At 42.1% G+C, this 60,948-nt stretch overlaps 3 protein-coding genes across 4 annotated transcripts in view; 1 reads left to right on the forward strand and 2 right to left on the reverse strand.

Moving 5' to 3' along the window:
• ddx18 (DEAD (Asp-Glu-Ala-Asp) box polypeptide 18) overlaps positions 1-12,973 on the reverse strand; it is a 13,615-nt gene extending 642 nt beyond the window's left edge. Inside the window, exons 1-15 of the mRNA XM_079518525.1 lie at positions 12,861-12,973; positions 12,419-12,642; positions 10,748-10,903; positions 9,174-9,326; positions 7,520-7,655; positions 6,974-7,074; positions 5,739-5,938; positions 5,056-5,170; positions 3,841-3,980; positions 3,437-3,598; positions 2,534-2,686; positions 2,161-2,274; positions 1,555-1,611; positions 1,283-1,460; positions 1-792 (exon numbers count right to left, since the gene is read on the reverse strand). The exon at positions 1-792 is cut by the window's left edge and continues 642 nt beyond it. Coding sequence (XP_079374651.1) covers positions 644-792; positions 1,283-1,460; positions 1,555-1,611; positions 2,161-2,274; positions 2,534-2,686; positions 3,437-3,598; positions 3,841-3,980; positions 5,056-5,170; positions 5,739-5,938; positions 6,974-7,074; positions 7,520-7,655; positions 9,174-9,326; positions 10,748-10,903; positions 12,419-12,539 — 1,935 coding nt within the window. The 5' untranslated portion in view covers positions 12,540-12,642; positions 12,861-12,973 and the 3' untranslated portion in view covers positions 1-643. The remainder of the gene's footprint in view (positions 793-1,282; positions 1,461-1,554; positions 1,612-2,160; positions 2,275-2,533; positions 2,687-3,436; positions 3,599-3,840; positions 3,981-5,055; positions 5,171-5,738; positions 5,939-6,973; positions 7,075-7,519; positions 7,656-9,173; positions 9,327-10,747; positions 10,904-12,418; positions 12,643-12,860) is intronic.
• Positions 12,974-14,806: 1,833 nt separating this feature from the next.
• On the forward strand, positions 14,807-20,204 carry LOC306935169 (uncharacterized protein). The gene is made up of 5 exons (XM_079518082.1): positions 14,807-15,106; positions 16,429-16,580; positions 17,597-17,788; positions 18,557-18,943; positions 19,854-20,204. The coding sequence occupies exons 1-5, from the start codon at positions 14,920-14,922 to the stop codon at positions 20,142-20,144; spliced, it is 1,209 nt and encodes a 402-aa protein (XP_079374208.1). The 5' UTR covers positions 14,807-14,919; the 3' UTR covers positions 20,145-20,204.
• A 3,624-nt stretch (positions 20,205-23,828) lies between these two features.
• LOC306935209 (glycerol kinase-like) lies at positions 23,829-51,456 on the reverse strand. 2 transcript variants are annotated; one of them, XM_079518163.1, is made up of 21 exons: positions 51,292-51,456; positions 44,486-44,559; positions 43,902-44,008; positions 43,424-43,501; positions 42,632-42,711; positions 42,297-42,434; positions 41,574-41,683; positions 39,912-39,978; positions 38,642-38,677; positions 37,997-38,064; positions 37,374-37,416; positions 36,750-36,830; positions 36,437-36,515; positions 35,830-35,926; positions 35,093-35,177; positions 34,420-34,470; positions 33,759-33,828; positions 33,324-33,467; positions 29,638-29,730; positions 28,291-28,365; positions 23,830-24,786 (listed from the first exon to the last, which is right to left on the reverse strand). In XM_079518163.1, exons 1-20 carry the CDS (start codon positions 51,346-51,348, stop codon positions 28,292-28,294), a joined length of 1,632 nt encoding a protein of 543 aa, XP_079374289.1. In that variant the 5' UTR covers positions 51,349-51,456; the 3' UTR covers positions 23,830-24,786; position 28,291. The 2 variants fall into 2 exon arrangements, with proteins under 2 accessions (XP_079374290.1, XP_079374289.1); XM_079518164.1 differs by lacking the exon at positions 28,291-28,365 and having other exon boundaries at positions 23,829-24,786.
• Positions 51,457-60,948: the final 9,492 nt, after the last annotated feature.

Genomic DNA, 60,948 nt, shown 5'->3' on the forward strand with positions numbered 1-60,948 from the left:
AACCAAGCTAAGCTCACACGTTCGTTCCATGATCCATAATGATGGATTGGCTAGGCGCATGGGGCTGCTGCAGGCAGATCTGTCGTAGATCTGTCGTTTTATAGAACGTTCGTTGCATGAAGGGCAGCAGATATGCGGGAGCACAGCACATCGTGTCACAAACTCATTACTCACTCATTGTAGTAGCCTAGTAGGCTGTGGGATAGATTTCACTTGCTTGGTTTTGTGTAATTTGCCTGCCTCCTCCGCAGTTAAGACTGCTGCTCTCATTACCGGTAGATTTATTGTCCATAGCCATGAACAGTGCTTATTGGCGTTCTCTCCCGAGGTTAACTTTGTTGTTGTGTACAAGCCGAGCAGCACGACCACAAGCATCTGGACACTGACTTGACAGGCACAGCCAGCCAGAGCAGCGAAGGTAACATATACGGCAAATGAAAAAAAAACCCGGCTAATAAAAGGAGACCGGAATTTATATACTTAATCCAGCGCCATTCCCGGTGATTAATAGGGGCACAGTAATTTATAGAAAGGATGACTTTATTGGGAGGATTTACGGTAAAGCTAAACCGGCTGGTTTAGAAGTAGACATTTACACATAGATTGCAGTTGAAGAAATTACATGAGTTCATTCTAGCAGCTTTTAGCGGGAGAACTGCCTGCCGTCTCGCTTGCCCTTGTTGACGTGCTTGAAGATCCTGGACTTGTGGACGTTCTTGTTGTTCTTCTGGTAGCCAAAGCCCCCTCCCCCTCCTCTCTTCTGCACCTTCACTCCTTTGCTGCTCATAACATCTGGGAGGAAGGCTGGTTGAGGAAAACACCACCATTGAAAGCATTTGTTTTGCAGGAAAAAACTCCTTGGTCGACTGCTTCTCAGCGGCAGGTATCGGTATCGCCATGGAACCAAATGGACCTGTAAGACAGGTCCATTCATTTATTTGTACCATCTGATCTAAACTTGTACAATCTGATTTAAAACACAAATACACAGACTACTACTGCTGCAACAATCGAACATTTTCTTAGCATTTATTTTATCGCCAGCAAAAAGAGACAAAAAGCAGAACAATTTAGTTTGAAATATTTTTTCAACGTTTTGCCTATAATGACATTGACATTGGATGGGATGGATTATTAATCAATTCAAAAAATTATAGAAGTAATTTTTATAATTGTTTAAATTGAAATAGTTTGTTTAACTGTTGCAGCCTAATTTCAAACAAACATTGGGAGTGGACCATGCTGTCACAAAACATGTGCCCCCAGACCGGGGAAAGGATACTGAGGTCGACGTAAGGGGGGACCTTGAAGCCGAAGGACAGCGCCACCATGGGGAGGTTGAGGGTATTGACGCTGTAGATCTGCTTGAGCGAGTGCGAGTCATAGGCCCTGACGTACGCCTTGTAGGCCTCCTGGGCCGACTTGTGGAGGAAATAGTTCTTCTCTATCAACTTCTCCATCTGAGAAACACAAAACAGTTCCGCACGTCAAACAACTAAAATATATAACCATAGAAATGAAACCGTTGAGATTCAACCTGAAAGGATTTTTTACCTGGGGCTGGATGTCGGATATTTTAGCCCAGGAAAATTCAAACTCACTCAGGGGAACCTAAAAAAAAAGACACCTTTAAGATAACAAGATCATATATACAACAACATACTATGATCAATATTAGCAGCAAGGAGTTTAAATCCTATGTTGTTGCTGCCCTACATTCCAGCAGACAAAGGAGAGTAAGTAAGTATTATATTATTTCCATTTTTTTTACGGGTGTAATACGGTGTAATACGGTTTCGTCGGACAAATCCTGTCATGTGACATGTGCATTGGGTGCCTGTGATTAATGTTTACGGAAGCAGCAGAGAGAATGGCAGCGTCAAATAACAGCTCAAGGAGACTGGTCTCAAACTAAGTTATGCGACACCCCGACTAAGACTTTGGATTTCTACTAAGGTTGGATGATGTGCCAAAGTATTCCTATCAGCCACTGTCAGACGCACGCTCGGTGATCGTGCTGAAATAATGTGATGTGAGAACAGATCAAAATATATTTTTAACAGATTTTCAATGTTTTCTCCTTTTGAAATATTTTCTTTCCCATAAGGACATTGTAATGATCAGCTCAAAAACTCACCCATGTGTGTGTGTGTGTGTTACCTTGGCCTGTTTGAGGAAGCGCAGGAAGCCCAGCTCCTCAGGTCGGAGGATGAGGAGGGCGTGTCCTCTTCCGTTAATACCCCTGGCCGTCCTGCCCACCCTGTGGATGTACTCCTACAAACGAAACACAGCACAATGCCGTCAACACACACTGTGGAGGTGAAGAGTTGTTCCGATATCAGTATCGGAGAAGCTGCCGATACTGGCCAAGATGCTGGTATCGGTTTAGAGTATGGCAGTCAATGCCATTCATATACCACATGATATTTCATTTATTTTTAATATTTTGGTTGATGTTGCATGACTGTTTTATACACACACACACACACTGGATGTACTCCAGAGTCCTACCAACACAGAGCACAACACCCACCTTGGGGTCATCAGGGGGGTCATACTGGACTATCCAGTCCACCTCAGGGATGTCCAGCCCTCTGGCTGCTACGTCCGTACACAGCAGGATGCCAGAGTCAGCGTTGCAGAACTGGAAGAATGTTGTGGTTCGCTTTGTCTGCTTCTGCTTCCCCTGAGATGGACACACAAACACGGAAAGATCATCTCAATGGTTCCCAACCTTTTGAAGACTCCCACACCCCTTCTTACATCTGACAGAAGCTGAGACGTGTGTACTATGCACACACATTATATGAATAGCAAAAACTACAATTACAATTTTTTTAAAAAGCCCAAACGTTTGATGCTAGGTTGAAAGTGGATGAAAGGAAGTCATGATTTACAGAGGCCCCCTAGAGCGTCGCAGTCCCGCCCCCTAACATGGACCAGGAAATGAATCCCAATGCATCTTTCCCATAGACATTTCTTAAAGTATTTATTTAAAGACGGTTACGCCGCGGACAAAGCCAACTCGAGTCGTGACAACTCATGACAACACAAACAATATTTTGGACCAAACAAATAATTACAAAGAAGAAAAACAACAAAAAAAGTGTTGTAACCTGCCGTTTTTTTCTTCTTTCTAATTATTTGTTTATTATTTGTTTGTCGTCATGATTTGTCACGACTCGAGTTGGCTTTGTCCGCGGCGTAAGCGTTTTTAAATAAATACTTTCTGAAATGTCTATGAGGAAAATGAACGGAGAATCATTTCCTGGTCCAGGGTAGGGGGCGGGACTGCGACGCTCTACTCCACCAGGGTTGAACCGGTTCCGTTCCTTTTCCCCCCGCTTAACTTTGAACCAAATTAATTGGTTTAGATACCTAAATGTTGGTTCAGAACTGGAACCACAGACAGGACAAGGACGAACCACAGTCTTACATGAATGGCCAAGACGGGAAGGTCGATGTAGTTGAGGAGCTCGTAGTGATATTTCACCGACATGCACGTGGAGAAGAACACCATCATCTTCTTCTTACGGTTCTTCTTCAGGAAGGTGAAGAGGAGGAGGAACCGCTTCTCCGACGGACAAACCACGTAGCCCTGAACAACACCGGCACAAACGCAACAAAACCACAAACCATGAGGTCAAACTCACCGACACCACCTAAAAAAATCCTCCTATCCACTACCAAACCTTGCTAGGAGAGATGCTTAAAGCTACAATTCTGAATACATTTTCACAAATTTTGTGTGACACTGCTGTATGAGGAAGTGGACTAGTGGAGCATAAATTAATTCACAAAAACAAAACCCCCTAAATCTACTAGTGACTGGTCCAGTACCTGCTCCAGTCCGTCGACTGTGGCCTGCTCCTTGTTGTCGTCCACTCCCACGTACAGTGGCTCCTTCTTCAGGGAAATACGAGCCAAATCCTCCACTTTGCGCGTCTGCGTGGCCGAGAACAGCATGGTCTGTCTCCTCTCTGTCATTAAAAACACAAGTTCAGAACAGCATCTCCTCTCTGACGCAAACAGTCATTTAAAAACACCAGTTCAGGAGAAGGAAGCTCATGTCGCCACCCAGCCCACGCCAAACACAGACTCTCAGAATTAGAGGTGCTCCGATCAGGCTTTTTGGGCCCGATCCCGATTGTTTTTCTTAAGATCAGCCGATAACGTTCTGTGTGTAAGGGGTAAATTCGAATATTTCTAAATTATATGTCAAAACACACGACAAAAAAACTGTTCCTGTGTGTGGGGAGGAAGGGGAGAATGTTTAAGCCTGTCACAAAGATGCAAAAACGATACTATACTATACATCTGATTGACTTTATACTGGTACAAAAGATCGGTTTCTCCAGATAGGGTAAATTGCCGATCACTGAACTATCGGAGCACCTCTACTCAGAATCAAATCTACAATGTGATGATGTGTTCTTCCAATTCGTCTCGAGAGGAATCACCAATAGACTCCTTTCACTGAAGACTGGAAGAGTCACTGTATGCCTTAGTTGACACCCCGTCCGTTACAACAAAACGAACAGGCAACACTAAAGGCATTTACTAGTGCAGCTACACAGTTAATTTATCCTTAGACACACTGGGATGTTTGGGTCCGATACTCTGCACCAGCCTGAATCACTAAAGTATAATAAAAAGTACAGAATCAAAATGTTATAAGTTATTAAAGGAGAACTAAAGGAGAACCCATTTCTTTATGTAATTCTTCTTCACTAATTATAAGATGGCACAATGTATGTCTACTCTCTGTGTCTCGACAGTCTCGACAGGATTCCTAGCTAACAGAAACTACACATTTCTCTTACTGAACGTTGATGGCATGCTGAAAAAAATCTAATTTTGTTTGAAACGACCAAATATGCGAAGAATGTCAATCACTGGTATACAGGCAGGTATCTGAACTGTCCCCTGCACTCATCTGAGACACAGTAGACAAAAATGGTGCCATCTTATCTTATGACAATTAGTGAGTAGGTTGAAAATAGCTGAAATGCCAGTAATGGTGTGTGTCGCCGTGGTGCAGTCAGATATACGCACTGGGCAGAAGTTTGATGATCTGTTTGAGTTCCTCTTCGAAGCCGACCTCCAGAATACGATCGGCCTCGTCTATGATCAGACACTGCAGGTTCTTGTACATGAAGTTTGGAGTGTTCTGCACACGGGAGGACAGTTACAAGCCATTTAGTTTAGAATCTAAAAGCATCAAATCGACATTTTCCTGACATGAGGCTCACCAAAACACACAAAAAAGTATAATAACTTAATTTGTATAGCACCTTTCATAACATGAAATGCAGCTCAAAGTGCGTTACAGAGCAATGACAAAAGAAAAGCAAGGCCCTAAAAACATTAGTAGTGAATAAGGCAATACAGTGAGGACATGAATAACAAGGATTTTAAAAGCTCGACTAAAAGGCAAAGCAAAAGTGAAGAAGCAGGTCTTGAGCTGTGCTTTAAAAATGAGGCCTACATTTAGAGGTTAGGGCTATTCCTTATTTATAGGTAGTTGCAAGCCGGTGTCGGGCAACAAAAATAAGCCCACAACAACTTTTCAGGGATAGAAAATAAACACACAAAAATGGACCCTTAAGGGGTCCATTTTTGAACCGCGTCTGAAAAAGAAGCGGTTCCGGGTCCCAACCCTACTCACAAGTGTAGTAATACAATCACAGCATGTGTGAGTGCGTGCGTGCGTGGCGTGCTTGCGTGTCCCAGCTCACCTGCAGGTGGTCCAGCAGCCTCCCCGGCGTGGCCACTATGATGTTGACCCCGTTGGCCAGCCTCGTGGCCTCTGCCGAACGGTTGCTGCCCCCCATGAGGAGGCCGTAGGTGTGCACGTGATGCGTCATCAGCTCCTTCATCACGCCGTACGTCTGCATGGCCAGCTCACGGGTCGGGGACAGGATCACCACCCCAGTACCTGATTGGAAGCGGCAGACCGGTGTTGATATTGAGAGCAACTTTTGATTTAGTTTTAGTCATGTTTCCATGGATTAAAGCAAAAATAAAATCTCATGGCTGAAAATGCTTCTATGACCAAGTCCATAATGTACGATTTGTGAAACATTATGAGCCCCCAACACACTAGCGCTGATTCTTAAACAATTAACACAATATGTAAAATGATGATTTTCTAGTAACATTGTTCCTGCTGTTCTTTATACTACCAAGCAGGTTAAGAAATCACAGATTGACGCTTAAACCTTGGATTTTATGGATGATGCTTCTGAAAATTGCCTATCTACAAGCTCATTGAGAGCTTGTAGATAAGCTATTTTTGCTGCACAACATGATTTAATTCATAGAAGACACGGCTACTATATGTAATCCAAAATGACTGACCGTGGTGACTGAGAACTTCCAGCCATGCGTTTGTCATCTGAAATGTTTTAGTTTTAGTTGACTAAATATATTTCAGTCGACTAAATGTAGTTGATTTTGTCGACAAATGTTATTTTGGCAGGCCTTGATAGCGTTGTAATGCCTGATTTTACACTTGGTTCAATGCTTAAAATAGCAGATCTACAAGCTTACGACACGTCGTGCCCAGCTCCATGCCAAAGCTTTTTCCTGCAGGAAACACTGCAAACATAAAATGTCTTTTAGTTCTACTGGATCTCTTCTCCACTGATCGCTCCCTAACATTTTAGTCTAGTTTTTATTTGTTGAATAAAGTTCTATAAATGTAGCCATCATAGCTTAGATTTTATTTCGTTTTTGTCAATAGTTTTAGTCGACGAGATCAACACTGTGGCAAACTCAGCTCATATCAGGTGACTTTTCAGTCAGTGGCTCTTAAAACGTTCTTATGAGCACTCCGACTTCTTACATGTGACAAAAGCTGAGACGGCATGCATGTCCATGCAGCCATGCACGCACACACCTGCAAACTCACAAGATCTGCTATAGGGTTCTTCGATAATAAATCATAATGCTAATAAAGTGAAATACGTACCATTCCTGGGCATGAACTTGAGTTTATAGATGAGTTCTATAGAGGGGATCAGGAAGGCCAATGTTTTACCACTACCCGTCTTTGCAGCTGCCAAGACGTCCCTGCAGACAGGCAGTCAGACAGACAAGACAAGACAAGACAAGACAAGACAATCAATACACAATATAGTTGTGGTTGAAGTGACAACAGGAACAGTCAGTGTCATTTATGAACTTTTCAAGCCTGTAAATATAGTTTAAAGTGGTCTTTAATAATCTATATGGGTATGTTAAGTTTGTGATGGCCACCCACAAGGAGAAATTATTAGAGGAGAGTGTTTCAGTCCAGCAACATGACCTAGTTAGTTTTTCTAACTAGGCACCTTCATACATAGTTCATACCCCACATTCACATCAACCCACAACCCAACTCACAACCCCACGTTCACATAATAACCCAAAACCGTTTGTGTGCGCATGCATGCACGCACGCACGCACATCTACCCACAACCCAACTCATACTCTACACTCACAACCCAACAGGGAGAGAATGTGCTGTCGACGTACCTTCCCTCCAGCAGAGGGCGTATGGTTTTGAGCTGGATTGGAGTCATGTGTTCAAAGCCCATGTCCTTCACTCCCTTCAGTGTGCTCTCACTCACCAGGCTCTCCAGGGACGCAAACGACGTGTCCTCAAACGCCCCTGAAATGAATGAACAAAAAATATATATATTATTATTTATTTATTTACTTTCTGGGGCTCTATGATTAAACGGCACATTATTGGTCAACCGTGCTCTAATTACACATTCCACAGACCAGAAGACGGAGCGTTCCGGCCACGTTCAGGTGTTTAGACATATCTTGTGTGTTTATAGACTTTTTCATCTCCTCTCAAACGATCACCAAAACAATACATCATGATCACCACTTAAGCCCCATTTTAAATGTTGTCTTACTGGTGATAAATAAAAGCTGTTGTCCTTGCAATAATTCCTGACAGGAATCACTGATAAGACTCCTTTCATTGAATACCACAAGAGTCTCTGTCTGCCTCAGTTGACACCCCGTTCATTACCACAAAACGAACAGGCAACACTTGAAGGCATTTCATACAATTTACAATTACAATGTAGGCATTTAGCAGATGCTCTTAATCCAAAGTGATTTACAGTAAGCAAGAACACCACATGGTAATACCATCAAATACATGATCATGAATCATAAATAAGCCAAGAACCTAACATCTGTCTAACAGTAGAATATCTGTAGATTAAATAGTAGATTTACAAGCTCGCAGCCAGTCACAAGTTTGAATTTTCTATCCTTTTAAAAAACCTATCAAATCTAAGTTTCTCAAATTGATTTAGCATAATTTTGACAAAACATGTGTAATCAGCAGTCCTCCAGCAGGCTCTCCTAAATCGAAACCCAAGACATGTGTCATCGGTGAGTCTCTAAAAATAAGCTTTGCATTATTTGTTTGATCAAAACACAGGTCAGATATTAACTGGTTCAGACCGTACGACGTGTGGGCACGTCATAAGCAATCCAACCGACGGGTTGCTAGGACGTATCGTCCTAGTGCATTTTCAATGATATCAAACAAGAGAAGAATATTCTGACTTTTTTCCTTCTTTTTTTTGAGTTGGCCTCCAAGGCCACCATACTCTTCGCTCATCTGCGCCTGCGGTCCCAGTCACTTCCTAGTTTACCGCTGCATAAAGAATGCCTCGTATCTCTTAATCTAGGGCTAGCGCTCTCCGTGGTTTTGATCAGATGGATATACTAAGCTCTTCATTTCCGACTTCTCACCTGCCTCTCGCTCAAAAATATGAATGCGGGGGGATCATCAGCGATTATTATCGGAATCTCAGCGAGGTAAGCAAGCAAAAATGTGTCTGTTTTTTCCGGGGGGGGGGGGGTGCAGAGTACAGAGTGCAGAGTAAGGTGGCCATATCTTCCTGGCACCCCAAGCTTCTATTTTGAAGGAATCCCGGCGCTGATTGGGTTATTGGTGTGTTAAACATGGAACAAACCATATATGTTTAGTTGGTCCGGAGTCCCCTAGGGCTCTATACTAGGGGCCCCTCGACATAAATAAATAATAAATAAAGTTCACAACGTAAGGCGCTGTGAGCTTGTAGATCTGCAATGTTTTTGCCGAAACACAGGTAAGCCACTTATTGTAATGATTCATTGATTAGCAACAGTTTGTTACCCATCAAACCACTTGGTAGTTCAGGTCCATCTGCATCTTCATCATCAGCCTTTTCCTCATCGTCACCTTCCTCCACCTCTTTATCGCTGTCACCATCATCATCCTCAGCTGTGATGTCTTCCTCTGTCGAGTCTGTTTTTAGCTTTTTTACTCCTAGACAAAATTAAAAGACCCACAAGATTTGTACAAGAGTGTATTTATTTTGTGTTGGTTCAACGTTGTCATTGATATATACATTTAAGTAAGGAGAGCTAAATAGAAAACAAACAAAAGAATCACACTCATCACTGCTTAAAGCCAACATTAACACTTTAATTGCCCGGGGTTATTTAATCCATTACATTATAGCGCCCAGTCGATTTATAAACACGGACCCCTTTTCTGGACGGACCGGCGGAAGTTGTTGATGTGTGTGTAGCAGCTAACAATAGCCACACCACTCTAGAGTCGATCGACAACAACGGGAGACAAGAATAAATCTATCGAGACCGCGGAGCGCCGTCTAACACAGGATCTTTTTTCATAATTAGACGGGATGATTTAGATCGCGAGTTATGAACGTTTTAAGATTTTCAGCTAAACGGGGGAGGGAGTTTTTCGATGACGTCTCACTCTTGCGCGTCACCGAGGATCGCCCAACAGGCGCTCCTGGGCTATAGAGCCATGCGATCCATTCTCATATCAATAAACTTCGTCTTTTGGCTTGGCTGCCACATGACGTCACGTCATGCGCTGTTCTTGATGGGCACTAGCCCCTCCTATACCCAGCCTTTCGGGCTTGTGATTGGCTGATCACCCCACAGCAATGATTTGATTGGCTGAACCAAGTATATATTGAAGATAAAAGTGATGGCGGAAAAGTGAAGATGCCAAAAGTGATTGGCAGAGAAAAGATCAAGTCAATCTCACTGGAGCTCCAAAGCCGGTGTGTCCTTGTAATAATTCTCGACAGGAATCACTGATAGAGTCCTTTCATCGAATACCACAAGAGTCTCTGTCTGCCTTAGTTGACACCCTGTTCATTACCACAAAACGAACAGGCAACACTAAAGGCATTTATGCATAATCATTTGTACAATTACTATTTCTGTCTAGAGATGTCCCGATACGATTTTTCCCGTCACCCGATCCGTGTATCAAAAACTTGCGACTCGGCAGACAATGTACCGATCCGAAAATCAATGTGTATCAAAAACATCTGGGAATAGTATATAACATCTTGGTTAGTAAAACAATATAAACTAAAGACTAAAAATCTACCTTTTTAATAATGCACTTTTACCTAGTTTTAACTTAGTTTAGCCTAGCTAGGTCCCATGACATTGTTGCCTGCTATGCTGATTTATAAGCTTTATAAATAAAAAGCATTGATGATTATTATTATTAGTAGTAAATTATGAGTGCAAGTTCAACTGAATTGATTTACTATAAATGATATGTCATCATCCGATACATTAAGTTGTATCGATCCGGATTGGCATAGACTGGCCGATAACATTTGGGCAGTATGAGCAGTCAATATCGATACTGGTATGGGGAGTCGGGGACAGCTCCATTTCTGTCACCATGTGTACCTGCTGCTTCAGCAACGTCCCCGAGCTTCCGCTTCTTCTTTTTCTTCTTCACGGCATCTTCCTCTGCCACAGAATCTTCTTCTGCAACGTCATTAATCTTCTCTGCTTCCTGCACGGTCTCCTCACAGCACTCCTCCGACGGTACACTGGATTCTTCTGGAACACAAACATTACAAATATGAAATTGATAATCAATTTTAATGAAAGTTTGAGTGATAGTTGCAAAATATGATTCATGGTTTGTTTACAGGCCAGAGAAAAGCTCCAAAGCCGGTGTGTTCTTGTAATAATTCTAGACAGGAATCACTGATAAGAATCCTTTCATCGAATACCACAAGAGTCACTGTCTGCCCTAGTTGACACCCTGTTCATTACCACAAAACGAACAGGCAACACTAAAGGCATTGTACAATTACTATTTCTGTTATAAATGAGGCCCTCTGGAAAAACTCAACCGTGTTCATGGCCCACCCATTTGACCACTTAACACGGTAGCCAGGTGGCTGCCACGTTACTGGTCAGATGAGTGGACTGTGGTGTGCGTTTTCACAGTTTGTTTATTATTAATCAGTTGATTTATGTTCCTCCTTGGCAGTATACTGTGTTTCTGTATTACAATGACAATTTGTTTTACAAATCATTTGGCGGCCCTAGCCCAAGATTTAGACTCTCGTAGTTTTTTTCGATTGTGACGAATCTTTCTAAAAAAAAACTCTACGAGAGTCTAAATCTTGGGCTATGTCGGCCCAGCCAAACCAGTTGCAATATCCTCACTACAGCCCATCGCTGATCTGATCAGAATCATTTTCAGGACCACTTCACCACTTTTCAACATTTCATATAATTGGTCCTCACTAATGTTCATGATAAAACACCACCATTTTTTCCTACTCAGTCTGTGTCTCATAGGAGGGCTTTGGGCAGTCCACCAGTGACATCATCATTAGGCAGATTTTTTTTTTTTTTGATTTTTTTAAAAATATATTTAGATTTTTACAGACCGAGTAGGAAAAAATGGTGGTATTTTATCATGAACATTAGTTAGGACCAATTATAGGAAGAGAAGTTGAAAAGTGGTGAAGTGGTCCTTTAAGCATTTCAAATTGGACGTACGTACTAGAGAAGAAAATTAATAATGTTTGGCTAAAAGTGCAAAACAGTTAATTAACGGTAGAAAAATAGAAAAATAATGCCGGTAATTCAGTTTGTACCAGGCCAAACTAAGTGCTTCACAAAACAAACAAAAAAATGATAATAGCCAGTGTGTGAAGACCTTGACAATTAAAGTAAATTACGTTTTCAGAAGAATCCCTGTCAGCAACTAGCCCAAGATTTAGAGTTTTTTCGATTCTGACGATCACTCCACGAGTCTCTAAATCTTGGGCTAGTCAGCAACGATGTGTACTTTGTAATGTACATATATTGTGCAAGTAATTAACTTGTCATTACGTGTTTTTTCCCCACACATTACAGGACATACCTATTATCTTGATTCATATGACATAATTGACAATTATAAAATATATATGGTGGTACTGACTGACTAGTACGGCCGTGGCGTGCACATTTAGAGCATGCATGCTAGCTAAGGGCTTAGCACTTAGCATAGACAGCTAGCCTAGCATTTATACTGGTGTTTAGTCTTTAAATAAAAACACAGATAAAACGCACCGTGTTCTCCGTCATCCTGGTCCTGCTGCTCCTGTTTCAGCTTCTTGTTGAGTTTTCGTTCTTTGTTCTTTTCGTTTCTTTTTGTGATTTTCTTCTTGAGGAGTTTCATGGGAAGGTCCATGATTATTACTGCTGGAGGCTCGAGCGTAGCTACGCGCAGACACGTGTGTCGACGTGAGACTGAAGGACCCCACCAGCTGGAAGAGGTCGGCGCTGTCGTTCGCCTGAAAGGAAAAGAAAGGACATGGATTGGAATATATTTTAACTCTGTGGTTTGTAGTACTTATTTTTGCGTGCATTGATTTAGCATATTTAGTTTTCTTCTCTTTTTTTTGCACCATGAGAAAAAAAATGTTACAATCAATCCGATTCAGTAGGTGGCGGTATGAGTCTACTCTACTGTGCAGCAGGGCGGTGTGCCCATAGAGTATAAATTACTCACAAGGATTATAAAATGAAGGATAAGACTGGCTTTCTACGGGCGTTCCGTGGAACTTCCGTCTCTAAAGGGCCTGACGAAATATAACATGACGTTTTGTCTTCTCCTTCATGCATATAATGCTTGAAGAACACCAGGACAGTGTTGCCATGTCTGGTCATTATAAGTGACTTTGGGCTTGTTTGTTTGTTTGATTGATTGATTGATTGATTGATTGATTGATTGATTGATTGATTGATTGATTGATATTTCACAGTATGCAGAATGGGTACTGTTAAATAGGATCGATAAGGACTGTTATTCAAAGGTTAGATTTAGGGATCGCCTCGGTGGTGTCCGATTAGAACTTAAACCGGGATGTTTAACAGGTGTAATTGGAATGGTGGTCTTGGTGAAGCTATTCAAGGTATCGTAAAGCCGGTATCTGGCTTTACGATACCTTGAATAGCTTCACCAAGACCACTGAGTGTAGGAGTCGTATACGGTACGAAGGGGTCTGGGTTGTAGGGCCAGACACCTTGGTTCGTATGTGTTGAGGTGATCTTGAGTCTTCAGTCTTCAGTCCTATGTTCTGTATCTTGTGTCTTGCTTGGGTCCTGTAGACTGGGTATTTGAGATCGTTGGAGATACCGTGGGCGTTGGTTGGAATATGAGGTTTAGGAGCTGGGATCTGCCTTTCATGCTGTGCATAAAGTCTAGTGTCACGATGATGTCACCACTGTGTATATCCATCTTTGGGGTTTCTACATTAATGTGATGTCAGTGCTGGATATCGCCGCTGTCTCCATATATGGGACTATAGGTTATCCCCATATATGGAGCTCTAAGTGAAAGCCTTCGTAACAGGTACATTTCAAACGAAAGTCAATACAAAAGCTGTTACTGTGGACGACACCATGATAAAGCATTACACTTGTTTACAACAGGGCGATTTAGAGACGTACAAATATATATACTTCTATAAAAAAAACAAAAAAAAACAGGAAATCATCATATAAAGGAAGTAGAAAGGCAAAAACATATACAGTAAGGAGAGAAGGGGGGCGGCGGCGGTGGCTCAGGGGTAGAGTGCCTGGATGGTAACCGTAAGGTTGCCAGTTCAAACCCGGGCTCCCCCAGAGTTACTGTCGAAGTGTCCTTGAGCAAGACACTGAACCCCTAATTGCTCCCGATGTGCTAGTTGGTACTTGGTACCTTGCATGGTTTCCGCTGCCATCTGTGTATGAATGTGTGTGTGAATGGGTGAATGTAATGCACAATCTATGTAAAGCGCCTTGGATAAAGGCGCTATATAAATGCACCATTTACCATTTAGAAGGGGGTGGGCGGAACTCAGACCTTATTTCCGGGGGCCATGCAGTTTCGAATTGCAGCCGTCCGTAGGTGCCCTTTGAGCGCAGTTTTGAAGGAGTCAAGGGATTCACATGTCTTAATGGCTGATGGTAGGGCGTTCCAAAATATTGGTGGCATAGCAGTGAAATTAATTTAGTCCCTTTAGGTTTTGGACCCTAAAAATGAAAATGATATGCTTTCAAGAATTCAATTATTGTTAAACACAACAAGAAGTCTACACAATTAGATTAATTGTTATTTTGATCAACGTTTGTCTGTTATCTCTCTGTTATCTCTCTTACTACCAACATCAATACAGCATGGAATTGTGGACAAAATCCTATCCAACAACAACATTTTTGGAGAGGCTAAATGTCATCAAATGGTGGTCCGTGCCGTGGCCCAAATGCCGAATAAATAATGTGACTTGACATCAAAAAGGTTGAAAACCACTGCTTTAAATGTTGCAAGGAGTTGCAACTTCTTACAAGGAGTTGCATGATGGTGACTGCATAGCCTTTAGGCATGTTCTCCCAGACCTGCTTACTTATTTCTCTCGCAATATCTGGCAACGCTTCTCAAGGAAGAGGGACAGGAGGATTATGTTTTAGGTGAAATGGTGTCAAGCTGCGTTACTGTACTGTACGCACGACCATTTTTAAACGTAATTTCAGTGATGATTTAAAACATTCATTTATTACAAAAAAAAACAAAAAAAAACTATGGCATAATGATGATGATGACACATTTCCGAGGACAGATCCGCGGACCTCACTGGGGACCGACCATGGACAATCTGCTCATCGAGTTCTGGCGTCAGCACGACTGTCTGTTTAATTCATCCATAGAGTCCTACTATGACAAGCACCTGAAGACCAAGCTGTGGTCCCAGTTCGCCCAGTCCATTGGCAAGCCTGGTGAGTAGCCTACTGGTTATCAATTATTGTAGGCTACTGTTGTAAGGCAAGTATTATAGCCTGCATGGCTGCTGTTATAACACTTTGTCTAGTTTAATACTTATATGTCAGTGATACTGTTATTAATAATTAGATGAGACAAGTTGAACTGTTTGTTGACACTATATCGTCTTCACTTCTTCACCACCAGACATAGTAATAACAAGGTTTATTATTACCTATGTGACTGTCTCTTGTCGTATAGCCTGATAGATGTATATTTTATGAACGATGACAGTCTTATTGTAAGGATGCACTGATATGGAAATTCGTGGACGATACAGATGTTTAAAAGGGGTGCATACTTAGTTTAGACTATAGTCACATGGTTAGACATGGGTTAAGGTTATAGGTTTAGGTGTGCTGCCCCGTGGGAGGTTGGGTTTAGGGTGAGGGTTTGAGATAGGTTGTAGTTGTAGGACTAATGACTGGTCTAACCACTAGTCTAAACCACAAACTGTCTAAACTAAGTACCGCAAAATGATAATTTAGTCGAAAGCCGATAGTGACACCAATTAATTTATGATTATTTAGTTTTTAGTTGTTTTTATTTCTCCCTTTTCTGCCAGGGACACAAGTAGCCTACATACTGTACATATTCAATACAATACAAGAAAGATAACCAACACACCAACATAGCCAATGCAAAATGTATACTTATGGATACCGATATCGACCGATAACGGCAAATATTGGCCGATACCATTATGTGTCCGATACATCGGTGCATCCATATTCTTATACAAGGCTATAAACAGACAGACAGACAGACAGACAGACAGACAGACAGACAATAAGTTAGATATTCAGGAAGTAGCCTATTTTCCATTACAAATATTATGTACTATAGGCACTGAATTGATTAACCACTTGCACATTATATTTTGTTGCACATGGGTTTATTTATGCAAAAATAGTGAAAATGGCAGATCTACAAGCTTGTAGCTTGCTCAGATTTGGTGTTAAATTCGTTCTCCTGCTATTATGCCACAAAAATGTGGAATATACCAACAGTCATAATAAAGGAGTGTGAACTGTGAATCCCTATACTGTCTCCTTCAAAACCGCTCTCAAAGATCACTTACATGTGAAACTAGCTGATGGGACTTTAACCCTATCATGTATGGGCTGTCAAGGCCAGGCAGAAAGTTGTTTTTGAGGCATTCCCGCATTACCTCCCGGTATGATGATGATGATGTCACGCGCATATATATAAATCAATTAACTTGATTAATGAATTGGTATTAACAGAACACATGGCTTTTGTCTGTGTTCTCATGCAGTGTCTGATGTAGAGAGACGGTCCAGATCCCTGCGGACTCAGTATGGGAGGCTGCTGTGGCGTCCCGACAGGATCAAGACCTTCCAGCAGACCATGCTGAAGGAGAAGCTGGACTTCCTCAAACCGTACATCATCCGCAGGAGAGGAGGCGAGGTGAGACTCCATTTCTGTGTGTGTGTGTGTGTGTGTGTGTGTGTGTGTGTGACTTTCACACTCATGTCACGATCACATTTCATTTGTGAAATGTGACATTCTGCATTCTGCATAATGAGTACTTTCTACTGTAAGTACATTTTGATACCAATACTTTTGTACTTTTACTCAAGTACATTTTAAATTAACAGAGTATTTCTATATTGCAGTATTGATAATGTTAGTAAGAAATGTGAGTACTTTATCCAACACTGTTTCACAGTTCACACACACGATCACATTTCATTGTCACAACACAAATACAGCTGAACGTGAGATTTCATTCTTATTTGTTCAGTCCTCCAGTTTAAGAGTAAAGAATATAAAAAGGGAGAATAAAAGGAGCGTAAAAAAGGTTAGATACTTATACTTAAGGATAGATACTTATCACGATACAGAGGCCACGATACGATATATTATATCGATATACGATACTATGCGTTGATTTAAAATAATGATGTATTTACTACAAGAGCTCTTCTTTATCATTCTGTATCTTTAAATTAAAATAAAAGCCACCTCGTGGCTTTATTGTGCATTGCACCTACACCATGTGTTTATATGTCAAAACTGCATCGCCCTCACAATCGATCTAGCAGCCTCTGTATCGATTCACATATCGTCTGGAGTATATATCGATATGTAGGACACTTATTTACTACCACACTGTGGCACATTAGGGGCAGTATTATGCGTGTCTTAAGTACCAGGTCTTATTACTTAACTTAAGACCTGGAGGCGTGATCAATGCCATTTGGCTATTCTGAGTGGCCAAACAGCATTGGCCACGCCTCCAGGTCTTAAGTTAAGTAATAAGACCTGGTACTTAAGACACGCATAATACTGCCCTCTAGGAGTCCAACTAGTACTAGTGGTTCTAAAATGTTTAATTTGCAAGGACCCCCTTAACCGTCCCCCACCCTCATCAAATCCAACTGTGTATGAATGAACGTGGTCTCTCCGCTGTCCTTCTGCAGGAGGATAATTTCAACGATGACGACGATGAAGGCGAAGAGACGGAGGGAAGCATCGACCAGGAGACCGGCAGCATGTTCGGCAGCCTGCTGGACGCAGACGTCTCGGGACCGGACCCCGTCTACGAGGCCCGCTCGCAGGACTCCACTCCCAGCATCACCCCACAGCTCCTGTGTCCTCCCTCTCAACCCCAGGTCACTACTAGTTGTATTATTATTATTATTGGTACCGTCGATCTTTGTCAGCCATTTCTTTGTCTATTTTTTTCTTTGTTATATACCCAGAGTCATATGATGAGAGAGTTGCGCCATTGAGGGGGCAGAAAACAACGCGGTCACGTTGTGATAAGCTGGAATTTTAAATACATTGTTTTCAATTAGGGTGGTGCAAATATCAGCAATCTGTGCAACATGACAACTGTTTTAAACTGTTGTACAGTGACAACTAAAGTCTCTGTAATGTTTATGTTATACTATTATTACTAAAAAACGATCTAAAATAAAGTGATTTAAGATCATTAAAGCTGGGCTGTTGCCTTTTATTCATTGAAGTAACTGAAAGGCAGTATTCTCGCGGGCAGTATTTTTACGATACTGCCCACTCAGAGCTGCAGCTTTGCAGAAACTTATATTGTGCTCTTTGGAGACGCCAATATAAATATAATTATATTGTTTACAAATCAGAAAACAAGGTATCCGAAAATAACCTGATATGTTTTCTTTCATTTATCTAAATCGACTATTTTTAAAAAGGTCACAGTCATTAAAAAAACTATATTTGTTCATGCCTTTACTGCCTTCTCTACTCGAACTGAACGGAGATGGTCGCAACTCTCTCATCCTACATGACTCTGGTTATACTTAGCCCTGAAAAGTTCAATGCCAAAAAACTATGAAATCATTGACTGCAATAATTCGTATGAACATCAACATTGTTCATGATGGTGACTGACAACCCTCCAGGTGACAGAGGCGGTCATCAATATGGCCTCCTCCGGGAACACCCACCAGAGCGACGACAACATCGCGGTCCATCCATCGCGAGAGGAGAGGACAATGGAGGAGGCGGCGGCGGCACCCAGACAACACCACGACGTGCTCAATCAGTTCTCCGAGGTGATGCTGTCCGACATGCGTCAGATCCGAGACCCCCTGGTGCTCATGCGTCTGCGGCGGGACATCACGGACCTGGTCTTCAAGGCGGCTGAGGAGGACGCACTGCTGAGGCGACGTGGAGGCCGGGCGTCTCTCGTCTCTCACGCCGCCACCGCTGCCTCGGGGGAAAGCGGACATCAGTTCCGCGGCTACGCCAGAGAGCAGGACGCCGCCATCTGTCTGCAGAATTACAAGGTTATAACAGTTTTGGATTTCTCAGTTTTAGTTTGTTTTGAAATTGAATCTATATTTTCTAATTCAGTTCGTTTTAATTCATTAGTTTTTGTAGTTTTTTGAAAATTCTAATTGCGACCATAGGTCGCAGATTACTATGAAAACCATGCCAAAGTGCCAGCCCAGCAGTCTTCCGTCACCCTGGCCCTTTAGGGCCCTTTGGGGCGAGGTCGCTTCTCGCCCTCAGGGTGTCTTACTGGTAGTTTTTTAAGTTTAGTATAGTTAGTACAGTAAGTAAGTAGCCTTGCCGAGCCATGAGGCCCATAGGGCAGGAGCATATCTCTGTTTCTGTAGCATGAGGCAGCTTGATGTACAAGTACACCCCCTGGACATGACGCTAGTATGTCGCAGGGACTTACCCCCGATCCAACCCTTGATGCTGAGTGTCAAGCAGGGAGGCACTGGGTCCCATTTTTAGAGTCTTTGGTATGACCCGGCCGGGGATTGAACCCCGACCTCCCAGTCTCAGGGCAGACACTAACCACAAGGCCAGTTAGTACAGTAGTATAGTATTTATTATTGTTATTTGTCAGATTGTAAACAAGTGATGTCATGCACGGACCGCAAGGTGCTATGGTGGTGCCGAAAGCTGGTGTAAAACTGGTACAGCGGATGATTTATATATATATGTTGTTTGTCCTATAAGTCTATGTAGGCTGGGCAGTGGGCACCTCTGGTGCATGACACATAAATAATCTATCTATCTATCTATTATTATTATTTTATTATATTTTTTAACGAAAATGTGTTTTTTTTCTTTCAATAACATTTTTGGTTATTTGGTTAGTTTTGGTTATTTGGTTAGTTTTGGTTATTTGGTTAGTTTTGGTTATTTGGTTAGTTTTGGTTAACCATGCTAACCTGTCTGCAGATGAACGCGTCCCCCTCGCGCCGTCAGCGGTTCTTGGAGAGGAGGAACCGAGGCATAGGGAGGAGGATCCAGAAGTGGGAGATGATGAGGAGAGTGGCCACGCGTGGTCAGAGGCCACACCCACCACCGGGAGGAGGCGGATTCCAGGGGCAGGGAGACCACCACCACCACCACGAGCAGGAGAGACTGGGCGACGCCAGCTCCCAGCCCGCCAGCCAGGCGCTGGAGACCAAACCGGAGTTTGAGCCTCAGATGATTAAGATAGAGGAAGAGATGCTACCGCTGGTCTGAAATGTTCAAAACCTTGACCGTTGTGTCCCATTTAAAACAAAAACAATTTAAGTTGTTTTCTTTTTTGAGTGGTGCAAATCACTCCAACAACCAGCTTTGTCTGTATGTTTGTGTACCTGTGTACGTGTCCGTGTACCTGTGTACGTGTCCGTGCACAGGTGAGCATGGTTACTATGGTTAGTGTGTGACGTCACTGACATAGCTGATCAGGTTATATAAGACCTTGCACCACTCAGTTCACACAGGTGTGATTTTTTTTTAATGTGTTGCTTTATTTACATGGCATAGGCAAGGCATGTTTATTTCTGTAGCACATTTCCAACAATGAGGCAATTCAAAGTGCTTTAGACACAAATCAATAATCATTAATAGCATTAAAGAAACCACCATGATTTTCATGGTTAACTTACAAAAACACATTAACAACAGTCACAACTCCTGCAACTAGTCGCAACAAAACTGTTTTAACGTCAACCGCACCCACCAATGCATCTCCTTGCAACTGCCATTGGGGATAATGGTTGCAAGTAGTTGCGTGTTGCAAGAAGTTGCATGGCGAATCATTGGTGCGGTTTGGGCTTAAAAGAAACACATTATAAAAGGACAATGAGTTAAATTAAAAGGTTATTAAAGAGTTAAGAATATAAAGAATACGCTGAAATGAAACAGATAAGAGAATAACATTGCAGTGCAGCAGAATAAATGAATCGAAAGCCTTAACAAACAGCAGTGGCAGACAGAAAAGTAATCATCTTTGTTGTACCTGTGAATGAGTTGCAGCAGACCTGCAGTTTTATCAAAAACTGAACACTGCATCTCTCCACATGTATGTTGGCTCTAAATCTAAACCATTCATTCAATGCTTTATAAAACTACTGTAATATTTAGAAATCAATGCTCTGACAGACAGGCGAGCAAGTGTATCATCTAAGAACATTTACTATTAGTGGATAGGATAGTGGATATATTAGAGTGAATTTAGTTGAGTTGTAGCAGGGTCCATGGCATGTACCAATATTGCTTTAGTTGTCCTTTGTTTTTTCTTTTGTCAAAATGCATCCAAAGAATGCATGTGTATATAAGTATGTATGCATGCATACATACACAATACATACATGAAAATATGAGTCAGAAATATGACTATAAACAGAACATATGCTGTACAATGATGTCATTTCAAAATGAGTTGTGTTGTTTAATGTAGCAAATGCCATTCATGTGTAAACAAGCCAATACATACTCTATGTGCGTGCGTGCGTGCGTGCGTGCGTGTGTGTGTGTGTGTGTGTGTGTGTGTGCATGTGTGTGTGTGCGCGCGTGTGTGATTCTGAAGGTATTGACCAATAAAGGTTTCTTTGTTACATCATATCTTTAAACTTTTATTCCTGCTTATGAACTTATAAACAGTCGTATTCGGCACAGAACACAAGGCTCAGGGAGTATGAACTGTTACTGTCACGGTTTAGTTTAGAGAGGACAGTGTTTACTGGTGTTCAGATGCTAGCATCAAGTCATTATAGGGAACCATGTAGGACATGGCAAGTCCCCAATAGCAGATCTACAAACTCACATGTCACCATGTGTTGTGAGCTTGTAGACCTGCTATTTTCACTGCATGTGTAATAGGGTTTAAGTAGTTCATTCATAATGTACGTCGGTATGGAGTCAAAAACACAATATATTTGTCTTTGAAAGTGAAAGTCAAGTATCCAAAAACACAAATACTCAGAAAGCAGATGTGAACTAGAAAAGTGCCCTTCTGGGCACAGGTCTGAGGTATCCTCCTCTCCACCAGGAGGATAGGAGTGTGTGTGATGTTTGGCAAAATGTTTAGGAGTAATATAATATATTTGTTTGTTTTTTGCAACAATTTTCTTAATTTTGTTGAGGAAATGCAGAGCCAGATCACTCATAGCATCTCTGAGGATAGAATTCTGGATGAGCAGGACATGTGCAGCATTTCTGAGAAATCCTCCAACACTCGTCTTGATCACATGACTACAGAGATCATGTGTACCGATTTGGATGAAATCTGTGCTACTAACATAAACAATGTGTTTTGCAGAAATCGGCCTCATGGTGGCGCTATAACCAGCAGATGTGGAGGGATGCAGGGAAAATGTTTTTCCATGGCCTCTAGAGAGTGTGCATACATAAGTTGTATACAGATGATGCAGTTATGGGTAAAAACAGGAATTGCCCTGTTATAGCGCCACCGTGAGGCTGATTTGGGAAAAAAAATAGTGGCATGTTGTCCTCTGCCTAATGGAAATGTGCGTGTATAATTTCACGGAAATTGCACACTGTTTGTGATTTGTAGCATTTTGTTCGAAACGGACCAATCATGTGAGCTTTGGAAGCCAATCAGGATGGAAGGGATGGGAAATGGTGCAGATCCGTGTTGATCACATGACTATGGAGATAGTGTATACCGAATTGTTTGATGTATGGATAAAATGTGTACGAGTAATCTACAGAAATGTGTTTTTGCTAAATCGGCCTCATGGTGGCGCTATAACAGGCCGTTGAGGAATATTTGGGGCAGAGGTTCGTCGTTGGCATCCAGGGAGTGCGTGTGCAAAGTTTGGCATGGATCGGGCCAACGGTGGCGGAGATTAGCTGGTAACGGACGGACTGACACACGCTAAAGTGACACAGGTCAGGTGCGTTCCCGCCCGGTCTTAATGGGTTAAGCACAATACAGGAATAAACCGTCCACTGCTAGTGATCATACTGTACATTATTAAAGGAGACAGACTTTCAAAAAGGTTTATTGTAAATTTGTATTTCATTTGTGTACATTTCACCGATATTGAGGGGACCATTGCAGTACACCTTCAGGATATACAGTAGAAATATTTGATCAAATTACAATACAAACAAAAGGTCAGAAGATTAGCACTAATTTATATTACATAGATAATCTTTCAGTTTGAGAATTAACAATATAATAATTAATCAACCTCACATGTTCCCTTTAGAACATTAGACAACTGGACGTGTTTAAATAAGATACAAAAGTTTTAAGAGTTACAGTTTTGAAGACATGTTCAACATGACTTTTGTACTATTCAGATTTACTTTTGGTTGTCCTTGAAAACAAAAGGTGTTTGACATTGAATCTCTTCGGGCCTCTAATTCAGTAGTTTCCATCCTTTTCTCATGAAGATTGTTTCCCATTCAAAATCCCATAGATATTCTTTTTAAATCAAGTAAAAATATAAGAACTGTGTTCCAAAAATCTGGCGATTCTGTCAAGTAGGTATAGGTATAGGTGGCAAGACAATCTTATCAACCATGCAGTAGGTCGATAAGATCGTCTTGATAAGCAACCTACTGGTGATACTGATATACTGAGAGCCTACTGACTTACGTTGGCCGGTTATAAGACTGATATGAGGTTAGGGAACTTACGTGGCCGGTTAAGAATGATATGAGGTTAGGGGACTTACTGTACGTGGCCCAGAGCCGGATTTACCTTGCTGAGGGCCCCCGGGCTGGAGCAAATTTGAGGGCCCCCCTTGGGGAGTGCGGCAGAGCTGTGCGTCCCGCGATTTGGGCTATTTTGTTTTCATTTTGGGGTACCCAGGCCCCTAAAAAGAGAGGCAGGCAGGCAGAAGCTCTCAATGGTTTAACCATAATACAACTAAATACAATAACAATACACACACAAAAAAAATTGGGGCCCCCCCTAGTCGGGGGCCCCCGGGCTTCAGCCCACCCTAGCCCAACGGTAAGTCCGGCTCTGACGTGGCCGGTTAAACCTGATATGAGGTTAGGGGACAAACGTGGCCAGTTAAAACTGGCCAACGCCACGTCGGATGTCTCCGCGTTTCCTAATCACAGCCAGTAGGCTCCCAGTACACATGCAGTAGGTCGATATGGTAAGGTGATTATCGGTAGATTTTCATTCGAATCCGCTAGTTTGAATGAACCACAGCTCTCTACAGTACGGTAAATTCACAAAACGTCTCTGACTGATGCGATAAACAGCAGCGCGTCATTCATTCACAGTCACGCCCAACATTCAAGCAATGTCGGAGTCGGATCTAATGCAAACTAAAAGAAAATCACAAACTATACAGAAGAGATCAAATTATTTATAACAGGACGGTACATCTTTGAATAATCAGTGCAACTTAACGGCAATCATTAAAATCCTACATTGCTGGCTGGAGTCCCCCAGGGGTCTATACCAGCCTCTCTTTTTTACCCTCATTGAGCTTCAGCCATTCATGCCCTGTTTTAAGCCCAAACTGCACCAAGGATTCACCACGCAACTCCTTGCAACATGCAACTACTATCCCCAATGGCAGTTGCAACAAAACTGTTTTAAGGCAATGCAAACTCCTTGCAACTGCCATTGGGGATGAATGTTGCAAGGAGTTGCATCGTTGTGGACTGGCCTTAAACCTGTGACGCCACGGTGAAAGTGGTTAAACCGAAGATGGCACAAGTTGGGTCATGGCACAGTGTCAATCCTGGCATAATAATAATAATTAATAATACTAATAATGTGTCAAGCTTCTCTTCAACAGAAGCCATTAAGTATCACAGTAGATAATAGAGTGCTGTTCACTTCAAGTAAACATCCCATAATAATCCTCCATGTGTCCATGGCGACGGTGTTATTTCTGGTGATCTGTGGAGAAAGGAGAGAGAAGTTACTTCAAACCTGACGGAACAAACGTAACTTTACTGATGGCTGGGTGATATGAATCAATTAAAGTGGTATTTTTCTTTTAAACACTTCTGGGGATCATTTTAACATATACTCTGGCTTTTGTGTGCAAATCCAGATGGTTTACAAGATGCTTGATTCAATATTTAGATATTATATTCAATGTGTAGACATTTGATGTTCATAGACACGCTCCCTTCCTAATAAGCCAGGGGTCTTCAAAGTTTTTCAGGCCAAGGACCCCTTGGCTGAGAGAGAGATGAAGCAGGGACCCCCTTGGCTGAGAGAGAGACAAAGGAGGGATATAATCGATCTATAAAATTGTGTCGCAGATTGAACTTTTTCATTAGATTTCATAGATAGCTTCATGGACATGTTTGACAGCACTATGCTCAGTGTATGTTGGTTCATGTTGATGTGTATTTTCAGACATGTATGCACTTAAACCGTCAATAAACTAAACAAACATCCCACTGAGCAATAGTCGGGATATAACTGGTCTAAAAGTGAAAGTTTTTTTAGCGGTTCATCTGTTTTTTAAACGTCTATATACATAGCTGTTGAAACTGCGTTGTTTCAACCTCTAATCTAAGCATTCATTTTTAGACAATTTTTAGACCATTTAGACGTATTTTAGACGTCTAATAGCCTGAGAAATGCTCAGTGGGATTGTAATATCATCAAAGTCCCTAGACTTGGCTGGCAAACGATTTACGTCATAAGTGCTCTAAACAAACATTGTATTATATCCTCAAAGTCCCTAGACTATAGGCTGCCATATGATGTGATCTTCCAAAGCAATGCAGGTGGTCCTAAAAACAAATAAGAAAATGAAAGGAAATCCTATCACACAAATATTGGCGGCCCCCCTCTAGTAACATTGACACCGAGGTCCCGGACCCCCTGTTGAAGACCCCTGCTCTAACATCAACATCTGCCCATTCAACATCAAACTCCATTTGAAACATGCGAGGCACATTGAAAACATAGGCCTACGTCCCTGGTTCTGGTGAGTGATATTATCCTTCTAATGCGTGAGGTGACCATTATTAATTCATTTTTAGTTTTAAATGGCATTTAATTTTTTACCTAAAAAATCACACCCATGTGAAGTGAGGGGCACTCTTATATTTGTCTTTACACAAACACTCAAAACTGGCCATTCATTATCAATGGCATTTAATATTTGTGTTCTCTTAAAGCTGGACATAGGAGGGGCTAAATAAAAGGTAAAAAAAAATGTAGCACCATTGCGCATTAGGACAGTACTACAGTCACCAGAACTGTACAGTCCACACCCAATGACTTGCGATACAACTCCTTGCAACATGCGATGAGTCAACTCCTTGCAACGTGCCATATGATGCAGCTCCTTGCAACTCCTTGCAGCCATTATCCCAAATTGCAGTTGCAAGGAGTTGCATTGGTTCGGACTGGCTTTAACATGGTTAAAACTGAGTTTTAAGTAGAAGAACAGGTTTATATAGGAAGTACATGGGCGTGTCTGATCACATTTATATAAAATATATAGACATTGAGTCAAGCAACTGCACAGTGCACAGTGACAGTACTGCACACACAAGCCTGGATAGACGTTGCATAGATGTAGTCAATAACTGTTTTTGTTTACACTATAACTAACTTCTATCAAGACTTTTACAGTATATGCTGTGGACACCTACTGGTTGACAAGACGTATTGCATGAAGGTCTAAGCACAATAGACCATACTGTAGTTGTGTGTATACAGTAACGGTAGAAATGTGGGACCTGGTTCAAATACCAGGTATAGGACATACAAGATTGCACAGATAGCAGCATTAAATATGTTGTCGACGTGAAGCATGCTGATGGGGCAACATGCATGCCCATGTGTACTCTTATGCAAGTGCGCACGCACGCACGCACGCACGCACGCATGCACGCACGCACGCACGCACGCACGCACGCACGCACGCACGCACGCACGCACGCACGCACGCACGCACACACACACACACACACACACAGAGTTAGTTATGCCCACTGATGCAACCGTCAGCCAACAACAAGCCAAATCCTAGAGGGAGCGCTTCGTCCATTTTCAACATATATAATTGGTACCTCACTAAGCTCAGTATAATGAAGGCACCATTTTCTGTCTACTCACTCTGTTCAGAAAACCTGTCTACTCGCTCTGTGTCTCAGAGGAGGCCTGTGGACAGTTTAGAAAACCTGTCTACTCACTCTGTGTCTCAGAGGAGGCCTGTGGACAGTTTAGAAAACCTGTCTACTCACTCTGTGTTTCAGAGGAGGGCAGGAGGACAGCTTATAGAAAACCTAGCAGTGCTGGGAAAAGTACTGAACTGTCAAAACCACAATCTAGAAATACTCATCTTCTCATTACAAGTAGAAGTCCGGTATTTAAAATGTGCTTGGCGTGACATGTTGTGAGCTTGTAGATTTTCAAAGGTTTTTATACATTTGAAAACTTTAAATGGGACATTCTGCAAAATTAGTACTAAACGAATTCTAAATGAATAGTAGGCTACTAAACTAATTCTGGACTTTTACTTGTAACAGAGTATTGAGTATTGAAATAATTTATACTTTTACTTAAATAAAAAATGTGAGTACCTTTTCCACCACTGAGCATTGGTTAGGACCATGGTTGATAATGGGCGAAGTGCTCTATATGGACAGGAAACCCTTTTGTTTTTCAGAAAACTTACAAACAAAGATTTGTCACAAAATTATGAGATTGTGCTATTTTCGAATAGCTAAAGTATAAAATAATGGTTAAAGTGGTTGATTACACAGTAACCTGACTCCGCCAGATGAAAGAAGCTTGCTTCACTCTTGTTTCACAAGCTACTTCAATACCGCCCCCCCATCTGGCGGAGTCAGGTTAGTTACACAGGTGCTTTCCTGGTTTGAATCAAGGTAGATGGAATGGAGGTAAGGTCACCAACGTCATTTTCGCTATCATGCAAATCCAGACGGCAGATTCGTCGCATCATGGGAGCCAAACTACACCCGGAAGTTCGGTGGAATGCATTGGAGTCAGTGAGAGCCAAACTTTGATATGTCTTCTTTCATATTCCTGAACCGATTATATGACACAGGTCTCAATGGTTCATAATAATGTTGAGCTGGTGAAGCTGGCTCCATTCACTGCCATGTATTCATGTAACTTCCGGTGCGAGATTTGGCTCCCATGAAAGAGTCATGGCACAGCAGAGTCACGTGACCATGACCTTTCCTTCTCTAAGCTTCCTTGGTTTGAATGGGTTAAGAAGACACGTTAGCTGCTAATGTGTCTTCTGTTGAAGAAGTAATCCGATTTAGTAAGTAAAGTAAAGGTAACTCAAAAGTGTACACAAGTACCAGTGCATTGAGTAATGGTACTGAGTTACTGTCCAGCGGTGCACGTTAGTATGGTGACGTTGTTAGCATGCATATTTATTCATAATTATAATTATCGGACCTTAGTGGTCCACCCTGCTGGAGGGAGGCCTGGAGGGGACCCCCCACGGAGAGCCGGTCACCTTCTCTGCTAAACCTGCGGATGGTTATTATGATTATAATTATTATTAGGATTATGATCATGATCATGCTTATGATTATTAGTATTAGTATTATGATTCAGAAGAAGAATAAATAGTGCCTCATTCACCAACCGTTCTTCAAGAAGAGGGTAAGTGATTTTCTGTGGTTAAAATTAAGTGTTAAAAAGCTCTACGTATATTGTGATAGTACTCATTGCTATAGAGTGTTTGTTCAGTAACAGTGTTAAAATATCTCTATATTTTGATGGTAATTATTGCTATAGAGTAAACACTCCAATTTGATCCAATCGGGATAGAGAACTCAGTCAGGATACAGATAAACGTGGTGGAATTGTAAGTGATGACACAAAGAAAGGAGCAGACACAATTGGAGCTGGAACACTACAAATTAAGCTGATAAATGGTTGATTGATTGATTGATTGATTGATTGATTGTTTGATCTTACTGAACAATAGCAATGATTACTATCATATAGTGATTTAACCTTTAAAAGAAATAAATGTAAAAAAATAAAATAATTATTATATAGATAATATAGGGTAAATTATATATATATATATATATATATATATATATATATAAAATTTACCCTACCTTTAATAAGAAATGTGTATTTAAAGGAGAGTTCCGGACAACCCAAAGAAGAGATCTAGCGTTTGACCACCTGTGCGGGTAAAAAGCATGGATTTTTATTTTTTTATTTTGCAAATTTTCCAGTGATCAATGGATTATCGTCATCATATTACAGTAATACAACGAGTTGTCCGGAACTCTCCTTTAAGGCTACGGTCACAGCTGAGATGATAAGAAATGTGTTCTTAACCCTTGAACTCCCGTTGACGGATTTGACGGAATTAATCAATAAGGCTACAGTCAAAGCTGTGATGATTCATGAAAACAGTAACATCGCGGTTGCCGGGCAGAAACCCTGTATCTCCATATTTCAACTTTTCTCATAAATTAATGCCCGACTTCGTTGCACAAGAGTGTCGCACAAAAGTATCAAAAAGAATGAAAGTGGTTTATAAATAATGAATCAATGAAAAGTATTAAGAGGAGCAAAAATAATAACTACTTCTGAAAAGTAACGGTTTTTGGACAGCAACCATATTATTATTGAAGAGAACATTAAGATTATCATGATTTGAAGACAGCCAGAATAATATATTATCATGATTTAAGCTAACATAACAGGGCGTGGATGTATCATTACATTACACTCTCGTGGTACAAGTTAACAGGGTTGTGTGGGTGGTGTTTGTACCGTTGTTGGAGTCACAGCAGGGCTCTTCTGTGGTCTCCCAGTTCATGGCCCTCTGGACAGCCTTCTTCCATCGAGAAAACCGGAACTCACTCTCTGTGGCAGGCAGGCAGGCAGGCAGGCAGGCAGACAGACAGACAGACAGACAGACAGACAGACAGACAGACAGACAGACAGACAGACACTGATCATTTACAATTTTTGGCATTTAGCAGATGTTTTATCCAGAATTGCAGAGAGAACAGTGTAGTGTACGGTAACTCAGAGAGTATACAAATGGAATTTGGTTCCATTTGTACACTCCCAGAGTTAAATTAACTTTTTACGTAAATGTAGATTTTACAATATACATTGGGGTCCCAGAGATAGAAATGCCATTTAATGGGGGTCCGTAGCCTAATTCAGGTCTTATGGGGCTTCCTTGGCATATATTTTCAAAAGGGCGTCCGCCGTCTAATGAGTGTCAATTTGGGGGTCCTTGACATGAAAAAGTTTGGGAACCACTGATCTAAATAACATCCTGTACATTTGATATAGGTTACCAGGTAAACAATAAGCCTCTGCATAAAGTTTAGAGACAGATGAGACATCTGGCTAAATAACATGCACATCTGTGGTCAAGAAAAACAAACTTAAAGGAGCATTCAGTGATTTGGGTGATTTGGAAAACCACCCAGTCCGCCCCGGTAACAAAATGTGCACATGCACGCTCTACAGTGGGGGGAAGTGCAACAGGCCAACAGCATGTGCACCAAGGCCCGCCCCCAGTCGATCATGATTGGAGGAAGGCCCCTCTCATCCTGATTGGATGAAGGCTTTGCCACCCGCCACCATAACTGAAACTAGGGTTTTTTGACCCCAGGGGCTCACTGGGGACAGGGAGGAACTCCTTATATGGTCAGCACACTCTATAGTAGGGAGGATTATCCAGAAAAAATAAGTGATATTTGAATTAAGTAAAATCACTGAATATACCTTTAAGAAACAAACAAAAGACACGAGAACGAGTGACCAAGACATGTCTGCTTGGTCGCCATATCTTGGTCAGTCAAAAGTGGTAGAAAGGGATCAGGGAGAGTGAAGTGCTAGGGGCTTGTGTGCTAGGGCTAGACGTCGGACTACGGCAGGAAGTTTTTATACTAACGCAAAACTTTGAAAATCATAACAAAGTTTCTCCCAGGTTGGGAAACGTTGAGACATTTTAAATATTATCTGCTTTTAAGATAACATATTGAATTCACACACAAGTCATCTGGGCAATTCTTTGAAATCTGGTTTGTGTATCCTATAAATCTACATGATGCTGAGATAGTGTAATGACTAAACCTTTCCACTTGGTGGTAGTGGATCATCAATAACCATGTAATTCCATGCCAGGCTTGTGAACACTGTCTGGATATGACCAAATTAAAAAGGTCTGCAAATATCCATTATTGTCTGCACCAGGCCGAAGGCCTAAGTGGAGACAATATTTTTAGTCATAGCTTAGTTTTTATTTAGTTTTCGTCAGTGAAAAAAGGTAGTCAACCAACATTTATTGTCATAGTTTAGCTGATCTGAGGCTGGTATTGTATACAGTGAGGTGGTGTCGTGATACGTTCAGACTTCTTAAGCTGCGTTCAGACTTGAATAGTTAGAGCTTGTGATTACATACAAAGTCAATGCAAAGACGTTTTTTTTTTGTGGCTTTCGCCTTTATTTTATATATTTTATGGAGGGACAGACAGTAGGCTGACAGGAAATGGGGAGAGAGATGGGGGGAAGACATGCAGTAAAGGCCGTCGGGATCGGGAGTCGAACCTGTGGCACACTGCCAGACTGGATTACCAGCCAAGGTGCCTGGACCACTGAGCCATGGCCCAGGCCTATTCACCCAGTTCTAACTGAACTGACCGCCAACACTGACCACTCACCAATGTGAAGCGATTGGAGCGACTGGAAACAAATATACATTTTCTACTGTAGGATGCGACACTGTACAATGAGGTGGTGGTGTTGTGCTACTGTAGGATGTGACACAGTGACACTGTACAGTGAGGTGGTGGTGTCGTGCTACTGTAGGATGTGACGCTGTACAGTGAGGTGGTGGTGTCGTGCTACTGTAGGATGTGACACTGTACAGTGAGGTGGTGGTGTCGTGCTACTCTAGGATGTGACACTGTACAGTGAGGTGGTGGTGTCGTGCTACTCTAGGATGTGACACTGTACAGTGAGGTGGTGGTGTCGTGCTACTGTAGGATGTGACACTGTACAGTGAGGTGGTGGTGTCGTGCTACTGTAGGATGTGACGCTGTACAGTGAGGTGGTGGTGTCGTGCTACTGTAGGATGTGACACTGTACAGTGAGGTGGTGGTGTCGTGCTACTCTAGGATGTGACACTGTACAGTGAGGTGGTGGTGTCGTGCTACTCTAGGATGTGACACTGTACAGTGAGGTGGTGGTGTCGTGCTACTGTAGGATGTGACACTGTACAGTGAGGTGGTGGTGTCGTGCTACTGTAGGATGTGACACTGTACAGTGAGGTGGTGGTGTCGTGCTACTGTAGGATGTGACACTGTACAGTGAGATGGTGGTGTCATGCTACTGTAGGATGTGACACTGTACAGTGAGATGGTGGTGTCATGCTACTGTAGGATGTGACACTGTACAGTGAGGTGGTGGTGTCGTGCTACTGTAGGATGCGACACTGTACAGTGAGGTGGTGGTGTCGTGCTACTGTAGGATGCGGCACTGTACAGTGAGGTGGTGGTGTCGTGCTACTGTAGGATGTGACACTGTACAGTGAGGTGGTGGTGTCGTGCTACTGTAGGATGTGACACTGTACAGTGAGGTGGTGGTGTCGTGCTACTGTAGGATGCGACACTGTACAGTGAGGTGGTGGTGTCGTGCTACTGTAGGATGCGACACTGTACAGTGAGGTGGTGGTGTCGTGCTACTGTAGGATGTGACACTGTACAGTGAGGTGGTGGTGTCGTGCTACTGTAGGATGTGACACTGTACAGTGAGGTGGTGGTGTCGTGCTACTGTAGGATGTGACACTGTACAGTGAGGTGGTGGTGTCGTGCTACTGTAGGATGTGACACTGTACAGTGAGGTGGTGGTGTCGTGCTACTGTAGGATGTGACACTGTACAGTGAGGTGGTGGTGTCGTGCTACTGTAGGATGTGACACTGTACAGTGAGGTGGTGGTGTCGTGCTACTTTAGGATGTGACACAGTGACACTGTACAGTGAGGTGGTGGTGTCGTGCTACTGTAGGATGTGACACTGTACAGTGAGGTGGTGGTGTCGTGCTACTGTAGGATGTGACACTGTACAGTGAGGTGGTGGTGTCGTGCTACTGTAGGATGTGACACTGTACAGTGAGGTGGTGGTGTCGTGCTACTGTAGGATGTGACACTGTACAGTGAGGTGGTGGTGGTGTCGTGCTACTGTAGGATGTGACACTGTACAGTGAGGTGGTGGTGTCGTGCTACTGTAGGATGTGACACTGTACAGTGAGGTGGTGGTGTCGTGCTACTGTAGGATGTGACACTGTACAGTGAGGTGGTGTCGTGCTACTGTAGGATGTGACACTGTACAGTGAGGTGGTGTCGTGCTACTGTAGGATGTGACACTGTACAGTGAGGTGGTGGTGTCGTGCTACTGTAGGATGTGACACTGTACAGTGAGGTGGTGGTGTCGTGCTACCTTCAGGGTTGATCTGAGGATGGTATTTCTCCGTGTCTACGTCAGGTAGATGATCAGGATTGTTACTCCAGACCTCCACCCCCTTCGCCGCCCCCGCCGCAATGGCCACGCCCAGAGCGGTGGTCTCTGCCATGGTGGGACAAACTGCACGCACGCACGCACGTATGCACAAACACACAGACACGCGCACACACGTTTCTTGACTATTCTTCAACATAGAGGACATCAACATTATTGGGATTTGGGACAGCTTTTTTTTTTACATTGTGTAACTATGCATCCATTATTCCATTTCATGTTCATTTTGTGTGTGTGTGTGTGTGTGTGTGTGTGTGTGTGTGTGTGTGTGTGTGTGTGTGTGTGTGTGTGTGTGTGTGTGTGTGTGTGTGTGTGTGTGTGTGTGTGTGTGTGTGTGTGTGTCTGCATGAATCTTACCAACAGGCATGCACAGTATATCAGCTTGCAGCTGCATTAACAGTTTGTTACGCGTCATGCCTCCATCCACCTAATAGACAGACAGACAGACAGACAGACAGACAGACAGACAGACAGACAGACAGACAGACAGACAGACAGACAGACAGACAGACAGACAGACAGACAGACAGACAGACAGACAGACAGACAGACAGACAGTAGAATGGGCACTTCAACGAAAGTACAGGTCAATACAAAACTGCTACGAGGATGAGACCAAACAAAAGCACTAAGACTTGTTTACATCAGGGTCTAAGATAAAGTACTGCAAGATGTACACAAGTGCATTTTTGGCCACGGTGTGTAGTACCCTCATTTACTTCTGTACCTTTGTGTAGGCCTACATATGTATTATTTCTGTACATATTGTACATTGTGTATGTTCTCTATGCACAGCTTTGCGCCCTGTCATTTTTGTATTGTATTTTATAGGTACTTTGAGGTGTATCATGGATGATCACGATGATGCATTGAAGTGAAATTGTATTACTGCCTCGTAATGCTGCCACCAAGGATTGGCCAGTTCTCACTTGAAAAAGAGACTTTGTCTCTCAATGTGTTTTTACTGGTTAAATAAAAGGTCAAATAAAAAAATGCAGAAGAACACAAACAAACTCACCCGCAGCTGAGTGAGAGGAACTCCACTGTCCTGGTTCATAGCATCTAGGATCTGAGACACACATGAGTTAGTCAATAACCAAACTTCCTGAACTTTGACCAACAGAATTGCTCAATGTCTAATTATGTTAGACATTGAGTCATATATGGAGCAATATGTGAAAGTTATAGAGTCATATATGAAGTCTCAGGGCCGTGTGTTGTCTCGACTAGATGGTGTTACGGTGTACTGAGTAATTAAGGACAAAGTGTCACAGACAGACAGACAGACCGACTCATAACAGAGGTGAAAAGGTGAAAAGCTGTAACGCACCAAGATTGATAATTTAAGTAAACATGCTCTGAAAATGCACGCAGCCCACCCATCTGACTAACTTGGAAACTAGACAAATCTGCCATAAATCTGCCTCCATGTTGTGTAAATGTGTCTCTAACTAACTCACCTCTCTGGTCTGGAAGCAGACGGCCTCCATGTTGTGTAAATGTGTCTCTAACTAACTCACCTCTCTGGTCTGGAAGCAGACGGCCTCCATGTTGTGTAAATGTGTCTCTAAACTCACCTCTCTGGTCTGGAAGCAGACTGCCTCCATGTTGTGTAAATGTGTCTCTAAACTCATCTCTCTGTTCTGGAAGCAGACGGCCTCCATGTTGTGTAAATGTGTCTCTAAACTCACCTCTCTGGTCTGGAAGCAGACGGCCTCCAGCGCAGCGAACGCCAGGTGGTTCCTGTTGGTGAACTGGGTCAGGCCACAGATGATCCTACACGAGAAGAAGTGCCCTGATTATTTACTTTATAGTTTATACCATTCAATCTGGGAAGGCGTCATTGTAGATTTTAACTATCCTATATTGTTGCTGTTGGACGCAAACCGCAATATCTTCATGTTTCAACTGTTTAAATGTTTTATTTTTTTTGTTTGTTTGTAAATGAATGCCCTACTACTATCATACAAGAGTGTCGCACAAAAGTGGTGGTACATGGAGAGCCAAATATTTTCTTAGGTAGTACTAAAAAAGTTGGGAACCAATGGGTTAAAGGACCCATTTTCAACATACTGTATCTTCAGCTCCCAGCTGGTACTCGTAATGCTCAGACCATCCTGCCACCAAGGATTACCAGCAAGAGGAGGAACTTGCAAAACCTGTAAGTAGCTCTAGAAGATTCTGCTTGTCGCAAAGCATCTTCAAGGTTTACTTCACCTGATTGGTCCTCACTAATGCTCATTATATATGGTACCATTTTTGTTTACTCTGTTATGTGTCTCAGAGGAGGGCTGTGGACAGTTCAGAAACCCGCCTGCAAGTGACATCATCGATGGGGGAATCCAAGCTAATAGAAACTGCAGGTTTTACATTTTGAAATCAACACTGTGTTTAAGTTGTGTCATCTGCAGAGATTGAGCTGTCTCACCCCCTGGCGCTGGGCTCCCAGTATGGCGCATACAGTCCAGAGAACGCTGGGACAAAATAACACCCGTACGACGTTCCTACTGCTGCTGCTAGCTGCTCTGCAGGGAGAGAGAGAGAGAGAGAGAGAGAGACGGAGGAGGGGAATCTATAATCAATGTCTTCTAATATGAATCAGAATTGATTTCGTCGATAAAACTATGACAATCGACTAATGAAAACCAATTTATGATGACACAAATTAAGAAGCATTTGATGTATTACCATTGTGTTGTTCTTGCTAACTGTAAATCGCTCTGGATCAAGAGTAGGATTCTCCTGATTCGATCACGTGAACAGAAATCGGGGCCGATCGTGTCATTTTCAAATCATCAAGAAAAGAACATCCCTACTTGATGATATTAGACTGGATATCGTCTCGTCTGTGATTTGGGATATTGTACTATTGTGATATGGCATAAGTGTTCTATAAAAACATAAATATCGGATAGGGAAAAATCAGTATCGGCTAGATACTCCAAATCAAATGATCGGAATCAGATCGGGAGAAACAAAACAGAAGATCAGGGACATCCTTACTTAAGAGCGTCTGCTAAATTGTAGTTAGTTACCTATCTCTGAGGTGGACTGGACGATCCCCATGTTATCCTTCAGCCACCGCACCACAGCCCCCGCTATGGCCACAGAACCCTGAAACAACCATCACAAGTCAGCACCCTGAAACAACTAGGGCTGGGGCCGTATGGGGTTTTTGTTAACGCGGTCGTTTCTAGGACCTCCAAATTAGTTTTGTATTTGGCCACAGACCCCCATCTGAAAATATTTCATGCCAGGGACAAGCTTAGATTTACAGATTCATCCTATATTCAAATTGTATGATAAATTAAACATATAAACTTGGTACCCAGGTAGGTTGGTACACACCTCTAGTGCGTAGCATGCTGGCTGGTCCTTCCCCAGTTTGTAGGCTACCGTGGTCAGCAGGCCGTGGTCCGACATCACAGGCTGGGAGTGGACAGCGGAGAGGAGAGAGGCCATGTTTGCAATCCAATGGGAGGGGACAGCAGAGAGGAAAGAGGCCATGTTTGCAGTCCAATGGAAGGGGACAGCAGAGAGGAGAGAGGCCATGTTTGCAGTCCAATGGGAGGGGACAGCAGAGAGGAAAGAGGCCATGTTTGTAGTCCAAACTTCGAAACATGTTGCACAAAATCACAGCCAACTCCCACTTACACTAATAATAACATTATTTTTTGAATGTGTCCATACACCATACATCTCACCAGTATAAAGTAACAAAGTAGTGTACTTAAGTAAAAGTTTGAGATTTGTTTTATTTTTACTTAGTTTTTACTTATTACAGGAGTATTTCCAATGTTCTATACTTTTACTTCTACTCCACTTCACCTCAGAGACAAACATAGCCAAATACCTTTGTACTTTTACTCTTACTTTACTTGTAACAGAGTGTTTCTAGTTTCTACATTGCATTTCTGATACTTGTATTGATAAATGTGTGAGTAGCCTACTGTTTCCACCACTGTGTCTCACCTTGGTGCCTGTGTTTTTGAGCAAGAAGCAGCCGGTCCCGTACCTTCACACAACAGACAGACAGACAGACAGACAGACAGACAGACAGACAGACAGACAGACAGACAGACAGACAGACAGACAGACAGACAGACAAGATGAGGTTATTCAAGTCTTAATGTAAATAATATAACTCGAGTCATCATCTTACAGGATAGAAACTCAACACACTCCTATATTGTAAACAGACAGCCGTCTTTACCAACATTCAGCAGGAATGGTAATGGACTCGCATGCATGGACGCACAAACACACTTGTTCCGACATACCAAGAGTACCCTACCCAAACACTAACCTAACTCTAACCGCACGCGGGCGCCACGGGTGATTTGTAACCCGCAGCATGGGTGATTTGTAACCGGCAACACATGTCGGGAGCGACATGTTGTCGGACTAATGACTGTCGGATGTTTGGTATGTCGGATAAACGTCTGCACCCCCTTGGGGCGCCATATTTTACTGCTGAAATAGCGTACAATCGTTGCTGAAATACGTCGGCAGCACCACCCTGATGATGTTTTTAAGTACAGTACTGGAAGTAAATGCTTGTGAGGGAGATGAATGGAGTCGGTCGGATAGCTTACGTGTTTTTGGCCTGGCCGTTGTTGAAGCACATCTGACCAACCAGAGCTGCTGACTGGTCACCTAGACACTGTCATGACAAGAAGACACATCTGTCACACACATCTGTACTCTACCTCCTAGACCCTATCACACATCTGTACTCTCTACCTACAGTAGACACTGTCACACATCTGTACTCTACCTAGACACTGTCACACATCTGTACTCTACCTAGACACTGTCACACATCTGTATTCTCTACCAAGACACTGTCACACATCTGTACTATCTACCTACAGTAGACACTGTCACACATCTGTACTCTCTACCTACAGTAGACACTGTCACACATCTGTACTCTACCTAGACACTGTCACACATCTGTACTTTCTATCTAGACACTGTCACACATCTGTACTCTACCTAGACACTGTCACACATCTGTACTCTACCTGTCCTAGACACTGTCACACACCTGTACTCTCTACCTACAGTAGACACTGTCACACATCTGTACTCTCTTTTTGACTCCTCTGTAATTGATTGATTTCGTCGAGTACTAGAACTAAAACACTTCAGATGACCAAAATATGACGAAAAGTTTGCTGTCAAAATCAACAATGTATGTAATGTGTGAAATTTGATAAAATGAGATGTTCTCTTACCCCTGAGATGGGAACGCCTTCCAGAGAGCTGGATTTCTGCAAGAAGAAAACAGAGGAACGCAGTGATTCAGTGAATGATCCAAAAAACAACTAGTAAAAGTGAATATGTAAGTAGTGGTGGAAAAAGTACCCAAATGTTTTACTGTACTGTAAAATAATCAATACTGCAGTATAGAAATACTACAAGTAAAAGTCTGGAATTTAAAATGTAGTGCAAAGTGCAAAAGTATTGGCATCGAAATGTGCAGAATGACCCATTTCAGGTTTTCAAATGTATACAAATATTTTGAAAATAGCAGATCTACAAGCGCGCTTAGAAATGTTGAGCTTGTACTCAACATGTTCACTTTTGTATTGACACACACCAATAAACAAACGCTGCGAACATTCGTTTATCATCGCGTGCGATTGATTGATTGATTGCAACATTTAATTTCCCTGACAGATCAAAGGAGGTTTAGACTTCTTCTTGGGTCAAACGCTGCGAACATTCGTTTATCATCGCGTGCGATTGATTGATTGATTGCAACATTTAATTTCCCTGACAGATCAAAGGAGGTTTAGAATTCTTCTTGGGTCAGACTTTTACAGTCTTTTATAATCTTTACTGTCTTTATCAGTTCAGAACAGGGTTAATGAGGTCATCTTATTTTATGACACCGTAACCGTAATGTTGTTTTCCTTATTGGAGACTTTACTGTCCTCCAAAGGCCACTACATGCTTCACAGAGAGAATCAATACTAAAGTGTTTTTATATTGCCTCAGTACTGAGTTGCAGGTCTGAGTTCTTAGTCTAGTGTTAGTCGACTCAAAATCTTAGGCCCAAACCACACCAATGCAACTACTCACAACTCCTTGCAACAAAACAATTTTAAAGACTATTGTGGCAACCTTGAACGTCTGAAAACCGCTGGCCAATCACACCGTCCAAACTTCTTTTGGATAGTCAGAACATATCGGATGTACAGTCAAACAAAGTTCTGAATGACGTAATTTTGGAGTGATTGACAACCCTGTCCCAACAAACGCTGGTGGTTGGAAGCATGTAGTGAAGTCAAACACATGCGAATCTGTCCCCAAAACAAACAGACAGACACAGACGCGCGCGCGCACACACACACACACACACACACACACACACACACACACACACACACACACACACACACACACACACACACACACACACACACACACACACACACACACACACACACACACACACACACACACACACACACACACACACACACGGGTTTATGAACGTACCATCCACCCATAGATTTCAGAAGAGCTTCTAACGTTAGGGAGGATTTCCATGGGAACATCAAAGTATCTGAAAACAGACATATTATATTATGTGTTATTAATTACCAGTGTTGGAAGGTAACTACTAAGTACATTTACTCAAGTAGCCTACTGCCAAGGTGTTATATGTTAATTCTATTCAGATTCCCTGAATAGATAGAGGTCCTCTTCTGGACACTTCATTTCAGTAGCAAAGCAGCAAAATAGGAAAGCTAATCAGTGAATAAAACCTGCAGGGAGAACATGCATTTTCAGAACAACTTCAGGAAAATATCAGGAAAGCATGAAGAGTTGGTATGGCACGTCTGTACCGCAGTACAAGCTCACAGAATGGCACGTCTGTACCGCAGTACAAGCTCACAGAATGGCACGTCTGTACCGCAGTACAAGCTCACAGAATGGCACGTCTGTACCGCAGTACAAGCTCACAGTACACGTCTGTACTGCAGTACAAGCTCACAGTACACGTCTGTACTGCAGTACAAGCTCACAAAGCATGAAGAGTTGGAATGGCAGCACGTCTGTACTGCAGTACAAGCTCACAAAGCATGAAGAGTTGGAATGGAACGTCTGTACTGCAGTACAAGCTCACAGAATGGCACGTCTGTACCGCAGTACAGGCTCACAGAATGGCACGTCTGTACTGCAGTACAAGCTCACAGAATGGCACGTCTGTACCGCAGTACAGGCTCACAGAATGGCACGTCTGTACTGCAGTACAAGCTCACAGAATGGCACGTCTGTACTGCAGTACAAGCTCACAGAATGGCACGTCTGTACTGCAGTACAAGCTCACAGTACACGTCTGTACTGCAGTACAAGCTCACAAAGCATGAAGAGTTGGAATGGCAGCACATCTGTACTGCAGTACAAGCTCACAAAGCATGAAGAGTTGGAATGGAACGTCTGTACTGCAGTACAAGCTCACAGAATGGCACGTCTGTACTGCAGTACAAGCTCACAGAATGGCACGTCTGTACTGCAGTACAAGCTCACAAAGCGTTGATCATATTTTGAAGGATTTTGATGAATTAATTTGAAAGCGTTTCACTTTTACGTTTAGAAATTGAAGAATATTTTGATGCCAGTGGAGTAAAAGCATTGAGCATTGAACCTACTAACCTACTACCTACTAACCTTTATTAAAGCAGTACTAAAAATACATTAAGACAAACTCTTTTGCAAGTATGTGCATACTTGTCTAGTGGCTCAGTGGAGTTCCTCTTTAGGCTAATGATGTTGGCCTTCCACGTGGGAGAACCGGGGGTTCGAATCCCGGGCGTTACACTTGCAAAAGAGACTTTTTCACAGGAATGTTTCACAAGTTCCGTGCATAAAAATAGGACAATAATAAATGTCAAAATCCCATAAAGATCAGACATACATGCTAACTACCAAAAACACTCTAGTGGGAGATCCTAAAAATGTAAGTCCTAAAAACATATAACATTTCTTCATGAAATTACAAAAGAAAACCAAATAAAAATGTTGTTTTTTGGCAATAATTAAAAACAAATCTAGGAAACAAAAAAATAAATAAAAGGGACCCATAAAAAGGTGTCCACGACCCACAAATAGGTCCCAAACCAGTGTTTGGGAAGCACTAATATATCTGTAGGATACCTGCAGAGCTCGGGGTCCCATTCCAGGTCATGGATGTTGAAGAGCATGGTACGACTGGCGTTAGAGACATCCGTACAGTGGACCCCTCCGTCTCTGCCTCCTGTCAGACACTGATATGCAAAATAAAAGACACATTAATATGGTCCGTTCAGCGTTCACAACCAAGCATGATGATAACTATAGCGAAAACCGATAATTATGTCAGAAATCGCTCTGAAAGTAGTCTCGCGTAGACAACTATTCCACAATCTCGGAATGCTATATACAGTCTGGAATTACAGCTCCCAAGAGCCGAGTAACAGAAGCTGTCTCTGCTTCTCAGACCGGAAAGATATTCGACCAATCACGATGCTCACGGAACTGTTGCATTGGAAACACAAACGAGACGGGACCAGAGTCAAACGAGCGGGAGATTCATGTTATTTGTGCGCGGATAGTGCTTTGCTTTGAGTATGACTTGTTTTTGCCACTGTATCAAGTGATGGGATGCGGCACATCCGCTTTATCGTTTACTCATGGACAGCGCTTCCGTTCTTCAGACTGTATGACGGAAGCATTTGAAAATTGCGAGAGGCAACAGTCTGGCCACACGCCTGGCCACCCATTTGGATCAAACGATATCGTTCACCCACTGTGGTTGCAGTTGTGGCGTGGGACTCTGAGTGGAAACTACTTTTTTTTATGACGTATTTGCCTGCCTGCCCGCCTGCCTGTGTTGCGTACCCAGATGATCCAGGAGTCGACGGTGCCGAACATGGCCCTCTGCTCCGCCACCGCCTGTCTCACTTCCTCCACGTTATCCATCATCCAGCGCAGCTTCACTGCGCTGAAGTACGTGCTGATAGGAAGACCTGTTTTATGCTGCACACGCACACACACACGCACGCGCGCACACACACACACACACACACACACACACACACACACACACACACCACACACCACACACCACACACACACACACACAGATTATGTAATAATTGCGGCAGCAGGTCAAATAATCTATAATTTAAAAAACAATGAATAAAACTAAATCGAACAAAAGGTGATAGTCCTACCTTGAGGTGGTCCTTGTTTCTGCCAGGCGTTCTGTTAATGAGTCTCTCTACGGTTGACTGAGTCCGCATGTCCAACCACACTGCAGTGCACACGCACACGCGCACACACACACACACACACACACACACACACACACACACACACACACACACGTCACATACATTCAGAAAAATATCTTTAAAGATATATTTTTTAATTCCCATTTCTGCTAAGCAGCAGATACAGTATATCGTCTGTGTCGGGTGGAACATCTTTTGGATTTCAGGATTCAAATTCTAAAATAGCAAAGCTAGCAGATCTATAAAATATATTATAGTATGTGCATTTGATTCCATATATGTGAATTTGACTCAATATTATGTCCATTTGACTCCATATTATGTGCATTTCATTATGTGCATTTGACGGCAGCCCCAATCTGGACCCCCAGGCACCAACCATCATTCCCAATGGGCATCGACCTAGATTGTTATTAGTTGTATATATTGTATCATGAATTAACCATTAACTATACTGTCTGTCTGTCTGTCTGTCTGTCTGTCTGTCTGTCTGTCTGTCTGTCTGTCTGTCTGTCTGTCTGTCTGTCTGTCTGTCCGTCAACTCACCGATAGCATTGTACAGCGGCTCTCCTGTCTTCTTGTCCCAAACTGTCTGTCTGTCTGTCTGTCTGTCTGTCTGTCTGTCTGTCTGTCTGTCTGTCTGTCTGTCTGTCTGTCTGTCTGTCTGTCTGTCTGTCTGTCTGTCTGTCTGTCTGTCTGTCTGTCTGTCTGTCTGTCTGTCTGTCAACTCACCGATAGCATTGTACAGAGGCTCTCCTGTCTTCTTGTCCCAAACCAAGGTTGTCTCCCGCTGATTTGTCACTCCCACCGCTGAGGAGACAAAACACACACAATCACATCTAGCTATCCACACAAAGTGCTATCCAAGGACAGAGTGAAAGACTTTACTAACTTTACTACAGTACCTTGATTTTCATCTGGTTATAAATGGGACCACCATTGTTTACACCCAGTTCTAGCCATTACATTGAATGAAAATAGATGTCACTAGACATATAAATAGGTAGAAAACTCTGAGCGACTTACATGTACTGTAGACTGCTGCTGTAGCTGTCGTAAAGCACTGACACAAACTATAATACACACACGGCGCAAATGCACGCACGCAAATGCACGCACACACGCACGCACGCACGCACCCACGCACGCACACACACACGCACGCACCCACGCACGCACACACACACGCACACACGCGCACACCCCAAACCTTTTATATTGGATACATCAATCTTGAGTTGTCGCAGTTTCTCACAGGTTCTCTCCAGACATTCGTACACTGACTGGATTATCTCCATAGGATCCTCCTCCACCCATCTGATTGAAACATGAAACGTACGCGCACACACACACACACACACACACACGCATAAACATTGAACATGTGATGTACACTTACCAAACACAATAATGGTTTGATCTTCATTTACATAATACTAAGGTTGTGTTGTGTGTGGAATGTGGATGTATCTATGGGAGAATGCATGTCATACAGCTCTATTCCTAAACATAATATAGAGAAACACAGCATCCAATACAACATGACAATACAATTGCTACGGGCTAAGATGGAGTCTGAAGAGGTGGGTTTTCCTCCTCCGCCAACATGTTTCAGTTGTATCATTAACTCAAAGATACCATCATTAGTATTTGACCAATAGTTTACTACTGTAATAACAATAATGGTCTTATTGTTGTACAGTACCTAGCTTAAAAGGTCAAACTCGTTGAAGGGGAACATTTGTTTTAGGCCATTTACATTTTAGGCCAGGCCAACTCAGTGTGTGAACTCACCCCTCTTTAGGGAAGCTCTGGGTGATCTCCACCTGATGGTGGCTGATCAGCTCTGCTGTTTTAGCGTTGAACACCTGCAGGGGACAGAGGTTAGGAGTAGAGAGAGCACTGGTATTAATAACTAACCACTTAAATCCTAACATTCCTGGGTGGAACATTCACCAAAAATAGCCGACTTGCCATACCATAGGCTGAAAAAGAATGCACCAAGTACAGTTTAACTCAGGTCTAGAGGGTCTAAGTGATTAAACTGAAGTGACATCGATAGATTCCAAATATTCTCAAAGTATTCTGAGGCACCCCTGGAGTGTGGACTTGCGTCATCACGGCACCCTAGGATTAGCCTGGTTAATAAACCAGACCGAATCAGCCGTTGGCAAAAAAATGTTTGCCTGCCAGCGGATTAGGGTCTGGCGAGGCTCAGTAGCACGCCTCTTTCCTACAACCGAGAACAGGTCGGGCCAATCGGGACACGGTATGCAATATGGGCGGGCTTTGGTACAGTGACGTTCAATGCTTGAGACCTTTGACTGACAGTAGCTCTGACCAATTGCTGAAAATGTTTGAACCCGCCCCCCGGGAAATGAAATCCAAGTGGAGCCAGCCCAGACTAATATACCGCGACAGTGTTGTGTGATATTAGTCTGGCTTATTAGCCAGGCTACCCTAGGATGCCACGGCACCCACTTCTGCAGTAGAGCAGTGGTTCTCAAACTTTTTCACAAGATTGACGCTTTACAAATCTGTTTACATTCTCCGTGTATGAAACAAGTGTTGTGATTGGTCGGAAAATATCGAATCGGGGGGAAATGCATCTGACGGATGTTCCGGCCCAACACTTCCGGCTATGCACTCTCTGCCTTACACCAGGGCTCCACCGGGCGCGTTGCGTGACGCGTGACAGGTGCATTCAAATTGAACCGGTGCGTTTTTTGACGCACGCGACGGAGACGCAACACGTCCGGTGGAGCCCTGGTGTTAGGTTGTGACCAGGCTTTTCTCTTCGCAGATGAGTAAGGCTGAGACCGAGGCTACTTTGATGCTATGTTTAAAAAAAGAATTCCAGGGCCCCTGACCCCCGGACCCCTCTTTGAGAACCACTGACTGCATTGCTGAGTAGCCATAGGTCAATGAAACACTGGAGTCACGATGTGTGTGTTTACAGAGAGGCCATCGACAGAGTTACGACTCTCTTTGATCACGCCGCTATGTGATCGCACCACGGTTCATTTATGGCACGTGCTTCATCGACATTAACCACTTAAACCTTAGAATCTGCAAAACCTTTTCCCACCCTACACCAAATCTCTGAAAACTCTCTCTGCTGTACTCACAGTGCACATCACAGTATTTTAAAGCAGTTGTTCTCAACCTGTGGGTCGGGACCCACCCGATATAGAACAATCAGTTTAACCACTCTAATCTTATTTTATACTTCTACTATCTACACAGCGTGTCACAATTGCGACATAGTGATATGGTTGTGTTTTGATATGGTATTTTTTTATTCATAGCCTATTTTTGTCTCCACCAGGCCGAAGGCATGGGGAGAGAGTATGTTTTGCACTCCGTCCGTCCGTCCGTGTGTCCGTCCGTCCGTGTGTCCGTCCGTCCGTCTGTGAACAGCTAATCTCTGGCACCGTTGGCTTGATCGCAGCCATACTCTGCACACACACTCCCTGAATGCCAGAGCTGAACCTCTGCCCCAAAGTTTTCACATTGGCCTGTTATAGCGCCACCAGGAGGCCGCTTTGTGCAAAACAAATGTTTTGACAGTACACCTACAGATTTTGTCCAAACATTACGCAAATTGGTACACAGTCTCTCTAGAGCCATTCAACGAAACGGGTCTTTCAGATTTTGCAGACTCCATCCTGATTGGCTAAGATTGGCTTCCAAAGTTCGCAGGAGTGCTCCGTTTCAAACAAAATGCTGCAAATCATGAACACATGGTGTGATTTCCGTGAAATTGTGCACGCACATTCCCACTAGGTCGAGGAAGAAATGCCACTTGAATATTTTCAACTCAGCCTCATGGTGGCGCTATAACTGGCCGATTTGTGTTTTTAACTATAACTGCACCGATCTGTGTAAAACCATGTATGCACACTCCCTAGAGGCCAAGGAAAAACCTTTGCCTGGAATTTTTCACATCTGCTCTTTAGAGCGCCACCAGGAGGCCGACATATGTAAAACACATTTTCTAATATTACTCCTTCAGATTTTATCCAAATTTCACGCAAATCGGTACACATGCTCTCCATAGTCATGTGATCATGTGATTTGTTTGATTTCTCATAATTATCCATCCTGATTGGCTACGATTGGCTTCTAAAGTTTTCAGGAGTAGCCCGTTTTGTACCCGTTTTGTACAAATTGCCACAACTCCGCAACGCAGCGTCCGATTGCGGTGAAACTGTGCATGCCTATTCCCACTACTAGGCTGAGGAAGAAATGCCACTTGACAGTTTTCAAATCAGCCTCATGGTGGCGCTACAACAGGCCAAGTCGCGACACACACACACACACACACACACACACACACACACACACACACACACACACACACACACACACACACACACACACACACACACACACACACACACACACACACACACACACACACACACACACACACAATCCTATCCTCCTGGTGGAGACCTGTGCCCAGAAGGGCACTTTTTCTAGTTGAACATATTTTAAACAAAACTCTTCTGGGGGTCCCTCCCTGGCACAAAGTATTTTCAGATAGGGATCCATGGCCAAATACATAATCAATGTCCAGACTCCAGGGTCCTCGACATGAAAATATTTGAGAACCAATATATATTAGACATCAGAGACACACTGGCAGTGCAAAGGGACAGAAAACAAAATCAGGAGATCAATGTGTGCCAACCCAATCAGGGAGAGTTGGCACGCATCTCAACCCAGGGAGAGTTGGCACGCATATCAACCGAGGATGAGTTGGCACACATCTTACATAACATCCTGAATGTCTAAATAAAGACCCAAAATACAAATGAAGACCTCATGGCTCCCACCAAAGGTCACTATGGACATTCAAACCCTGAACAACCCCATGATGAGCACATGACGGGAGAGAGAGATCAAAGTTTAATATTGGACAGATTATCAACATACCGGCTTAGCGGCCCGCAACATCTACTGTGCCGATACCTCTGACAATAACAGCCTAATATATTAACCATAATGAATAACTGATCGTTCCTGTTTTGGACTGTTACATACATAATACATTAAGAACAGGCTAAGAAGATTTGAGGTTTGTAAGAAAAACAAACTACAGTATAGGCCTATATAAAATATACTTCCTGCACAGCCTGCAGTCAAATCCTCAGTGTTAAATAATCCTTCTGCAACTCAGGAGAGTAAGCCATGAAATAAAGACGTTTTTAAATGCTTTGTTTCCTAATGTAAATTACTGTTAGACTATTTTGTTATGCTTTGTTTTATGTGGGGACTGCGGATGGAAATTAGCATTTTTGCTAAATCCGGTGTATTTACACTGCATTTATGTAATGTCCATTAATATGCATTGTCCCATCTAAATTAAATAAACAAATAAAGTAAAGTAAAGAGGTTTCCTACTAGAGTGTGCGGGGGAAGGAATAGGATATAACACACTGCTGAGGTTAACCAGAGTAAGGTTAACTGTCTGTCACAATGAGGGGGAAGGAATAGGATGTAACACACTAATGAGGTTACATTTCTGCAGTAATGAGCTCAGACAATTAACACAGTGTGCTATCGTCTGCTGTCCAGTAGACACACGCGCGCGCGCACACACACACACACACACACACACACACACACACACACACACACACACGCACACACACACACACACACACACACACACACACACACACACACACACACACACACACACACACACACACACACACACACAGACAGAGACAGAGACAGAGACAGAGACAGACACAGACACAGACACACAGACACACACACACACACACACACACACACACACACACACACACACACACACACACACACACACACACACACACACACACACACACACACACCTTTTTAACTTTCTTGTATGTTAGCAATTAAATTGTCAGGGTATTCCAACCTCATACCCTGACATAAATAAATCGAATCAACGTCACACACACACACACACACACACACACACACACACACACACACACACACACACACACACACACACACACACACACACCTTGCACAACCTTAGCAGATCACAGAGCACAGATCATGTGACTGGACTGACACTGTTCCAGTCGATGTGCTTATAAACGTGGAAAACAAAATTCACCTTTATACTTTATTACACACCAGAGCTTCACTGAGTTCAAACAGGCGGCATGCCAGATTTCTGAGCCTGATGCCGATCTTGATTTTCAAGAGACTAGCTGGAGCAACTCATTGCCAATGTGACCCATATTTGATGCACAAGCAAACAACTAAATAAACACATGAACTTATCTACAATCTCACACCCAATCTACAGGCACAGATACTGCCAAACTGATAGATATATATCAGTCTTCCACTTGACCAGGCTGAGATTTAGGAAGACCATCTCCTTTTTATTTTGCTGCTTTTATTCTTGTTTCATAAAAAATATATATAAAAAATAAAATACATTTCAGTATAACGAAAAATGAGAGGAAGACAAAATATTTCCACAATCTACTGAACAGCTTCAGCTTCCCTTATAAGGACTGGACTTTCATCCAAAACGACAAAGATCATGTTTACAATTCCACGGGACTCAATAAAGATAATGGTAAATCCAGGTCAGTAACCTACAGACAGGCTCAGGAGAAGTATTATAACGGTGGTGTAAGTGATGTTGTTTGGTTAAAACAAAAAGGTTTTGTTAAAACGCTAAAGCTCTATTATATGGTGATATCCTAATAATTGCTATACAGTGTTCAGTAACAGAGGTCTTCCCTGTCTCGCAGCTCTTTAATAAACAGAAAATACTTGTTCATGTGATGATGTGGGTCACCAATTTCATCGAATCAGGAGGGAGAACCTGTTTTATTATCACCTTCAATTTCATAGAATTCCCCAATTGCAATTGTATCTGCTCGCTTTATTTGGTTTCTTGACTTCTAATTACAATGTTCCTGTCAAGGACCCCCAAATTGACACTAATTAGCCCACGGACCCCCATTTGAAGAGATATGCCAGGGACCCCCATAAGAGAAGAGTTGTACGGCTCTAGCAGTGATTCTCAACCCGTTTAATTTCAAGGACCGCCAGTGTGACATGCATTAGTCTACGGACCCCCATTTAATGGGACCCTATCTCTGGGACGCTCAATTTATATTGTAAAATCAATGTTAATTTAACTCTGAGAGTGTACAAATGGAACCAAATGGACCCGATCCAATTGAACACTCTCAGAGTTACAGACCCATAAGGGTCCATTTGGTTCCAAACCATCATGTAGCTGGGGACCCCCTGAAACTCCCTCAAGGACCCCTGGGGGACCCCACTTTGGGAACCACTACTGTAGGCTATGTATATGAGTTTGGTTCAATCAATGAGTTCGCATCAATCAATTACTATCAGAATATAGAGCTATTTAACGCACTAGGAGGGGGTGCCTTGTCTGTTTGGGGGTAGCCAACAGTAAACACCCAACACTTTACACCGGATTAACTTTTAATTAAATATGTGTTCTATACTCTTCTACACCTGTAGCCTACATGATCTCCTTACTGGTCAACAAAAATACCTTGAAGACCCTAACAGGAGCCCTCGTACAAGGTTTCTTCGACTATGCATACATGATGCACCCCATGGATACCATGCACCTCAAAAGGCCCTTTCGTTTGAACTGTACTCATTCTACAAACTGCAAATACATTTTTCAATCAATCAATCAATCAATCAATCAACCAATCAATGCCCAACATTTTAAACAAGTTGCACAAAATCTTAGCTCCACTATCGCGGTGGGTGAGGTTCCAAACATGGCTAACAAAATCCTAACTTGTATTTAAAACGTCAGACTTAAAGCACGTTACACTGAATTAAGTCTTCTACACCAGTGGTTCCCAAACTTTTTCATGTCAAGGACCCGCAATTGACTCCAATTATCTCGCAGACCCCCATTTGAAAAGATACGACAGGGACCCCCATAAGAGACGATTTTTACGGCTCTAGCAGTGATTCTCAACCCGTTTATTTTCAATTTCCTCCAGTTTGACATGCATTAGGCTACACTTTTAATGGGATTTCTACCCCCAATTTATATTGTAAAATCAATGTTAATTTAACTCTGAGAGTGTACAAATGGAACCAGTTAGGTCCATTTGTACACTCTCTGAGTTACAGACCCATAAGGGTCCATTTGGCTCATAATTATCATTTAGCCGGGGACCCCCTGTAACTCTCTCAAGGACCCCTAGGGGTCCCCGGACGGCCGGACCCCACTTTGGGAACCACTGTTCTACACAACAGTACACTTTAAACTACATGCTGTGTATCTGCTGAGCCGGTAGAGGGCGCACCATACATCTATTATCACATCACCTTAGCTGACGCTATTGGTACTATAAATCCTCCGGCGTGTCCGTCAGACCAGACGCCCGTCCGTCAGTGTGTTAAATACATTAATGTATGTGTTACTCCAGCCAGCAGTGTACATGGCTAATAACGTACACTCACTGACTCACTCTCGTCTCGCAGTTATAGTGCATTTATAGTGCCAGACCAGTCAATGCAGTCAGTGCATTTATATGGATATTTTAGTTCATTGATGAATTCCTCACCAGGAACCTTGTGGAGCTGGTCCCCTGGTCAATGGCAGCGACCAGAGGGTCCGTCATGATGTCTTCACAGTGTCCGGTCACTGTCACTGGAACGCCGAAGAGAAGACAACGTCTGGACCCTAGGTTCCGTGTGGTGGTGTGGTGTGACAACGGCGAGACAGTCCACTCCACTCCACTGTGCGTGTGCGTGTGCGTGTGTGTGAGAGAGAGAGAGAGAGAGAGAGAGAGAGAGAGAGAGAGAGAGAGAGAGAGAGAGAGAGAGAGAGATCGTGTGCGTGCAGGCGCGCGCGTGCGTGCGTGCGTGTGCAGGAGGAGGATCATCATTAATAATAGTGGGAACGCCCCGTTCCGGTGTTAGTGAATGGGATCGAATCGAATGGTTCATTGGGTTGTGTTGTAGTGGTGTCGTCAGAGGACACTGGCGGACTGTTGGCCAATCACAGCCGGGGGCACGGCAACGCAACACGGTGTGACTGACATAAGGTACCATTTTCCCCCTCTGAGGAAGGGATTTATTTATCCCTTTAGTTTTTGTTTTTTTATGTTTCCCCTATTTTGCTGTCTGTCTGTCTGTCTGTCTGTCTGTCTGTCTGTCTGTCCATTTGAGCACAGAATGTGCTCAGCTGATTGGCTGAGTGAGCAGTGATGTACGAAGATGTATGATGACCATGAGGACCGTGAGAAGCACCCATGCATCCGCCTGGGTGACAGCAGTCTGCTGGGCGAGCGCTGGCGCTTTGGCATAGGCTCACGCTCCCTTCACATGAGTGGGATTTTTTTTAAATCTTTGAAGCACATTGGGTTGCACTTTCTGTATGAAATGTTTAAAAAGTTTTGATTGATTGATTGATTGATTGATTGCCGGAGTGTTGCAGATTATTACTACGGTCCTGTCAGTCCGTCCGTCCGTCACACCACCCTATATGGCCGTCAGTCCATCACGCCTGGTGACACGCTCCATATATTGCCGTCTCCATATATGGCCCCTGACGACACTGACCTCATCAAACCCTGGATAGCCATACATGGAGAAGACTAGCTCATCACCTAGATCTGCATATGGAGCCAGCCAGCAATTCTGACCTCAAACCTTGAACCCTTAGATCTCCATATATGGAGCTGACCTGTTCTGACATTCCACCCACCCGTCTTTCCTCTTCGATGTCTCCATTTTGACTGATACCTGTCCATTCAAACTCTAGACAGTTATTAGCGCAGGCCCGAAAATTAAGGCCTGGCTTTACCTGGGCCCTAACTGGGCCTTAACTGGGCTGTCCCGAGGCCTTACTAATTAGCACACATTTTACGCCCTACCCAGCACGAAAACGTAAAAAAGGGTCCATATATGGGCATATATGGGCACCTGTTGTTTCAGCACGACCTCGCCCTACAACTATGTATTTGTGAATTTGTTAAGCCTATGAATGTTCCAAGCAAAATGTAAAGTTTCAATATTTATAAACAATATTTTACAATCAGTTTATCTTAAAGCTAAATTAATAGTTTAACCAGTGTCTTAAAGAAATATTCTATCAAACCAAGATAACCGTAGGCCTGCCCTACAGTATCGTAGGAGGCAGTGAGAGAAGAGTGAGTCAGAGCAGTGGTGTGTAGTACGTATCGGACAAAAATAAAATAAAAAATTGTTGCCCAACCTTTGTCGGACAATAATCGATCGAGATATACCATGGGGAATGCCAGGTCGGCCAAAACACAGAAGGGGTGAGTGAAAAATCATTATGCTTTTGCAAGTAGACTTTCCCATTGTCTTCTAATCTAGGATACTGCATCACCTTTGATTGATTGATTTATTGATTGATTGATTGATTGATCGATTGATTGATTGATTGAATACTTTGACAATGGTTTATAAACTACAGTGGTACAATCATACAATTATGCTTAAAGGACCATTTCACCACTTTTCAAACTATCTTCATATAATTGGTCCTCACTATAACGTTCATGACAAAATAGCAAAACATAATCTACTCTGTGTCTCACAGGAGGGGCTCTGGGCAGTTCAGAGACCCGTCTTCCAGACATTGATTTTTTTAATAAAAAGATTTAGATTTGTATTATCGTGAGAACGCATTGCAACTTTTCAGGAATATAAAGTATAATCAATACTTTCTATGAGTCTTAATTATGAAGCGAGATACTGTGGGCTGTGGTATCTTGAGGGTTGAAATTGAAGTAGTTTGCTGATATTGATTAGATTCGTTATGAATCACTTTCTTACTCTAATCTTCTCTCCGATTCTTAATCCCTAGGGTAGACCTTATACTTGGTGTGACATCACAGCTGTGGCGTCATGCAGCTATCCGTTGTCGTGGCAACAGAAAGCCTTCATTTTCTATTAGCTTGTGTCTATTCCCCATCGATGATGTCACTGGTGGATGGGTTTCTGAACTGCCCTCCTATGAGACACAGACAGAGTAGATTGTTTTGGGGGTATTTTATCATGAACATTAGTGAGGACCAATTATATGAAGAAGGTTGAAAAGTGGTGAAATCATCACAAAAAGCCCTGAGGTCATGTTTCCACTGTGGTCCTGTGTATTCAATTCATGACCAATCACTTGCCTGTTGCCTTTGAAATGCTGCTATATTAGGCTACAACATTATCAATATTATAATTAACAATAATAATTTGGTCTTCACTACTTTGGGGTGTTTTTGTCACTAACTGCATAGTTTGTGCAAAAAGTCCTCTGCATTTACCCAACTATAGCCTGTCAGGTGCAGTGAGCACTATTCGTAGTATTGGGAGCAGTTTAGTGGTTAAGTGATTTACCCAGGGACACTTGAGCCGCTGACTTATATAGTTGGTCCTCACTTATGAATCAGGATAATAAAATACCACTTTTTTTCCTACTCAATGGGGAATATCCAATCTAATAGAAACAATGCAATGTGATAATGGAAGCCATCGTTCTCACAATAATACAAAAATAAATATATTGTTTAAAAAAATCTGCCTAATGATCATATGTCACTGGAGCCCTCCTATGAGAACAAGCAGAAAATGTTTTGCTATTTTATCATGAACATTAGTGAGTGGTCCTTTAAGACACTGCTAGGGTTAGGTGGCCTGTAGGAAAAAAAACGATCTATTAAACTTGAATCTGATATTTAAGACCCTTGTCATGTGGTGATGCAGGACGTAATACTTTGATGCCCACATATGCCTATCCTTGAAAACAAGAAGACAGCCAGCACTCAATTTATGCACCATTTTATGCACCGTCCATAAGTCCAAAAATTAAATAATAAATACCAAAACTTTCTGTGTCTCACCCAGACAGAGCAACTAAAAAGGACATTCATTGAGTACTGGCTGTTTTACAAAAAAATAAAAATTGGCCATGCACTTTGAGATTGTTTGTTCATTACAAATATTCATTGTTGTTTTATGCTTTGCAGTGATTTATATCTGTCCTGTTTAGTGAACTCCTTGCTGTGGTAATTTCATCTCATGTTATTTTATGTTGTAAATATTGTCTTACCTCAGATCAGAAGAACCACCGTATAGCAGACAGAAGGCTCATGGTACGAACATAATATGTGCTTTAACACTTTTACTAATTCAATAAAGTTACAAGACATTTAGAAACAAATCATTATTCTAGCAGAAGCACAAGCCCAACTGGCACAGGGCAAACTCGTGCTCCACGTCCAGTACGGCTGAATTTATGTAAAGGACGGTTAGTTTTAAATGTCAAATGCCTGATTCATTACTGGATTATGTGAATTCATGTGACAGTTGCAGTCAAAGCCATCATCATTGTGTGTGTATATCGTAGGGTGGTTCAGCCAGCCTATGCATCTTATCTTGTTTTTATTTCATATAAGTGGAAAAACTGCTTAAATAAAAAATGGTGATGCTAGTAATAATAGTTCATAGGGCAATACGTTGGCCCTATGCATCTAACCACAAGGCCACTGAGCTGGTGATTGACACTATAGCCGAATGAATTTAAATGGGCTGTAGTGATAAAATATTGTCATTCAATGTAATGGCAATATTTTATATCAAAATGCAATTACTTTGTTTTTTTTACTAAGATGGTCAAAACCAAATATCAAAGAAGGAAGTACAAAAATGTACCTGCGCTCTCTCTCTCTCTCTCTCTCTCTCTCTCTCTCTCTCTCTCTCTCTCTCTCAGACCCTTCCGTAACTCGCCCACAGAACACAACCAGCACCAGGTAATAAATGTACTCTTACTGTACTTTGATCTCTTGAGTCTCTCATTAAATTTTATTACATTTGATTTTGAAAGATCTTAAATATGTTCTGAGGAGATGATTTCCCAATATGACTTAGTTTTGCGAATTTATTGATGAACTGAAAGAATACTATGTTTTTTCAATTACATTTAACAAGGCAACAGCTGAAGACACTTGTTACATGTTAATGTCATGTGGGTATAGTTGCTCTGAATTAAGAGTGTCAGCTAAATGCCTAAATTGTGGATTGTACAGACCATGATGGTCTGATTTTAGTGTTTGTTCTTGTGGGTCATCATTTCATCAGTTTTGATTCTCTGTTTCTCAATCCTCACTCAGCAGCACTCCAGGGATGAAAGCCAAAACAGCACCTGAGGGTAAGTTGATAAAATTGCAGAAGCTTCGATGCTAAAGCTCTGTTATGTTGTTCTTTAAATTAGTGTTGTAGTACTCGAGTCGTCCACATTTTCATTTACTTGGTCTCTTGCCCATAATTTGACTCGGTCTTGACTCAGTCTCGGACCAAGAGACTATTCCACTGAGTCCACTCGACTCACGTGTCACTACAATGCAGTGAAATAAATGTATTATACCCATATTATGAGGAGCCCATTCACATTCACATTATAAGAGAGCTGTATGGCGTTATCCAGCAACCTTGTTAAGAAAGAGTGTAGCTCCTGCCTGCTCCTGCAGTGTTTTCTGTTCCTGAATGAGAGAAAAAAAAATACAGAAAAATCTGGTCTCGGTCTCGACTCGGTCTTGCCTACTGTCTTGACTCAGACTTGGTCTTGACTTGGACTCGCTTTAGGTGGACTCTACTATACAACACTAATACAAATATATATTTTGTCCAATCTGTATGGTCTCCCTGCTCTTCTATTGAGACATTTAGATCCTGTTGCAGGGTGAAGGTCAAAATGTAATATGCCCCCAGTGCAAATAATAGGCAGGCTCTATTAGCTCAGTGGTACACATTCAGCTTGACTCTTGTCTTGTTTCCTCAATAATCTCCCCAGTCTTACAGTTCTCTCTATCTTGACACCAGGGATCTTTAATGTCTTTGTCGTTGTGACTGGAGAGACTCATGGTGCCCATGAAACAGTCATTAGAAACCAGCTTGAACCTATGGGACATATGCAGAATAAATATCTGGAAGAAAGTGACTACATCCTTGCTTTCTGCCCACTTCCTTCAAATGCTGGAACTGATGTCAAGGAGGCAATGGGGACAATTCCAAGTGAGAAATCATTCTAAGAGTTTTTGGTTCAATTGATGTAGAGAAATAATCCATCCAAATGAATCAATGCATTTCTTTTCTCTCTATTGAAAGTTGGTAAACAAGTGATTCTGGTGGTGATGCATCACAGATACGATGTTGAAGCTTATCTAGATGACAGCAGTAGACATGTGACCAGAAAAGATGTCATCCTCACTGTCGACACTGTGTTCTGGGAAGGTGAATTCCTGAACTGCAGCCACAATGTCAAAGCCTTCAATAAAGTCCTGCAGGCTGTTGGTCGTTCTTCGGTACTGAATATCATTTTCTTGTATCATTTTCTTTTTTGTCCAGAAGTCTCCTTGGAGGTCTGTGCACAGGGTCAGGTGAAGAATGGTGCTCCTTTAAGATTGTTAGGGACTCAGTATTATGCATGTCTTAAGTAACACGTCTTATGACTTAACTTAAGACCTGGAGGCGTGGTCAATGCTGTTTGGCCACTCAGAATAGCCAAATGGCATTGATCACGCCTCCATGTCTTAAGTTAAGTAATAAGACCTGGTACTTAAGACACGCATAATACTGCCCTCAGTGAGTCAGTGTCTTGCTTAAGGACGTTGGCCGGACAGAAGGGTCTTAAACCCAAATGCCCTCAATCATTGTTATACTAGATAAGGACATAAGCTAAATAACTCAATATACTTTACCAGTATATAAATTAGAATACATCAGTATGAATATAGTAATGATGTCACACTGGGAACTACACAAGCTGTAGTTGTGCTCGCTGTCTGTTAACATGCTTTTTAAACTTTCCAGACCACTTTGAAACCCACTGAGAAGACCTCAACGGGATTGGCTAGTACCGGTAAGTTGCATTACAAATACAAATACAAATATTCTAATGTCAGATGTTGAAAATTAAGTTGTACACATTGTTGCTATACTGTAAGATGCTCGTGCATGGTAATGTGGATGCATCGTGTCGAAATTGTATTACATTTGTTGTATAATGTACAATGAATAATTGTATCGTTGTATTTCCAATGTGACTGAGGTTTGCCAAGTGATGAACTGAACGAAAACTAAATATTTTAATGTACAATTAATATGCTTAGTGCTTACTGTATATTCTGATACGCATTCATTAGGACACATGGTACAGACCATGATTATCCTACTTGTGGGTTTGTCATTTCACCTGCTGTAATTCTCTGTTTCTCAATCCTATGCAGCACATCAGCTATGACGATAAAACAGGACACTAAAGTAAGATTTGTTGATACATTTGCAGAACGTTAAATGCTAAATCGCTATTATGTTATTTAGTTTTTCTTTCTTTCTTTTTTGTGTAATCTGTTCATAGAGTATGTTAATACAATATAGCCTACTGTATATATATACATTTGAGGTGGTTGTATTTGGTCTCCCTGCTCTTCCATTGAAACATTTAGAGCCTGTGTCTAGGTTGGACACAAACCTTTTACACAATCCTGTTTATGACCTGACGTTCAATATTCAATATATATATTTCATATTCATTTTGTGTAGATTGTTGTCTTATAGACCTGTGTTCTTTTTTCAGTTAAACCATGGAAAGAGTTCAACTTTGGGTAAGATCATTCTAAAATAAGAAAATGAATGCTTTAATGAAAGTCTCTAATTAGTTCTCTTTTATCTTGTGTGCACATCTCGGCAGAGCATTCCGTTCTACCGAGCCTGTTGTGCAGTTACCCTAGATTATGAAAGAGAAATCTTCAAATATCATATGCCTTATGTGGTAGACTATCATATAAGACTCATGGCCTCATTCATGAACATGACATTTAAACCATAGTGTTGAAATCATTGGTCAATTTCTGAGCAAATAACATACTTAAAGTTCATCAATGACTTCCAGGTATATACATCAATACACCACTTGCTGATAACGTCAGCATTTAATCTATGTCAGTTATTTGTCTACTATTTCATTGTATTTGTTCAGAAACAAAGACAAACTGCTTAACTGGGTGAAGGAACTCCAGCCTCAAAATAAGAACGTCAAATATGTCAGGATCTTGCTCCATGGACCAGTGGGATCTGGCAAGTCCAGTTTCATCAACTCTGTCAGCAGCATCTTAAAGGGGAGAATGACCCAAGGTGCACATGTGGATGTGGCTGGCAATAAAAGTTACACCATTAAAGTATGTAACACATTTTCTTTCAGTATATCTACGAGTGAAAGTAATTAGTAATTTACTTAAGTCACGTGCATGAATAAATAAACATTTTACTCCTTTCTTTGAAATCATCAGCCTTATGGAAGTGTTATCTGTGGCATTGGTGTCTGTTGTGTACTATTTCTGTTATCAGAATTATGCCATTTATCTACAGCATGATTTCGGTTGTGATGAAGATGCTATATAAGGCTACGTAAGCACTATGGTGTAACAGTATAGTAACTGCATCGAAAAATTAAAGAATCAAAGTATATTGATATGTAAACAGCAACATACAGGTATTGTATCCTTTGACTTTGTATTATCGTTTTGCAATGCAAATAATCGTTATCGAATCGTTTTGCAATCAAATAATCAATTGTATCCATACAATCAGTACTTGTGCGTTGTATTTAGCAATATTAAGAAGGAGTTTAACAATGTACTTTTCCATTCAATATTGCTTCACTTGGTCTATTGATAAAAATCTGTGTATTCTCTGTATGTGTTCATGTCAAGGTGCGGATTTGTCCATGTATTCAATTAATAATATCCATGTATTTGCCACAGAATCACTGTGTTTACTTATATACATATATACATACATATACATAATACAAAAATTACAAAACCTGCACTATCCACATGTTTCACACAGATTTAATGTCTTTGCTATAGTTACTGTATCGATTTTAAATCATTGAGTCGTATCGTATCAAATCGCCATGAATGAACCAACATCGTCCATGTATCGTATCGTATCGTCAACCATGTAACGTGATACGTATCGTATCGCTGTTAAAATGTATTGTTACACCCCTAGTAAGCACTGTCTTACAGATCTGTTCATGCTTTTACAGTATCAAAACCATAAAATCAAAAGAGGAAACAAACAGGACTTCTTCCCCTTCGTGTTCAATGACATTGTGGGTCTTGGGAGTGAGACAGGAGTTAATGAAGAAGACGTTAAATTGGCTCTGAAAGGTCACATCAAGGACGGTTACACGGTACAGCGACTGCATGTGTCACACTCATTATTCATTCATAACATGACATAAATGACACATGATTTTTCATGCCAATTTATTACCTTATTTATTTTTAAGTTTAATTTATTTATATTTATTTATTGTATTCTTGTACAGTTCAATCCTGTATCAGTGATGTCAGATGATCCTCTCTACAACCGTCACCCCACTCTAGATGACAAAGGTCATGTTCTGGTTATGGTCATTCCTGCTGACAAAGCGACTTCAACCCTAGATTCCATGAAGAAGATGAGAGACTGCATTGCAGAGATCAAGGGTATTTTTTTCATCTAACATTTGAGCTTGATGATTTGAATTGATTTCTTCTCTTTCTAAAACAAAAACAACGTCCAAAAAGTAGGACCACTTTTCTGGAGGTTTCGGTTGTTTTCTTACCTCGTTATGACGCCTCATTGACTTCCATTTTAACTGGGAATCGGCTCTCAAAGTCACTCTTTTAGCACATAAACGAAACAAAAACAATCAACAAAAGCTGATTCTGAAAACTCATGCAGTATTATTTTTAATAAGAAATGTCAACTTTGTCTTCTTTTGACTATTTTGTGTAGAAAGAAGATCCGGTAGGCATGCTACTCTGACCAGTATATATGGTTATGATTATGCATGCAAAGAAAGAAAGAAAGAAAGAAAGAAAGAAAGAAAGAAAGAAAGAAAGAAAGAGATAAACATGTTGGGCTGAGTATGTTTCTGCACTTTTGACAGGCATTCCACAGATCTGCATTCTCACCAAAATTGATGAGGCCAGTTCTTTGGTGAAGGAAGATGTACAAAATGTCTACAAATGCAAGAACCTGAAGGAAAAGGTGAGAATTAGCCCTTCGCTAAGTCCCTCCCCAACCCGTCCTTGTCCAACAGGCACGTTAGCAATAGAGGAGACATGGCAAGCTGTCCATCTCACCCATTGAGATGCATGGTACAGTAAATGACGGGATTTCTCCGTAAAAATAATCAATCGTTT

The sequence above is a fragment of the Electrona antarctica genome, assembly GCF_951216825.1.
Source record: "Electrona antarctica genome assembly, chromosome: 13".
NCBI lineage: Eukaryota > Metazoa > Chordata > Actinopteri > Myctophiformes > Myctophidae > Electrona > Electrona antarctica.

Coding starts and splice junctions, on each gene's coding strand:
- LOC306935169 (XM_079518082.1), top strand. CDS start 14,920: ATGATGATGATGACACATTTCCGAGGACAGATCCGCGGACCTCACTGG. Junction 15,107..16,428: donor CCAGTCCATTGGCAAGCCTG/GTGAGTAGCCTA, acceptor GTTCTCATGCAG/TGTCTGATGTAGAGAGACGG. Junction 16,581..17,596: donor TCCGCAGGAGAGGAGGCGAG/GTGAGACTCCAT, acceptor GTCCTTCTGCAG/GAGGATAATTTCAACGATGA.
- LOC306935209 (XM_079518163.1), bottom strand. CDS start 51,348: ATGACGGACCCTCTGGTCGCTGCCATTGACCAGGGGACCAGCTCCACA. Junction 38,065..38,641: donor AAGGCGTTCCCATCTCAGGG/GTAAGAGAACAT, acceptor TTGTCATGACAG/TGTCTAGGTGACCAGTCAGC. Junction 28,366..29,637: donor CTGCTGTGACTCCAACAACG/GTACAAACACCA, acceptor AACCATCCGCAG/GTTTAGCAGAGAAGGTGACC.